The sequence below is a fragment of the Sparus aurata genome, chromosome 22, assembly GCF_900880675.1.
Source record: "Sparus aurata chromosome 22, fSpaAur1.1, whole genome shotgun sequence".
Classification (NCBI taxonomy): domain Eukaryota; kingdom Metazoa; phylum Chordata; class Actinopteri; order Spariformes; family Sparidae; genus Sparus; species Sparus aurata.
In genome coordinates, this window is record NC_044208.1 from 27,566,064 (window position 1) to 27,627,011 (window position 60,948).

General features: G+C 44.5%; 3 protein-coding genes across 3 annotated transcripts; all 3 read left to right on the top strand.

Moving 5' to 3' along the window:
* Positions 1 to 20,722: 20,722 nt before the first annotated feature.
* kcnk13b (potassium channel, subfamily K, member 13b) lies at positions 20,723 to 33,523 on the top strand. Its single transcript, XM_030405784.1, has 3 exons — positions 20,723 to 21,898; positions 26,535 to 27,322; positions 30,665 to 33,523. The coding sequence occupies exons 1-3, from the start codon at positions 21,562 to 21,564 to the stop codon at positions 30,818 to 30,820; spliced, it is 1,281 nt and encodes a 426-aa protein (XP_030261644.1). The 5' UTR covers positions 20,723 to 21,561; the 3' UTR covers positions 30,821 to 33,523.
* Positions 33,524 to 36,245: 2,722 nt separating this feature from the next.
* psmc1b (proteasome 26S subunit, ATPase 1b) lies at positions 36,246 to 42,963 on the top strand. Its single transcript, XM_030405783.1, has 11 exons — positions 36,246 to 36,336; positions 36,874 to 36,927; positions 37,228 to 37,324; positions 37,663 to 37,787; positions 37,879 to 38,064; positions 38,347 to 38,475; positions 38,673 to 38,769; positions 40,021 to 40,210; positions 40,857 to 41,008; positions 41,511 to 41,665; positions 42,599 to 42,963. The coding sequence occupies exons 1-11, from the start codon at positions 36,334 to 36,336 to the stop codon at positions 42,731 to 42,733; spliced, it is 1,323 nt and encodes a 440-aa protein (XP_030261643.1). The 5' UTR covers positions 36,246 to 36,333; the 3' UTR covers positions 42,734 to 42,963.
* Positions 42,964 to 47,493: 4,530 nt separating this feature from the next.
* calm1b (calmodulin 1b) lies at positions 47,494 to 59,870 on the top strand. Its single transcript, XM_030404921.1, has 6 exons — positions 47,494 to 47,638; positions 52,668 to 52,698; positions 53,606 to 53,749; positions 57,499 to 57,605; positions 57,818 to 57,953; positions 58,709 to 59,870. The coding sequence occupies exons 1-6, from the start codon at positions 47,636 to 47,638 to the stop codon at positions 58,735 to 58,737; spliced, it is 450 nt and encodes a 149-aa protein (XP_030260781.1). The 5' UTR covers positions 47,494 to 47,635; the 3' UTR covers positions 58,738 to 59,870.
* The last annotated feature ends 1,078 nt before the right edge of the window (positions 59,871 to 60,948 follow it).

Sequence of the window (60,948 nt, forward strand, 5' to 3'; positions counted from 1 at the left end):
CTCACTACATCAAGTGCTCATTGGCAGACGGTTTGTCAAGCCGTGGACGCTGAGAATTGATTTTCCAACAAGGCCTGGTGATTAATATGTGCACTCCTCTGGGCTCAAAAATCCAATGCACTTAAAGAATTAATAAAACAAAAAGAGCCTGAAAACACTGTATATTTAAAAGTTAAATTGATTTCAGATATTTACATATAAAATGCTAAAATGTCAGGGAAACTCAAAGTGCTGCAACACACTCTGATTCTGTGCTCGTTTTAATCTTGCGTTAACTGTTTTGTCCACCTGAGGGCAGCAGAAACAAGTCTTTAAAACAACACTGACATGTCATCATCTTTAAGTTGATTTTGCACATGTGTTTGCAAAAACTTTTTATCTGCTTATGTAGTCTTTTTCTGGCAATCTGGCAAAAAGTCCAATATGCATTTTTTATTTTTTAGCTCTGATTTGGTCTCCACCATCATCTTGGGTGGAAATAACTGTCCGTTTAGCTTCAGATCAGCATTTTTGTTACTGTCAATAGAAATAAAATGGGAATATGGGTACAGCAATCCTTCACACTGGGCTCTGAGGGAAGAAGTAGGTTGTAGGTTCGAGATAATAAATGTCTGATAAACTTCAGACAAAAGTCAATCATGGCGTGTTCCTACCCAAACCTTTAACCCCAACAAGCGTACCGTGTTTAACTCACACCACATACATACTGCCAAAAGAGTCGCTCGCATCAAGAAATATTGCGTTGCACACACTTTGAAAGTATAAAGTCGCGTCACTCGTACAGAGACGGATGAGACGCGGCTGAGTCAGCATTTGTTCTGAGTTAAAGTATTGTCAGAAGTAGATAAGGGACCATTAGCGGCGACGCACGCGGCTCCACTCAGCGAGAACAAAGTAGACGATCACTGAGAGTGTTTGTACCACTTAGCTCCACCACAACGGCCATCAATTGTCTTTGTCACTGACACTGACTAATTATCTAATACAGCATTACTAAGCTACATGGCAGGAGCGCTCCTCTACGTTGTTCTTTTAGTTGGAGGACTTCAAATTAGCTGCTGGTGGAGGCCGATCAGCAGTCGAAGCTGACTGTGGTTGTTTGTTTTCACCAAGAATGAAACTTAAATCCTGGCATCCTGTTTGAGATGTTGCCAGTTAAATTCACAAATGACATTAACACATTCCCGCGGGTCAGTAACCAACACCATCCTCTCAGGTTTCACCCCATTTATAAGGCGTTTAAGTTCTTTTAAACTCTAAAGCTCTGCTCAGTGCGTCACCCTGCTACGTGTCATCAGAACTGGGACGTAAAGTTTCACATTTGACTTTACAATTTTGACCTTTGATTGTACGGTCGTCATTAGCGTGGAGCTGACAGCGCTTTTAATCTCTCAGTGTTTGGTAGAAAACAGCACCTTTCACCGATAGAAACATTGACCTTTAACTATGTGCTCTGACATTTTTGGATACCGGAACAGGTCCTGTAGTTAGGATTCACCATGCCGGCTGAAACCAGGGGGTGTCGGTGCTGTCGGGGTGCTGACAGTCAGCCTTCACGCTGCACTTTCCTCTAATGAAACCTGAAAACACATCAGTGTGATTCTGGCAGAATCTCCTCAATAGCCTGCAACTTCCCATCCCGTCGATCTCCGGAGAAAGCTTTATGAATACTTCACATCGTGTGTGTAATTTCCCACGAGTCTCTCAAGATCACAGGCTGTAAACAGCGAGGCTGTGAGCGTGACATCACGCGTCTCTGCTCGCGGCCGACCCTCTGATTGGTGCAAAGTAATGTGTGCATAGCTGCATATTTGCCTCTTGAACTGTGTCATACGTGACTCAGTCTTCCTCCATCACCAGTGAAACAGGGATCAGTTATACAAGTGTATTTTGAACAAGATCTATTGAACTCCATAAGTGAGATTGGCGTTTCCGGTGCTGCATCCACTGCTGCTGCCTGCTGAGGTGATGGATGTTTTCACGTATCTGTTCCCAGAGAACAAACTGAGCGCTGAAGAGGCGGAATTAAAGTGAAACTCTCGCCAAAAAGCACAAAAGAGGCACTTTTAGCAATAGCATCAAAATCTCTATTTTTAAAACAGTAAGAAGTCTCGACACAACATGAAACTTTGCTGGTAGCATCACCAGGGTCTCTACACATGAACACGAGCATTGAGAACATAGTTTGTGTACACAGAGTTTACTAAAAAGAAGGTTTTTGAACAACTCACGTTAGCAGTAGCTTGTTCCGCTCGCCGCCGTCCTGCCAGTGGAGAAGTGTCGATCTCAGAATGTGACGTAACCTGGAGGACAGTTAAGGTGGAACGCTCCTAAAGCTTAGTTCCGTATAAATGCAGGATAATTTGTTGTTTTGTCGTTAGCGAAAAACAATATTGACCTTGAAGCTGAAAAAGGAGCCTCATATAAGAAACAATACTAAAATAAAAAGCCGGAAAAGTCACGTGAGCTCTCGCGTCGCGTTGTTACTGGAAGACAGAAGTTCCACCTTAACTGTCCTCCAGGTTACGTCACATTCTGAGATCGACACTTCTCCACTGGCAGGACGGCGGCGAGCGGAACAAGCTACTGCTAACTTGAGTTGTTCAAAAACCTTCTTTTTAGTAAACTCTGTGTACACAAACAATGTTCTCAATGCTGGTGTTCATGTGTAGAGACCCTGGTGATACTACCAGCAAAGTTTCATGTTGTGTCGAGACTTCTTACTGTTTTAAAAATAGAGATTTTGATGCTATCGTAAAAGTGCCCTTAGCACTCCCATTGAAAATGAGTTTGACCTGAAAACGAAAATACAGTAAATCTTAAAAGTGGCACTTTCATCATAATTATGCTTTTACACGAAGGTTTGATTCATGTGCGTTTTGCCGAGAGTTTCACTTTAAGCTACCAGATTATAAACTTCACTGTTCTCTGCTGCCTGTGACTGAAGCTCATCTACTTTGCACTTAACAATCTTGTGTACTTTTTTATTTTAACCATAACTCAAGTTTCTAACCTTTTTACTCGTGTGTGTTGTTTTATGCTGCATTTCCTGTTTAAAGGTTTTAATGCATGTTATGTAAAGCACTTTAAACTGCCTTCGAAACGCCACGTCTTGCCAGTTTCTCTCAAGAGGACGTATAAGTGTTTGAATGTCGTCTGTTTTCACATCACTTTTATCTGTCGTTTTTCGCTCGTACCGACTTGAAGTGAACGCGAGGCAAACGTTGATTCTGCTTCACGCTTTGCGCTGATGGTCGAACACACTGAACCAGCATCCGTTCACGAACCTGTTATACACTGTACAAAGAACTGGCAATTAGGGCACTTTACCCATTATATCACATCCTTCATTTCATCTTTATTTACTCCCCGGTTTGCGATTTACAGCGTTTTTTTTTCAAAAGCACCCTCACTCGTCCGTTTCTATCAAAAGACGTGCCTGCTTTCACTCCCAAAACCTCCTTCCTACCTTTTTTTTATTTCCATTTGCGCTCACGTCATTTGCGCTAACCTTTTCATATTTCCCTTTGCTGTCAATCCGACCTCTGACATTTCTGTCCATTTCCCCCCTCTTTCTTGGCAGCTCGCTGACTCACGCACGCCGACCAAATTAGACCAGGGAAAGCCTCTTTTCAAGTGGTGGCCTCTCAGCAGCATTAAAATCTAAATGAAGCAATGATTCATTACTTACTTTTCATATGCCAGTTCACCGCTACTACGTCTAGTCTCAGTCAATCTACGCGCACACACACACACACACACACACACTTGCAAAGACGCTCTCAAAGCAAGGATGTCAAATCAGTATACAATCAGTCCCCGCTGCCCATTACTTGAAAAGTTCAAAAGCTCTGTTAAGACACTCCAGACTCCCCGAGCCAATCACGAGCTTTGTTTTCTCTCACAATGTCACAAGATAATGTTAATTAGACAGGCGGTCGAGGTGGATACCTAAAAATAGCCGTGACACGGTAACACCGTTGTCAGAATGTGGCCGGGCCTACATCCGGGAGGAGCACACACACATTTCTATCAGCCAGAAGAGGTTTTTTTTTTTGGGATCCTTCAGCGGCAGACTCATTTCTCCGGCACAAGGGGTTGTTTTCCGTCTGCCGGTGAGCTCTTTCTCATCATAATCACTTGTTATCTCGTTCAACGCGGCGGGCGTCACCTGACTTGTTTCTCTGCAGGTCTTTTGGTACGTCTCCACAGTCAGCGCCCTGCCAGCCTCCTCCTGGACGTGAACCGCCTTGAGAAGCGGGCTGAGTGATGTTGATTGCCAGAGAGGGACAATTTTACGTGTCAGTCAGCCGCAGATATTACTTAACTGTGGATTTGTGGTTATAGTAGAGTAAATTCAGTATCCTTCCATCTGGAGGACACTTTCCCTGCTGACCTAGCCTTACCTTTTTTAAAAACCTGCTGGCATTAATATCACACGACAGTTACCATAACACCCAGTCGGCGCTTGAGATGAGACACGACTCCTGACCCTCCTCCCCTCTTTAACATCATTACGTCTCCACCTTTTGGCCTCTCCACCCCAAATCACAGCAGGGTTGCCAGGGAACGGTGACTCCTTGAAGTTGCGTGGGCGGACGGCTGGACAAGTGGAGGGGTGGATGGAGATCGGAGAGCAAGGTAGGGGCTGAAGAAAAGCCTCCAGCGCTCTACTCCTCACCCGGCTTCCCTCTTTTTAATCTTCTCGTTGGCAGCGTGAGCCCAATTAGACTTGAAATTGTTCTCACATCACAGGAGCTGACGGCTTTGTACCTGTTATGTTATGATGCAGTTGTGCAGAGCGTACTTATTGTTCTTTGTACATATTCATGCTGCAAGGGAGAGTTAAGACTCCGGTTAATGATGCACCTGGTATAAATTCAATAAATTCACAGGGTGCGTGTGTGTGTGCTTTGCGATATAAAACCAAGTCGTTCTGTCTGCGTGAAGGAGTAGAGTCATGAACCACCGACTGTGACTGGGTTAAAGGCTCAGTCCCCACTGGTATGAAAAATAAATATACGCACTTACACTGTCAGCCAAATTGGATAGTAAAGTCTTCAGAATACCATTACGCTAAAACACAATTTATACGAGCCGCCTATTTGCCCTCCATGTCTGAACTGCAGCTCTTTTCAGAGTATGCAAAGCACTCGTCTCCGGCGTGAGATTAAACAAGCTTACATTTAAATATATCTTTATATTAACTATAGATCACAGGGCCAGGTTCACGTGAAAGGGATTGCTTCTCGTAACAAAGATCGCCTGTCGCTGCAGGGCGCTACGGAGCATTTAAGCATCTCTCTGCTCGTTGTTTTGGTTTTGCTTTGCCTGATATAAGGAGAGGGAGAACTGGACTGTTACGGCGGGGTTTTGTTTGGACGCAGAGTGCAGAGGCCCGAGGCAGGAAATCAGTTTGAAAGGTAATTTTATATTGCGACAGAGATGTTGAAGGAGTGGAAGACGAGGAGAGCTGGAAAGGCAGGCTGGGATGTCTGGTGGTGACGTGGAGGAATCATAGATGTGCTGGAGGTTAGATAAAGCCCAGTAGGGGTGATAAAAAACCACTTGAGCTAAAGCACAAGAAAAACTCTGGAATTACCCAAACTGCAGAGATAGAGCTCGGCTATTGTCACCATATGAAACCCAGATATCTGACACCGGAGTCGAGACGAGACCAGGATGATACAGCAGAGGCTGATGAGCTGATGATCTGCAGGTTAACTTTTTGCATTTAACCCTTAAGTTTCAACTACAGCCAGTTTAACAAGTATTCAAGTAGAAGTAGACTAATACATTTACGTTGTACAAGTTATTAAAGTTATGAGTCTTATTTACTTTTTGAAACAATCACTTTCTCTGATTTTACCGTGTAGATGCAGATCTTTTGCAGAACTTCAGCAACAGTACAAATAGGGTCTCAGCACATAGTCCGGGGCATCTAACCTCCGCTAGCTTAGCTGGATTTCTATTGTGAAGCTAAAAACAGATTTCAACTCTCCTCCATCAGCTTCCGGGTCGGGGAAGTCCCGACGCGACGATTACCGAGTGCGGTTTGAAATGCTCAATTCCGTTCTTTTCCCTGTCCGCTCTCGATAATAACTGTTATAAACTGGCAGGTAAGACACATATGAACTTTGATTGCTTTTCCATGGAGTCATAATCAGACATTTTCATCCATGAGCCGCGGAACTCTACTGCACTCGGTAATCGACTCGTCGGGACTTCCCGTCAACAGGAAGCTGCTGCAGAAGAGTGGTAAATTTAGTCAGCTTTTCAGTAGAAATCCAGCTAAGCTAGCGGAGGTTAGATGTCCCGGACTATGTGCTGAGACCCTATTTGTACTGTTGCTGAAGTTTGGTGCTGTTCTGAGCATTATTTATGGCTTTTTGGTGGCGGTTTATATTTGGATCCATTTACTGCAGTGTATTGTTGTCGTGCGGTCGTTTCTGAGGTTGATAAAACTCCGTAAATTAGCAGTCTGCTAACTTGATCTCTCGAGAGGGAGTCTAACACAGTTTCATGGTGTGTTAGACCATGGATTAAACTTACACCGGAATATCCCTTTAACCATCTGGTGCACCTCGCTGTCAATCAACCAATCAATAGTTCTAATACTCAGGGCTGTTAGAAGTATTTATTGTTTGTGATGCTGTTGTCACCAATAGTTTCATATACGTATAACATGTCACTGATTTATTGGCTTTTTAAAGAGAATTAAAAACTCTAACAAGAGACAAAAGAATGCTGCAAAATGAATATTTCCTCATTTTAGTGATTTAAACGCTGCAAAGTCGTTATACTTTTTCGTACACTCGTCAGTCTCTGTTATCCACAGAGTGCCAACATTCCCCCGTAAGCGAGCATTCATCACCACAAAGGAAAGACGTAATGCATCTGTGTCTGAAGCTGCAGACACTTTGTGGAGACGGATGAATAAAGAGAGGGTAGAAACACAATCTTTGGCCCGCTTCATTACGTTTGACATATTGAGAAATATGCTTATTTGCTTTCTCGCTGGAAGGATCAATACCACTCTCGTGTTGGGACGTAAAATATGAAGCCGCAGCACAGCAGCACAGCGGCCAATTAGCTCATCTTGGAATAAAGAAGAGCAGTTTCTCCAAAGCTCTCTAATTAACATGTTATATCTTCATTGTTTAATCAGCTCACAGGCCGAGGTCTCTGCCGGTTGCCAGGCTTCCAGGCTAATTTAGAGACGGGGAAGTGCAATTTTTTTTGTACTTTGGACAGAGCCAGGTTAGTTGTTCCCTCTGCCTCCAGTGTTAATGCTAATTGCTTGCTGGCTCTACCTTGACGGCATAAAATCACGGGCGAAGCATCAATCTCACAAATCCAAAATGACGACTCTTCCTTTAAAGTGTGGATGAATGCACGAACACCTGTTGAAGTGCTGTATTTATATTACAAGTGAGAGTAATCTGAGACGTCAGAGCCTCGAGCTGTTGCCGTTTGCATGAATCTACCAGACAGACCTTTTTCTAAAAACACTGTAAGTTTGTTCACATGCCGTGCACAAACACACCCGGCTGCAAAAGAAGGCACCGATAGATACCCAGTACACAGCTCGCAAGTCCTCTCTCATTTTGCAATATCGATGCAATTGCTTCGGCTCCCTTCGTCCCCCCAGGGAGGTTTATTACAGCGCAGCGCTGGTGGCTGACTGCTGAGAGGCTGGACGAGGAAGCGTTAATTTACAGCTGTTGCAGTGACAGCACAATCACGGAGGCTGGCAGGGGACATGAATCGCTTCTCTCTCCAGCTGGATGCGGTGGTGGGGAGGATGATGATGATGATGATGATGATGATGATGCTGGGGTTGGTTAGTTAGCATGTGTAAAGTTAATAACACAGCTTGGCACCGTAATTGATTTGTTAGCGTTTAATTGCTTGTTTATCATTCGGGGAATCGGCTGGCGGCGTAGAAAGCCAAGCTGCCGTTTAATAAATACATCATTCCTAATAAAGAGCTTCCTGGCCAAGTCATGCAGAGATGTTTTATGTTTTCGTTGGCAAACTTTTCATGCGGCTCGTAACGATGCAGTCAAATATGCATCATGCCTGGAAGTTTGTTTGCAGACTGTGTGCGTTTAAAAAAAAAAAAAAAAACATCATATTTTCCTCGTTCTAATGATTTTAACCTACTTAACTTTCACACAACATGTTCATAATTCTTTGGATAACAGCACTTGTTCCGCGGTCGTCCCTCCAGGCCTGAGTGTGTTTGTGTGCGGCATCAAAGTGGATCTTTGGGGGGACTTCTCTTCTTCCCTTCACCTCGTCCAATCTGCCGGAGCGGCGCTGCGAGGCTCGTTGTTGACCTACAACAGATTGCTGCAGAAGCCTCACTAACATGGGCTGATGCATCGCCGTACTGAAAAGCTAACACTGGCGGACTGGCAACATTTTTATTGCTGTGCAAACAAGAAAAGTCTGGTTTCTCTTCAAAGTGGTTCTCTTGGCTGTGTGAATTATATACTTTATAAACATTGGGGTTTTTTTTTTCCCGCAGCGTGTTTTAGAAAGTGTCTGAGTCGATATAGAACAGGGACAGTTCTGGGTTAACGTTTCCCTGCACCGACGGGGTTGTTTTGACCCAGCGGTGGTGTTATTTTTAACATTACTGTTTGGTAACTGGATCTGGAACAACCCTTATGTCGGATGGAGGAATTAAAGCAATGCTGTGCCAATGCTACATTGACCCTCGCACAATCTGATATCATTCCTGGAACATCATAAATAATGTTGCTCCAGGACCATAACTGCAACCAACCACTCGTACTTTTTGCAACTCTTCGAAAAAGGCCAGAAGATTTAGCACATGGGGGAAGTTATCCTTTGTAACTCATGTTAAACATTGTGAAAGACCATGTTTTCCTTCACCTAAACAGAAAAATGTTTTGGTAGGTTGGGGCAACGTCTGATACTGTTTGTTTTCCTGTAATTTACTATGCTAAACCTTGTGGTAAGATTCCTACACTCAAACAATAAAGCCACATCAGCTAGCTTGAAATCTGGATTTGCTGACCTTCCATTGACAACACTTGTGACATCAAAACAGCCTGATTGATCAGTTGCAATGATGGTCCTGGAACAACATCAATCATGATGCTCGAGGAACGACACCAACACAGTGATATCAATTTTTAACCCAATTATTTTCTTGTGTGTTGAGAAAAAAGTCAGGGGATCACCAAAGTCACTGGGATTCATCCTCTGGGGATCGTGAATGTCTGTACAGAACGTCTTGGCAATCCATCCAATAACGATTAAGTTGCCATCAAATGAGGAAGAAGTAAAGAAACTGGTCGCAGTCAGTTTTTCACAGCATCTTGTATCTGGTGGTAGAGCAGCACGTGTTTGAAAGCGTTGTTGGGAATCACTCTTTTGTGTTTTTGCACTTTGCTCTCTTTACCGTCGTGACTGACAAAACTGCCAAAGTGCACAAAAATCCAAACGCGTGACGTGCACACCTGCAGGACAAAAACGGACACATGCTGCTCTTATAATGCATCCATATTGCGAAGACATTTCACGCTGCTCACTGAAAACAACAGAACCATCTGCTTCCAGTAAATCACGAGCAAACGAACAGCGTCAGTTGTCAGCGCTTCCTCTGCAAAACTGCTTCTTCTTCACACCTCCGACTGTGCGCGACCTTTAGGCTGAAACCATGGTGATAGACTTTATAATTGGTTCAGATGCTACATTGCCATTAGCGTTACCGATGCTAATAGTCCTGAATCCAAAGAAGACACAGTTTATTACCTTTAACCAGGCCAATTGACCCCTGCTCTTACCATCCAATCATCCTCGCAGCCAATCACTGATCTCCACTGAACATCACGTTACGGCAGCTTTCTCGGCTTCCCCCGACGATCCCCACAGTCCACCTGTCAAAGGTGGAACCACAGATGACTCGCAGAAACTAGACATTACACATTCATGTACGGTATGATGATGATCCCACTTTGTTTTTCTTGTTATTTCACAAAGCTCCCGTGTGATTTCTCCGTCGAAGGGTTAAATCACCGTGGTGACGCTCACGGGCCGCCGTCATTGAAAAACTTGCGCGGACCTCCCCGTGCTAATGACTCCACTCCCAGCAGGATGCCACGGCTGGATAAAACATTAGAGAGGCAGCGTTACATCAGACTGGTTTGCCAAAATGGGCAATGTGGTACAACATGGTTGGGAAAAAGGCTGCTCTGATTCATCAAAAGGGGGCCAGGCACTGGAAATAACTATGGCAACAAGGCAGCCTCACCACGGCATACCACAGAGGGCAGAACCACAGTGTGAGGTCTTTTAGGATGTTTGATGATATGTCTGATTCACTGGGACACCGGGAAGATTAGAGGAGAAGGAGGTGTCGGCGGGCGAACCCTTTGAACTTGAACTTTTGTTTGATCACATATGAAATTAATGTTCTCGTATAGCAGCAAGCGAGGCGAGGGAAATGTTATCTGTATGTTTTTGTCTGGAGCTTTCACAACTATTTGAGAAAAAAAAGGGGGGGAGGGGGTCTGAAATAGATTTAATCTAACGGTAGGAACTTAATGTACAGAGGCATTTAATAGAGGAAACTACTTTCTAAAGAGAAGAACAGTCCTTCATATGCTAGAATGTGTGCTGCTGTGTCTGCAAAGCAAAGATCCGAGGCTTTGTGTAAAGAAGACCTCGAGAGACAGAAGCAGCGTGACGATGCTAGTCAAGGTAAAGCTTTAGTGCTGTGCCGTCTTTTCCACCAGAACTTCTGGCTGATTTTCTTTTTCCATCACCAGTTTTACAGCGCCGAGTTGAGCTGAACCAGAACACGCCCCGTCTCGCGTCTGCAGCCGAGCCGTGACGAGCACCTGTCTCGCCCCTCGAATCGATATTCAACTCATGATGAAACCTGAGACAAAAGAGCTTTTTAAAAGTCCGTGTTCAGCTCTCAGTACTTTTGTAGCTTCCAACTGAATCTCTTTAGTCTCGACTTTAAAACATCTGCTGTGTTTTACTGTTTCATGCGTTCACTCTCAGCTGGTCGAGGTTGTTCATGGACGCTCAGTCGTCTCATACCTGACGGTCAGATGTTGTCTGAATACAATAAATCTGGTTTTAGCTTGCAGTAAGAATCCTGCATTACAATAACATACATTTTGGAATAAAGTAACTTTAATTTACTAAACTGTTACAATGAAATTTGACTTCAAATGTGACAATCACATTTCCACATGTGACTGACATACATTCATATTTAAAGCTGCTCTAAGTGTTTGTTTTTTTAAGAATAATTCTGAAATCACTCTGTATTCCAACAATGATCGCTGTTATAGAGTGTTTGGTCAGTGATCCATGTCTATCCCCCCCCACTGAGGCAGTAAAAGAGATAATATTTTTCCTGGTAACCCTGCAAACTTTATCCAATCAGGACGGAGAGTTAAAAAAAGAGGCGGTCCTTTCCGCTCGTGAATGGTAAACAGCAGGATCCTGTTTGCTACTACGTAGTAACGTTCGTGACGTTACGTAGAGAGGAAGGAGGGAGACCGATTATCTCACCTGGGCTTCATCATAAATGCTCAGCTTTTTACCCAAATGTTTTGTGTTGATCAGATATTTTCACGTCCTGCTTCATGTCACATGTGGGAAGAAATACAGAATTTCATCACTCCATCGCCAACAATTAAAAGAATGCAGATACAATTTTTCTTTTTGCGATAACAGTTTGGCAAAACCTCCAATCGGATCCCTGAATCATGAACACTGAGATTATAAATAGGATTGTTCGCCAAAATTCATTCATGTTAATGTAAAACGTCTCCCCCCCCCACTGCAGTAATCACTGACTGAATAATTAGCACAGCGTAACCGCTGCACCGCATGCTTATCAGCACATAATGAGTCGTGCAAATTCTCGTGTCTCTGTTCATGCTAATAGGTGAGTTTGTTAACAACACGTGTTTATCACATATCTTACATGTGTTGGGATCGTTGACTGTAATAACAATGCTGCTGTAAAAGTCCTCGAGGGCAACAATTATTGAACCTGACAGCCGGAGCAATTATGGAAACCGTTTTGTAGAAAGGGACAGAGAGGGACATTGAAGACGGATTTCTTATAGATATTCTTCACATTTATGATGACTTCGCTGAGAGATGAGTGTGTTTATCTTTCTCCAAAAGTTTAAAAAAGGAAAATCGTGAAACCCAGAAACATCAGAACCTTCTGCATCCAACACAACAGGACTGAACCTAGATCAGTAAGGGGGTAAAGCTGCTCAGTGATGTTTCGAAGCCAGTAAAAGCTTGACTTCTCCGGCTGTAACAAATACCTGGATCTCCAGCCGAGTAATCATGCGGCTCTTCTAGACTTTCCAAATCTTATTGGACCGCATGGCTTAAATTCTGCTAGTGAAACGAGTCATTTCACGCTCCTCTCACATTGGGTCTATTGTTGTTTTCTCTTCTGCTACAGCTGTTTACCCACGCATTCATGACATGACGTTAGTGACGTACAATCGAATGCTCCGGATAAAAATCAGAGCCTTGCCTGTTGCAAGTGGGAATGGGGACAAAAGGCGGGTTGACCCACGTCTAAAAAACCCATGTGGACCCTCTAATTTTGGTGTTAGAGCTGTATTAGGGAACAAGACTGGCTCAAGATATCTCTATTGTTTCAGAATGTCAAATACAAAAAACATGTAACTCTTCAGTGAAGGTTGGGGACGTTACAGCAGTGGTGACATCCTCAAATCAACTGTCATCACCTCCCAGAGGATTGTGAACCATTTTTATTTTAGCATCAGGTCCAGAGTGAAGGACAGGGCCTTCCAATTAATTGTGTTATTTGGACTCTTCTGTTTCTGCGTCCAGTCACGCCTCCTCAGCGGGAACAAGCTCATTATCACTCCCTGACCAATTACAGCGGACTTATGAGGCTGTGCTCTCTAATGGCTTTGGATAGTACAGTACTACAATATTCCCCCGTCGCCCCTGTTTCACAAAAGACAGGAAAAGGCTGTGAGCATCAAAGGCTGTGGAGATGAAGGCCTTTCACACACTCACCAACACACACACACACACATAAATATGTATAGACATATATGTGCTTTACCCCGCGGAGACATGCACATACGGAGAGCAGCCATTGAGGGCCGGCAGCACTTAATTGGCTCGCTGATAATCCCCCAACTCTGTGCATCTGCTGATACAACTCCTGCTTTTGTCCACACAATAAAAAAACTGGAGGAACCACAGCCGAGTCGCTTCTCAGAGCAACGCAGCCATTAACACGAGAAAAGGTGAAAGTGCTTCAGCGGAAACTCAAGTCATCACCTCACAATGGAGGATGTCAGGAAAAATGGGAAGTTTTCCCTCGTACACAACCTTCAGTCTGTAAACTGAGACCAGCATATTTCAAAATCTGAAATTAATTATTTTCATGCATTTTAATATGAACTCGTTCCCGGTAATGCAAACATGGGTGAACGAGGCAGATAAATGCTGGATGTTCCAGCCTGCAAATAATTATTTCTTCTTAATTATAAGACCTGAGGCTTAAAGGATAAATCCGTCATAATTCACCAGAACATCAAAATTCAACAATGCATCGCACCGTCTTTCAGTATTTTATCGCCTTTTACCTCCATGTCTGTGGTTCACGGAGACAAATATACGGGTCAGTCTCTTTTTTAAAGAGGGCGCAGCTTCCTAAAGCAAACAAAGTGGATTTGTTGAGAACTTTTTTGTCCTTTGTTGGAGAGAAAAATGTGGAATTGAAGGAACTCGTGAGGTGGGACTGTGCGGCTCATTGGTGCAGTGAAGACAACGACGGAGCTCCATTAGGGAAATTTAACGTCTTCTAAATCAAAATACATTGAAAAAAAAATACCAACCCAGATAAAAACAACAGCTCTGATTGACTTTGAAATGAGAAAATGCATTTTGGAAATAAAGTTTTGGTTGTGGAGACTGAAACTGGCAAAATAAGAAAGAAACGAAGAAATTAATAAATGGCTAAAATAATTAAATTAATGCTGCTAAATTAAAAAAATAAAAACTATTATTAAAATTATATAAAAAATATTTTTGAATGTTACATAAAACGACATTTCTGCTTTAATTTGCTTCTGCATTTTTATATCTTTGTTTTTTTTCACATTTAATCTTTTAATGTCATGTACTAATGAAATCGCTTTTAAATGCATTTGTTTATTTATTTTCCCTTTGTATATTTCCACAAATGTATTTTATTTCTGTATTTTCTTTTACCATTGGCTGAATTAATACAAAGGAAGATAAATATAGAAGCAAACTAAAGCAGAAGTATCGACTTAAGTCACATCTTTTCTCTGTATTATTTCTGCTTTTAACTGACTATTAATTTATTGAGACTTTATTTATTTATTTATTTATTTATGATTTGGACAGTTTGAGTCCTCCACACTACGGTCACCCACAGAGAATAATAAAAATATCATTCTTCACTGCATTTTATAATTTTTTAAGGACATTTCAGTCACACAGAGTTTATTCAACCAGCTGACCCACATATTTCCCATCAAATAATACAGTCTACATGTGGTGGACTACATGTCTTTGTTTCAGTCGGCAGTCACGTCATTCTCTAATGTTTATACCTGATAAGACCATCAGACTCTGATATATCAAATTGTATATTTTCCTGTTTTATTTGGTATTTTTCCTTGCAGCGTGTATAAGGATCACTGGACACAGAATATTAACCACCTGTAGAATGCTGTTCACGTATATATTGTGCTTCACAGACTGTATTTCTGACACTCGCACAATGTGGCTGAATCCCACTGAATAACACAAAGAGTCTGTGTGTCGAAGGTGAGAAAGGATTTCGCTCTGAGAGAGACAAAGCAAACCCCTCAACACTCAGACACAAGTCCCGGCATCGTGTACTTGATATTCATCGTGTTTCTCTGGGAGCATCTTGTTGATGGAATATGGACGGCGCCCTGCATGCTCTCCGCAGGTTAGTGCACCTGTTGTTTATATACTGTACCTCATATCTGTGATGAACAGGGCGACGTGTCCTGAATGTACCCCGACTCTCGGCCAGTGTCGGCCGGGATCGACACCGTGACCCTGCAGAGGATAAGCAGTTATAGACAGTGGATGAACTTTATAACCTAGTTTCTAGTTACTATGGTTACCCCATGCTCTGTGGATGGATGTCTCCCTCCCAGAGAGAGAGAGAGAGATAGAGAGATGTGCACTGTAAATGCATTCACCCAATACTCAATTGAATGTCATGATTTAGTTTTAATGGAATTCGATTTTCATTCGCTGTGTGGAAGTCACAGCGTTGTCGAGAGACAGGTGCACCGGTGTTGCTGAGTACCGGCCCGATGGGAAAGTGGTGTTGTTTTATAAATCAGACTTCATTAGCTGTAATGATGAGAAACGCTGTGTTTAAAGTGTCAAAAACTCAGATTTATGAACAGCCGGATCGCCAGAGTAGAGGACGTGTTTCTGCAAACCACTGATTTGTTTGATCAGTCGAAACTTTCTTCATGTTTTCTTTATATTTTCAGTTTCATGAGGTGAAGTGCTCCTGCTGCACACCAGGATTTTCCATTGAGATCTTTTGTGTTGTTTTGTCTCCGTTCATAATAGAGCCTACTGCCCCGACTCCGACAAGCATCTCCCTTTTATCTCGCCACGCTCCACGGGGAGGTCAAAGTTCACCATCAGCAACAGAACAGCCACCCTGGAGCTGCAGGAGTCGTCCAGCTCCAGCATCTCGCTGCTTGCGGAAAAGTTCAGCAGTGTGTGGACCCCAGAGCTTCACTTATGATCCGGTGTATGTTCATGTGCATGTGTGTGCAAATCATTAGAGCGCTCGCCTAATGATGCTGCTTATAAAGCAGGACGAAATGAGGTGAAGAGCCCACTCACAGATTTAGCGGCTGACGACAAATGGATGTGACCTTGGCAGACGTTATGGAAAAGCGGTGAAGTCGTAGTGAGCGGTGTTGGAGCTGCAAGCAGTGCTGCTCACTCATCACATCCAGGTATTGTTCACAGGCACTTAAAGGCAAAGAAGACTGTTAGTTTACAGCAGCGTCTGCTACTGTGCTTTACAAACGTTCAGCTCATGAATAACACCTCATTTGAATATTCCCAGTGTATTTCCATGGAAACAGATTTCATACCACCAAAAAAAAAACAACAACAGTAAGGTGATTACATGCTTCAGCATCCTATATAAATTAATAAGTACCCCGTCACAGATGTAGTTCTATGTACATTTTGGCGCATTAATCACTTTGGGAACTGTAGAAGTCATGAAAACCTCCCTTTTCCTCCAAATAAGACCCTGTGAGACACAAGTCTTATAAATCTTTATAGATAGAGTCGTATTGTGTGTCTCATATTCTGGCAGGATGTAACTAAAAACCAGAATTAAGAACAGTGTGTTCCCTTTTGCTTCCAGTTGATTTTTTAAAAAACACTGTTTTGGCCATTTTTTCATTTAACTGCAGCACTTTTTATTTGCTGAATTACCAGCGGATCAGCCAAAGAAAATATGAATCCAAGTTTGTTTCCAGTGTTATTTTCAGGAGCGTTATATTCTCCTCGTCGGTCCGCGTGATGTTGTCCTCAGTGGAAGCTTTACTGAAGCAGTCACATGGCTGTCTACCTACCGAGTCTGTTTTCATTACATTTCGGCTCATTATTCGTCACTTACCGAGCAAAAAAACCCTCTTTTTATTTTTTGTTTGTGTTTAATTTTGATATTTTTTAATGGGCACTTAAAAAAATTACCCAAACACAAAGATGAAGACACAGTTTCTGTTTGCTGTGCACAGGATGCTGCAGATCTGAGGCAGCCTTGTTGTAGCAGGTTTTCTAATTTTGCCTGCGTTTGATTAAGACCGAGTCAGACTTAGAGGAATAGTTTGACATTTTGCATTAATTTGCGGTAGAAAATGAGCGCTGGTGAGGAAAATAAAAGCACCCCCGCGGCTTGATGAAATGCAAACCGTGATGATGTGCCTCTAAATGTGGCAGTTTATTGGAGAAAGGTTGGCAAAATGAGGCCATGTACAGACTGAAGGACGTGCCGAGGAAAGAGAAAGAGACACGTGGGCGACTATCAAAGCCACATATACAGCGAGCTTAATGTATGTGTGTGTGCTCGCGTCTGTTTGTATGCATGAATAAGCAAATGGCATGTGTTCACTTCCACCAGCTTGCTTGTGAATGCCAAGACTCTTTTTTTTTTAATGACCAATAATAAACGCCACGTATGCACAAACACGAGTGTACAATTTATAAAATCAAATTGCTGGTTTATCAAACTACAATCACTTCCAGCGGTCTGAAGGACCGTGGGGACTGGGTTTCTTTTATTCAGGAAATGTGTACCGAGACAAGTCGCGGACTACTAATGAAACAGTTACTGCAGAAAAGTGAACCGACCTCCATCTGCAGGGAAACACAGATTTAGAGGGCAGATGTACAGATGTGATGGTTTCAGGCTCTGAATGCATCTGTCTACAATAATTCATATTATTAATAAAGCCGCCGCAGTCTGATAATCTCCAGCGCCGAGTGAAACAAGAACAGAACAGTTAATCAATCTGTTTTTTTTTTTCCATATGCAGCATACAGCGAGCTATTAGTCATACTTGGAAAGTCAAGTTCCAGGAAGTGAAAGCAGAACCGCTTGAAGTTTGCGAAGAGAAATTAAGGGACTTCTCTCCGAGCAGGATCAGAAGCACACACACACAGATAAGTTTGGTGAAGTAGATCAAAAACATCTCACTGATCTTCATCTGAGCGCTTTCACTTTGAACTGTTTTGTTTTGTTTTTGCTCTATGTGGGAAGTTGCACCGCAGCAAAGCAGCGGCTGGAAGGAAACGATCACGTTGTCCGTCCGTCCGTCTCTACGGGAGCTGCAGCCACCTCCACAAAATCAGGCTCTGCTTCGTACAGCACAGCAGAACAATCACTGGTTTAATAATCAGGTGCAATGATCAGCAGTTTCCATGTTGTGGACACATTAAAGTTCATTTCATGACTTGTTGACACTGCAGCTTTTCACAGTCGCTGCAGGCCAGAGGCCGGGAGAGGAGAGAGAAAACTCTCCACCAAACACAAATCTCCAGATGATTGCCAGGAAAACATCAATACTCTTCTGTGTATCATGGATTTGTGAGTCACTGTACACAGTAAACATTCAGGTAGATTGTTCACCTGCACTGTTGTATTGTTTGATTGGGTATTCCTTTTATTTTCTTAATAATGCTAATAATGCTTAATGCTTCCTCGTGTTTTGTGACTGTAATGACTCACTTTAATCTGCACCGATTTCATCCCCCCGACAAAATCTTCTGTCTTTATGACTGAACACGTTTTCTATCTTCTCTTCTCTTATTTTTCTAAATGTGGCACTTGAGGCAATTTAGCACATTTAATAAAGATTCTTGCGTGATTTGGGGTTGTATCCACACAAACAGATGACCTTCTCATAAATACGCTTCTCTTATAATAAAACGTTCCTCGTGTTATTGCCTTTCCTTCATTAAGACTTCATTTATGTCTGAGCCACTTTTCCAAATCTAAGCTGTGTCTGAATTCAGGGTCTGCATCCTTCGAAGGACTCGGCCTTTGCGGTCATTGAAGGCGAGTCCTTCAGAGAGACCTTGTTAACCTCGTCAGCTGTTAAATGTGACGGTCTAGCCTTTGGAGCATTTCCTGGTTGCATCACAAGATGTTTTACCCTTACGTCACGATTTCTGCCATCCAGACCCGCGAAAGTGACGATCTACGCCACGTGATGTCGCCATTTTCTTTCTTTCTTTCTTTCTTTCTTTCTTTCTTTCTTTCACTCTTCTTTTTCGGGCGCGCAAAGACTCTTGGGATATGTGAAGGATAGTAGTGGTGCATCCTCCAAAAACAGGGAAAAGAAGGAGCATTTGGAGGAGCCTTCAAATTGGGACGGCCTTCGTGCAGCGTTGTGACATAATTGGCCTTCAAATGCTCCTCCGAAGGAAGCAGACCCTGAATTGGGACACAGCCATAGAGATGACCTCTAAATTTACATATTAACTACTTCTTTGGAATAAATCTTATTTCAAAAGCAACTTTTTAGTACTCGAATGGCCGTGAAAGATCGGATTGCTTCAGTTTAAACCTTCAGAAACACTTTCTATGTGTCCATAATGCAATATAACACATCATGAAGATACTTACGTAACCATACGCCTGATTGCCTGTAAGGTTGTATAATCGTAGTTATAGGCACTTGTGAATATTCAAAATGCTTTAAAGCAATTGTCATAACTCATTATGGCACTGAAACGTACTTAAAATTAATTATAGTGATAATAATCAGAAGGCTTCATAAGAATCGGACAACAGAGGAACCATTTTTTTATTTTTTTTGACGTATAAAGTCAAGTCGAAGCTTAATAACTGAGGTTTAATCAACAATCATAGTGTTTTAAAATGCAGAACATTATAATCACTATTATACTGTGGATTTTATGTTAGACATTAAAAACTGGTTTTAAGTCATTATAAGAGCTCAAAGTGGGAAAAACAGCACACAAAAAGTAAGTAACTAACATGCAATGAATTATAAACATCGATCTGGAGACTCATGACTTCTTATAACTATGATTAAACTGTGTTATGTGCACATTATAATGCATTATAGACACAAACCAAACCTCCGTCTCTGCTCAGTATAAAAAGGGATTTCCATGCACTCTTTTTTTTCTTGTTGTGGCTTCAACCAGGAACAATCACAGACGACACTCAAAGCTGATGAGCTGCTGCTCAAAAGGCTGCCAGTCGTTACATGTTGCGCAACAGTAATTACAAATATAGGACACGGAAAATTACTTCCATTTTCAAAAGCGGGTGTAGAATCATGAGCTGATGTTTCACTAATTATATATTATTATCCTGTAGGATGCTAATTAGAAAAGTCAGCATTAAGCATACTGAGTTAATTCCTCTTATTATAAGGGAACATTCAATATTTTGAATTTGGTCGTCTCGTCTATTATTTATCATTATTATTACAAATGAATACAGGTGACACATGTTCTCTATTATAACTCCCTTTAAATGCTTCTATACATGTAATATTAACAACTTTTTACATATTACACTTTTATCATAAGTTGGTGCAGAGTAAGCATGTTGCTGTTACCAAATAAAGAGTTAATTACGTAAATTAAAAAGCTGCAATATGTAAGAAACTTAGTAAGTAAAATAATCAACGCAGTGTGAATAAATAACAGTTTTGGTGTCGTGTAAACTGACGTTAGCATGCTAACCTGCTAGCACGGTGCCTGAAAACCTCGTACTCTCAGCAGTCCGAAGCTTCCGTGAGTCTGGCTAGCTGCGCGGCTAACTGAGCTAACAGGCTAACAGCAGCTACAGTCATCAAATCAAATCAAATCAACCTTTATTTATATGGCGCTTTTCATACATGATGTATAGACTACAGCTCACAGCAGCAGTTAGCAGGTGATGTGCTGCCCTCTGTATGCTCAGAGTATGAAAACAGGTGGCACATTCTTATGAGTATTCTCATTAATGTTTTTATGTTTTCAGCTAAAATCCTACATACTGCTCCTTTAACGCTCATGTCTTACTGTGGTGCTGAACATACATGATTGGTGGTAAAGTGTGACCTACAGTAGATAAGCGGCTGCTCTGAGAAGGCTGTGGACGCATCATCATCATCATCATCATCATCATGTCTGACAGAAATAGCTCTTTGTTGTCTCTGTGATCCTGAATAATTTATCTCGGACCATCATCCTCCATCGTGACATTTGCTCACATCGTCCCCGCGGTAAGCGCGAGCCGGATGCCTGAATCCCTCATCCGAATCTGCAAAAAGGTCAAGTGATATTGATCTCGCTATGCAAACGCGCTCTATATTGTCCGAATCAAACCTCCACGGTCTGGGATCAGGTCGAACATTTCCAGGTCTGTCCTGAGACTCATTATGAGATTCAGCTCTGAGGTGGAGATAAGCAGCTGAATTCATCAGATCTGACAAAAGCAGACCGATGAATGGACAGAGGCTGCGAGTGGATCCGTGCGCCGGCGGTGCGTAAAAACGCGCGCTCGGGGGTGGAGACTTGTTTGGAGAGGCAGGAGCGGAGAGAGCGCAGCAGCAGCAGCAGCAGCGGCGGCAGCACGACTCTCTGCATCCACAGGTTGCTGTTCGCCTCTCTGAGCATCTTGTCAGCGCAGACTGAAGAGTGCAGCCCGGTGGAGATGAACAGAGGAGCCGTAAGAGGACGCGCCTGGATGTAGGGTTTTGGACTTGGACTGCACGTAGAAGCTCATGAGGAAAAATGCCACCGCTTTGGACAAGTCGATTATTATCAACCTGCTTGAACAACAACAAACAAACTCTGCTGCGCAGGACTTTTCTGTCGTAGAAAAAAAAAAGCCAATGATTTCTTCCGAGGACTGTGCGTTTTATTCGAGAGCACCATGCCACAGGTCCGTCAGTGCAGCCTCCCCGCGGTGACAACAGCAACATAATGGCATGTCGGAGCGGCTGCTGCTGCGGCTCCGGTCCGATAAACGAGGACAACGCGAGGTTCCTGCTGCTGGCGCTGTTCATCGTCATCTACCTCCTCTGCGGGGCCGCCGTCTTCTCCGCGCTGGAGCAGCCGAAGGAACGCGAGGCGAAGGAGCGCTGGACGCAGAGGTTCGAGCATTTCAGCCAAAAGTACAACCTGAGCAAGAAGGACCTGAACAACTTCCTCAGGAACTACGAGGAGGCGAACGTGGCGGGCATCCGTGTGGACACGATCAGACCGCGGTGGGACTTCACCGGCGCGTTTTACTTCGTGGGAACTGTGGTGTCGACCATCGGTGAGGTGGAGAAACAGGCGCATTCTCTCAGTTAGCTCCATCAGCTTCATCTGAAAACACATACTTCAGTTCTCACAACATATCTGTGCTTTAATTTCTCTATAATGTAACTTCCATCTTTTGTGAAGTCTCTTTTTGTTATTCTGCTGATCAGTTCGTCCGTTCAGTCCATAAAATGTCAAAGAATTGTGGGAAAAAATGTGCCTTGGAACTGCCAAAGTCCAAAGTTCAAACACTCTTCATTTACTGTTGTTAATGTCAGAAACAAGGTGACAAGTTCTCACATTTCAGGAGCTCCACCCAGCAGATGTTTTGCCACTTTTGCTTGAAAAATGCTTGACACAATTCATAATTCATCAAAGTAGTTGGCGATAAATTCCTCTCATAGATTAATCATTAAATCGAGCTGTTGTACGCTGATATCAAGCTGCAGTTTTCATCAACCCAGATGACAATCTGCTCCCCAACATGAACATTCCTGACAGCATTAATGTTGATCCGTTGCTAAACCGTGCAGGGAGCTAGCATACACACACTCCTTGAATTAAATCAAGCAATAATTAATGCTTGTGGGATTCCACGGAATATATCCGGCCTATGAATGATCGATAAATAATGTGGAGGGGAAGAGTTTTAACACAAGAAATCTTATTAGAGCTATGGAATATATATCATCACCCTCAGATGTGCATCAGCTGCAGGCGAGGAACTGTTTAAAATACAAAAATGTGAAATTATTGGTGATCTTAAAGCTGCTGTAAGTGACATTTTATTATTAAAGTAGGTGTTAAATAGCTCTATATTTCAGTATATGGTCAGTAACCCGTTGCTCTCCTGCTCCTGCTCATGCAGTAAAAGAGGAAAAACATATTCTGGTATCCCTGCCCTCTTTTAACCAATCAGGAGCGAGAACTCATACCTGCTCGGTCATGCGGTGATGTAGATTGGAGGGAGGGGACTGCTAACCGCACAACGGACAGGAAGTTAGCTAAAACGATGACATAAGAAGCGGGTAATTATCGGAAATCCATATCGCGCATCACTTAACGCTCGTTCTCACGCCTCTGTCTGTCTGACGCGTCGAGATTATGTCGCAGGAACCGTCTGTAAGTCCGGCTGTGCGACGTGTCTCTGCCTCGACTCGGTGCCTCGAGAATGGATTCCTCGAATTCGCCAGAACTCGACTGAGAAAAGACATCAGAGCAACATTTATCCTTGGCATCAGGTTCCCCATTTCAGCTGTGGCTGTCTGAGAGCACCGCAGGCTTCTGTGTTTGTTTTGAAGCCAGAGTGGAGAAACAGAACGATCCCTCTAAACCAGCAGCACTGTTGTACGTAGTGGCCATAGATCTATTGATCTGCTGTTGTGAATAACACTGATTCACACCTGCACGCTCTGGTTTTTCTCACTGTTGTTTTCTTCTCAGCGCCCGATGCGTTGTGCCGTTTCAACATCTCTGATTGAAGTGAGTGGCTTCATGATGACTGACAGTTTGACAGACCCTCTGATTAAAACGACTGGCCCTTAGGCCATTAGTGTTTTAATGGGAGTTACAGTGATGAAGGGCCAGAGTGTCTGAAGTCATTAAACGAACACGTTTTAATGAGGTACAGTCAGTCCTCGTGTTTGGAGGCATGTTTTTTCAAGTTCCCCGAAAAGAGGGACGAGTCGAGGAATCATCCTGTGAATCCTGAAAGCCGCTGACAGTTTTCAAGATGCTTATTTTCAAAAGATGTTGTATTCCTCGGCTCTCCCAGCAGCCGTTCTGCTGCATTTTCCCTCGAGGCGGAGTGTTGAAGACTTCATCACACGTCTCATCAAATAGCGCTCATGTAACCTTCGATGTGAGAAAGCATCATTGATCAGTGTTACATCAGCTCCAGATCTGTGTAACATACAGCAGCTCCACAATCACTGACTGTGTTTCTCAGTCGTAGGTGCAGCCGTGTAAGTAACATAACCCGCTGATTAATATTTTCAGAGACTGCATTCTGTCTCTGATCTCACCGATGACAGAATCATCCGTTTGATGTGATCATCGCTGTGACCTCCTGCAGAGATCATGTACGCTGCACGATCCTACTGTTTTACTCTGAATCCAGTTGTGCCAAGTGAACAATCAAAGAGACGATTGATATTTAATTTAATGTCAAACATCTCGGCACTTTTCATTATATCGGACAGTAATTTGCTCAGAGGGAAAGCCCTCCAGCTATCCAGCTACATGCACTTCATCATTTTGCATCTTCAAAGGGAGTACAGTGTGTTGGTCGGAGTTTGGATCAATACGTGGACGAGGAGAGGAGGGATAATCTCGTTAGAACAGACGCTCATAAAGCAGATACTTGAGTGAATGGCAAAAAAATCTATTTACTTTTGGATTCTGGATACGTTTTGCACTCATGGCGATGCGTTTTGTGCCTCTGAGCGACATCTTCTCCACAGCAACAGTGTCCAATCAACCGCAGAATTTACATAATGAATGTTCTCTCAGAAACAAAGTTGAGATACGTTCAAGAAATGGCTGTAAATATTGCTTTTCCACTGTAAGGCCACTGACAGCAGCCTGTTAGCCTAGCTTAGCTTACCACAAATACTTGAAAACAGGGTGCAATAGCGAGCCTGGCAGCCTCACAGTACCTCCAGTTTGTTTGTTTAACCTTTACAGAGAACAAAGTGTGAAACATGACACGCCTGGTGTGATGGACTATGAGCTGTCAGTTGGTGAGCTGCAGCGTACCAAAACGATCTTTTTTCCTCCGTCTTCCTCGGCATCATTTCAAGAATATTTGCGTCCATTGTAAACGACTCAACGCACTGTAGTTCATATTCCAGGCCTATAGGTGGCGCTTGAAATTCACCAAAGACTGAGAAGAACAGAAGAAAAACCGAACACAACAAGAAGAAGATGAAAATGGCTAGTCGGTTGTCCACAATCCTTCTTAGCTCAGCGTAGTGACCGAGGAGCATCATATTTTGCCCTAGTAACCCTGATAGGCTCCATATCTTCTGCAGCACGAACACAAGCATGTAGTCCGCCATTGTTGTTGTTGTTGTTGAGACCTTGCAGGGTTAAGAGGTCGAAGGCTAGAGGTCGAGGGGTGGGGCGATGGCGTCATCGATACGCAAAGTATGCAGATTCATTGTCCACACGAGAACGCAAGGGTGCCGTTTTTCTGATTTTTCCACCCTGAGACCAGGTTTTAAAAAAAGTGCGTTTACAGGATCCACGTGGACGACCGGCCAAATGATGCAAAACATGCGTTAACCTATTTTAAGTTAGTGGAAGAGGATGTAATCACCTTCGGAAGGAGCCCACCTAGCTGTTCGTCCGTTTGTAGTCTTATTCTCATAAACCTCTAAAGCAAGAAAGCAAATAAGTGTGTTTGACGAGACAAAGGTCACAACTCAGCACCCCTCAGCTTTCAGTGTCAGTCTGACATATTAAAACTGGGAAAATGAGTCACCAGCGTCACACTCATTCAAGACAGCTTATGAAACAATCGGGAAAGGCAAACGCAGCTATAAAAACGCACCCATTTGGCTTAATCGTCGTGCTTGGAAGACAACTCCAACCCAATTAGCAGATCGAGAACCAATTTGAATATGGAGGCAATCAAATCCTCCATGAGAAGTCTACCTCAGGCACTGTGAGCAATTAGTCGTGCTGCGGAGTATGTTTTTCCTGACATGACATACAGGAACATTGATTTTTTCTTCCTCTGGTGAGAAGAGCTCTCATGATCTAAGAATGTAAAGCTGCCGTGTCTGTATGCAATCAGTTTATCGCGCCACAAAACGCAGTGCGTGTAGATGTGTAATCGCCACTAAACTGCAATAGATGTTCAGCGGTCCAGCAGTGTTTTGAATGTAATAAACTGGAAAGGGACAACAGACGGAGAGACGGCGCCTCATTGGGCTTTCAGTGTTAAATGAGGGATGAAAAAGGGGGATGAATCACTGAGATCGGTGCGGTCGATAGAAGACCTCTCGCTTTGACTCCCATTTTGTTCATCTGCCACTTCATGAGAGACAAAGGAGAAGTCGCACACAAACGTCGCCTCTGTTCCCCCCTAAGGGTAGAAAAACAGTTAAATGGATCTGAACGGTTTTTTGAAAGTGAGAGAAAAATCTTCAAAATGAGCCGTGAAGTGCCTCCAGTGAGTCTTTCAGTTGCTAAATAACTGATGGAAATGCTGTGAAACGTTAGACGAGCCGACACTTTGGGACTGATTGCGGTGATGTGCTCGGACTGAAAACACCTCAGCTCTTAAAGTGAGTGAGTGGCGAAGACACACAGAGGAGGGAGAGCGCGTCACCAATGGCAACCCAGTGAATTGGGACCAGATCAGTAATTAGCCATCTTTGTTTATGACCGAGAGGATGTTAGTTTGGTTTAAAAGGTACGTCAGCTCGAGGCAATGACTGCACTCGCTCTGCAAATAGCCACTCACTTACTTAAAGCTCTAATTTATCTGTAAGTGTGCGCCTGTGGAGTAAGACTAAGCACTTTACAATTGAAGGCGATGCTTTTATTCCATCTCAACTCATCACCATGGCATCACCTTCATTTGATCTTGTCGGTATTACTTTGTAGATTTCTGCTCATTGCAGAATCTCTCTGTGTGTATGCAGGGTTTGGGATGACCACTCCTGCCACCATTGGAGGAAAAGTCTTCCTGATGTTCTACGGTCTGCTCGGCTGCGCCGCCACCATCCTCTTCTTCAACCTCTTTCTGGAACGTGTCATCACCGTGATCGCCGTCGTCCTCAAGTCTTGTCACGAGCGACGCTACAACAAAGCCGTGCTCCCACAAAATGGCCGGCGAGTCTCCGAGGGAAACAAATCAGGGGGAGCTGGAGGAAGTGGGGGAGGGAAAGGTGAGGACCTGGCTGGCTGGAAGCCCTCAGTCTACTGCGTCATGCTCATTCTAGGAGCAGCAGCCATCTTGGTGTCCTGCTGTGCCTCGCTCATGTACTCTGCAGCCGAGGGCTGGGGCTACCTGGACTCGCTCTACTTCTGCTTTGTGGCCTTCAGCACCATCGGTTTTGGAGACATGGTGAGCAGCCAGCGAGTCGTCTACGAGGGCCACGCCACGGCCGCATACCGGCTGGGCAACTTCTTCTTCATCCTAACCGGCGTCTGCTGCATCTACTCCCTCTTCAACGTCATCTCCATCGTCATCAAGCAGGTCCTGAACTGGCTGCTGAGGAGGCTGGAGGCCCCTTGCCGCTGTTGTTTCCCCAGGAGAGGTCACCACCCGCATCGGCACCCCAGACGGAACGTGGTGGCCCCGGGTCACCTACGCGCCCGCAGAGACCCTTCAATCGAGACGGACGCCATCAACGAGAGCGAGACCGACACCGGGCGCAGGATGTCCGGAGAGATGATCTCTATGAGGGATTTTCTAGCAGCCAACAAGGTGAGCGATTTGGGGCTGGAGCAGCGTGTGTTCTATTCCATCTGGCTAATGTAATCGCATGTGTTATTAAATGCAAGATATTCACTTATCTGCATGAGCAATCTGATCATGTTGCTCACATGTGCTGCAGAAAGAACATCGAGTCAATAATCTTGCTTCCCTGTTGTTGTGTTCACTGCGGTCGTTAACTCCTCGTTCACCCTCCTCTCAGTCATCATACGCTGAACTGAATTTTGAATGCTCAGTTGCAGCTTCCTTGCACAATTGTCGAAGCAGAAACTCAGCATGAACCCGAACAAATTTTAATACAATCAATGTTTGCGATAACAACAGAAATGAGACATATTTACACACAAAGGTGGACGTTACTCGAGACGCACCACCTTTGCTGTTGCCATCCGATGTGCACCAGCACAGGTGGTGCGTCTCGAGTAACATCCACCTGAACGCCGGGACCCGTGGTTTCCCAGCAGAACATAGCATTGTCGAGAGATGATCGAGGTTATTCACTTTGCCTTTGTGTTTCTTGATGACCGCGGCCTTCGCAGCAGGACACTGTGCACCACCACACCGCAAAGAAACGCTCAGGAATTCCTCTTGGCCATTCTTGAGCAGTGATATTGGTGTGGAAGGACGCTGGTGGAGCAAACAGTGTTCCTCGTCTGTGTGGCGTGTGTCAAGGTTGCATCCATATGAATGGAACGCAACCCAAGGTTTGCCAACAATAGCTACATTGCGCAACACAAATGTATATTTGACAGAATGTGGCGATGGTCTGACAGCATGTGGTTTAAAGGAAGGTGATTCACAGCAGCTAGAGACAATAAATTAACCTGTTAAATCTTTTAAGTAGACTTCCTGCAAAACTAAAGTAATTCCCATCCCATTGCTAATTAGCAAACAAGCTAAGATGACTGTGGTAAACATTATACCTGCTAAGCATAAGCATGTTAGCATGATGACATCACCCAAGTGGCTGCTCAGAGCCGTTAGCATGTTGACTACAGCAAAGTTATGGGCAAGATCCAAAAAAGGATTGAATCGGCTTTCACAGCCACCAAACCTGACAAAAAGAACCTGTGTGAATCTGAAAGCAACCACAGAGAGTGAAATTCATCCCGAACTGCACGACCAAGTGAAAATCATCTCAGTGCTCGGTATAATCTGAACGTATTCATTCGGCGCAAAATTGTCCTCTTCCTATGCAAATGAGCAGTCGTTGCAAAGACAGTCCAATTCACCACCACCACCAGTGCCAACAGCCACACGGAGACAGAGGGAGAATTACAAGCATCGTCAGAGAGTTGGCGGCCACTGAAGTGCATTTAAAAAGGGGCATCACAAAGGGTCTAATCACCAGACCTTCACATTCACATTTATCCTTATGGTGCATGCATCACCACGTAATCGTTCGCTCTTCCAGACTGAGATGAAGCTGAGCTGAAGTTCATTTCGTCTGACTCTCCTTGTGCAACTTCATTCTCAGATCCCTCCCTCCCTTTCTGTCTCTCTCCCTCGTCCATTCCTTCCGAATACAGTGTTTACTTTATAAATCCCTGTTTAGAATATTTTTGTGTTACATTACTAACCAAAACCAGCACAATGGGACTGTTTTATCAGCCTCAGAACGGACTCGTAACACGAGTGCTCTACGTGACTGCCTGGAACAGGAATTCATATTACAGTCAATTGACAGCAATTTGACTGTTATTTCCCTGTTTTCCCTTGACGTCCGAACCCACTGATTTGTTTAGAGATTTATTATTTTATGAATGAATGAAGTGGCAATTCGGTCTGGGTATCGGAGACGCCTGAACGAGTCTGAGAACTGGCTTTGTACATGTTGTACCGGGAAGAGAGATGAGAGGGAGGGGAGGAGGCAGCAGCAGGTAACACAGCGACCTGCTCAGAGTGTGAAGAAACAACATTTATGTTATGCCAAACACATTTATGTATATATATATATAGTGTTGCAGAGATTTCTAGTGAAGTTTTCATGCTAAGCAGTTAGCCTCAGTCCCTCCTGTCTCGTGGTACAATACTGTAGAGCTGCTGGGAGATGTTAAAGTGACCAGTTTGCCGTTTTGTCTAGAAAGTAAATGGAATAAACTCACATGCTGTCAAGAAAGGAAATATGTTTCTACAACCGTACAATCATTCGAACAGGGGTCGCATGTCGGGAAACTAACAAAGCTCTGCACAAATCACAAAGAGGGTCAAAGCAACCTCTATCAAAATGATAGACAAGCAAAAAACACTGCTCCCAAAAACCAAAGGTGAGGTGGGAGTCACGGATCAGGGGGGAAACAAAATTAGAGAAACTGGGCCAAAAGAAAGAGAAGTCTCAAACATACTCAGCTCAGATTTTCAGCCAAACAGAAAATGCAGCGCGCCAACTGAAGGTGTCTCCTCCCTGGAGACACGCGACCATCTGAGCAGGGGAACTGAACCCCTTTAATAAAGCCTCCCAGCTGACTGATTGCAGCCGGCTGGGGGAGAAGATCACAGGTGCACCCAATAGCTCCTGATTACCTGTGACCTAGATCTCCAGAAATCCCTGTTCACAGCAGGACCTTTGGGGAATCTTTGATCTGTCCATAACAACATAAACCAGATAAAACTCACTAAAAAAGTTCTTGGTTTGTCTTTCCACAAACTTCTGGTTTGATCGATATAAATATTATATAAAAATATTCTGGTTCTGCGCGCCGATGCCTGACTCTGAGATATTAAAATCCATGCTAAAAGTAACTCCAGGGTCTGTAATTTCATGCTAATCCATCCAATAAGTGTCTGACATTTCATTAAAAATTAAAGAATGTCAATCTCAGAGTGGTGTCACAGCAAAAGTCAGAGGATTTGTAAAGTAAGTAGGCTCAGCCCTCTGGATACATTATAGTCAGGATCAATGTGACTAAAATACACTTCAGTGTGTGTGAAGCAGCTCCACTCTGTTTGATGTAATATTGACTGAACTCCAGTAATGAAGCATTACACACCGGTTGTGTAATGTCTCCACAAATTGTCTTTTCCTTTTCTTAAGAGAAATTTTAAAAGGGAAGGCTTGGTGTGTGTGTGTGTGTGTGTGGGGGGGGGTGTGGGAGACTAAATGTCTGGTTTCTTTCAGTCACATTTGTTCAGTCGTCTTTGTTCGCTTGAATCGACGCTCCTGACGAGAGGAAAAAACACCATCTGCTCGCCTCGTATCACACCTGTGCAGTCAGATGTGCTCACGCCAACACGCGCTTGTTTCGCAAGACTGGTTAAAAGGTACGACTTCAAACGTAGAGAACAAATATTTCCTCACCTGTTGTTCCTTTTTATGTATATTCTGTCCTGCAGGTGAACCTGGCGATTATGCAGAAGCAGCTTTCGGAGATGGCCATCGGGCACCCGCGCCAGTCCGGCTCCAGCTCGCGGCAGAACGGATTCTCGGGAGGGGTCGGCGCCCTCGGCATCATGAACAACCGGCTGGCAGAGACTAGCGTGGACAGATAAGGGGAAACAGCATGAATCCTTTATGTAGGATACAAAAAGGCTAAGAGGACGAGTTCAAGGACAACGTGACACTGTGGACTGCCTGCCTGACGAAAAGAGATCTGGGCTCAGTTACTGCCATGCTTACACCTGACATTAAGACACGTCCTCGGGGAGCACAGGTGTGAATGCACACAGGACACGTTGAGGACAGATTGATCTCGAATGCTCGGACTCCATTTGGAAGGAATTCACACCTGGTGTTAACATCCGTCCTGAGTGAGTCGATCACAGGTGGACAGCGATCAATCAGCCAGTTCATACTCTGCATTAAAATGTGACATGCGTCCCGAGTGACCACTTGCGATCAGAACTCACTTTCTTGCTCTATCTGCAAATTAACACGTGCATCACTGGTACAAAGATGATTTTATATGAAACATTTGCCGAATTAACAAGAAGGCCCAAATAGTTCAGAATCTGTTGTAGACAGTGTTTGACAAGTTTAAACAGTTTCTCCCAACGCAGCAATTTAGTAAATTTAGTGATTTTTTTAAGGAAGTCTGGGGAATTTCTCCACAGGCAACAAAGAAGTAGCCTATATTAGATACTGATGAATGTCTTTTGTAAAATTTAACATGTTGACCATCAATAAAATGTTGTTTTCTGTCATAAACTTTGTGTTAGCTGCTACAGTTTGCTCCAGCAGCTGCTGAATGTTGGCAGGCAAGATGCACTTTAGACTTTAGATACACGGCTGGTACGATGTGAAAAGTCACACTTTTTAACAAGGAGTGAAACAACTTGATGTGTTGCATTTAAAGCAGAATTTACCAGAAGGCACAGGTACAGTATTTAAAAGTGGCGTAGCTGTTTCGCAAACTTTGTTAAGTTTCTCCTCATGCAACAACTCTTAAAATCACGCATTTCATAAGGTAGTCTGGGGAAATTACGGTTACATGATACATGAACATAAAACAGGGTTCTCACACCTGTACTGAGGATGCATGTTGGTACCAGGTCTGAACAGGGAAACCATGTGCATGTTTATTTGCATATAGAGCGGGTAAGCGAGAGCCGACCACAAGTGTTCACTCGAGACGCATGTGGAGACACGTTGGAGTGCCAGGTGTGGACAGACAAACTCAGAGCTGTCCACTTGTGATCTGATAACCCGTGAAGCAGATTTGCTCCAGGTGTAAATCGGGCCGTGACTACGTAACGCGACCTTTCCCTGACCCCTCAGCAGCTACAGCTTAAGAATCAAACCCTCTCAGCCAGCTTTCCCTGCCAAGATCCATGTCTACATGAATGATGCATGATAGCTTGTTGTGAGTGTCACATCTGGATCGGCGGTGTGCAGGAATCTTTTTCGAGGGGGTTTTTCAGTTTCCATGGTGATAAAAACACCTGCCTAGCACCCTTGTACACAAGCCTTAAAGTCTTGATGCACTACATGCTACTTCACGCCTAAATGCAACTTCCACTCATCCACAGCACTTGACAGTTTTTACTATGGCTCTACCCACGTCCACTCTGCTGTATCTGTGACTGTAAAAGGACATTAATGGGGGGGAAAAAAATGATGCTTTCATAAAATGTTCCTTGTTTTTATTGTGTCCAACAGTAATTATTACATAAAAACTAAAACCTGCTCCATGGATAATTGAATGTTTATCTTTAATTACAGATTGCGTAACTTCACAATTAGCCCTCTTTCACATCGTTCACGACTCAGCGACAGGCGCATTGTACCCCGTTCAATAGCTTCCGTCGGCGGCACTGTGCTCGTTTGTAATCACGGCAAATAGAAGACAAAAAGAAAACAACCCAAAAGAATCTCATTACAAACCAAACAGACCTATATCTCCAGCTGAATGGTTGCTGTCTCGAGTCTGAGATGAAACCTATTATGTGATTCTGCTGTTTACTTTGTGGTTGCAGGGTCTCCAAACACAGACGCAGACATTTTTTCGCATACGTAGGTTCAGCAGAAAAAAAGCTCCAGGACTCATTATAATCATTTCAGTATTTTTTTTTTCACAGTTCTCTGGATTCACAGTAAGTGCAGTGAATAAAACAGACTGAGACTCTTCATAACATACCTTGATACCACCAGGACGCAGAACCACTTGCGGACACTATATTATGCTTGATTTAGGAAGATGACACAGGCATCTTCATTGTCCTTATAAATGCATCTGAGAGGTAAATTGCAGGGTGAAAAAAAATCCTCCAGGCTCCACTTCCGACGTCACCAGCATGGCTTCGGATTATCTAACTTAATTGTGTATGTTTTTTTTTTTCCCCTGATGAGGAGAGCAGCGAGAGACTGCCTTCTTCAGCGTTTTTCTTGATTAAAGCAAGCAAAACTGCAGAAAGAAAAACATGTTAAGAATGATGTCATATTTTTGTACAGAGTCTACTTGAATTTTTAAGAGGATTCCCAGTGGTAGTAAAAAAAAAAAAAAATGTTTTATGTGTGAGTCTTCTGCATCTGCTGCAAAATCATTTTCAGTCCACAGCACAAACTGAGAAGAAGGAGGTGAGATTCGGGCGGCACACGGCTCTGATGAAACATATGCAGAGTGAATAATGTATGTTATTGTATAAAAAAGAGAGATGCTGAATGTAAACGACCCCCAAGCATTGATTTTCCCATCAGTATTGGAAAGAGAACTGTAAGAGCAGTGGTGGACTCTGGATGTTTGAGGGGCAGGGGTGAAAAAATTAAAAATGGGCACCACATGTATGAAGGCGGGCACCAGTTTGCTGAGAGTTGTGATGTACTTATAGTGAAAAGAGTTCACTTGACAACATTTTGAACCACTGGAAGGGCATCTAAAGGGAACTACATCATGTTTTATCTACCATAAAACTACGCAAGAGGGCACTTTTGTAGCCTTTTTGCGATTTGACAAAAATAAAAATGACAGTGCATCATTACCTGGTCATTAGCGGTGCCTTACATGCTAACATTAGCAACCTGTGCTCCTTCCCTGCCAGTCTATCATATATGATCAAAGGGGGGGTTACTGCAACATTGATATTTGTCTAAATGCGGGACTGGCATGCACAAATCTGCAATAGCACTTCACTCTACCACTCCACAAGATTAGGCCTAAGTGCTAGAGCCAAGGGGTGCATTGGGATACACATCACTAGCACTACCACATGCACTATGAAGGCCGTCCAGGATGCTATCAGAATTTAGGGTAAGTTAACACTAAGTTTACTCTACAGCAGCCCCAGCCATGCGTGCAGCTTTCAGCCTCAGTCTTTCAGCACAGCGTGGTTATTGTTTTTAAAAAATCATCTGATGGGAAAAGTCAGCCGGAGACAGCGTTTCGAATCACCTCGCGAGGTAACATTAGCAAAGTCACTGGCTGGAAACAAAAAACCTGCTTTTGTCTTCCATCATCACTGTAAACTGGACATGTGTCGTGTGTGTGGACAGGGCTCATTCAACAATCTGCAGCTTTCTGCTCTTCCAAATTCAAGAGATACTAAAGATGTGAATCAAAGTCTTTGTTGTCTGTATGTCTTTGACCCGCATGTGAACACTTCGCTCTCGTCAGTGCTAAAACCGAGATGTCAGCTACAGACTCAGCAAGCCAGTTCTTAAAAAGTAGAGCAGGATGAAATAACAATGAATCCCTTTAATAATGAAATCCGATATCTCATGCATAATAACAGGACTGGCGAAAATAACTCAAATCTCACAGTGCCCACTCTTCGCTATGGAGACGATCTCACCTCAGACGGAATACTCTGATACGCTTTGCCAGGGTTCATGCACACACACACACACACACAAACACACACACACACACGCTGCAAACACAAACTCACACACTCAGGCACACACACACACAAAAAATCGCCTAATAGAGAATCAGAGAATATGTCAGAGAGGCTGTGCCTACACAGATAATAATAGCTTTGAACAAATGCCTGTGTGTTCCTGTCTGTTTGTGTGTGTGTGTGTGTGTGTGTGTGTGTGTGTTGTGTGCGCACAAATGCATGTGTGTGTGCTATAAGACAGACTCACACAGATGCAGACATACAAAGACTCTTTGTTAACGCTCTTGTTTGAGTCACGACAACTCCCTGAGAGTCACTGACACTGCTGTCTCTCCGCTGAGTTGGGGACAATTCAAACACACCCTAATGGAACAATCCTGCAGGACGTGACAGTGTGGTTGATTCTGCTGTGCTGCAGAGGCGCTGATACCATTCATGGTTCAGTTAGTAAAAACTTCATGGGTGGCTATTTCATTATTATGTTCACAAAAGGTGTGAGGACCTGATTCACAACATGCCGAATGGGATGTTTGACTACGTTGTGAGTAATACAGAGGAAGAATGAAAGTGGATGTATTATCCTCATTACGACTGTGACATTTTAAGGGAACAAGCAGTTATTTAAATATGATATGATATGTAATATAAAGCTAATTTTGGAGAGCACGAACACTGATATTGAATCTGACCCAGTCAGGTTCAGTGGCTGTTCAGCAGCTTTGCACTTAGACCATATGGATTAGCTTCACCACTACTGACAGCCCTGAACAATTAGCTTGTTGTCTTAATGACTTGATTAGGGTGGTTGGCATGCGTGGACGTTGTTGTGTGCATGATGACCAGTTTATCATGTGCGTGAGTGTGACAGGGGAGGGTAAAAACGGACAAGCTAATTATATAATCTCTGTGAAAATCAAGGCTCCAGTTGGCATGTGGTGCCCGTCAAACATGTGCACAGTAAAAATTATGTTGTCCTGCAAAAAATTCAAAACAAATATTTCTGGAAGTTTATTCTGTCCTCTTTGCAATACTGTGAAATACTGAGAATGCTGGACGTTGGTTCTTTTGTTCATCTTCAAAACATTTAATAAACTCACCTTTTGTGTTGTTGAAAATACAGGATTCAGTCGACAGTTTGCTTCTTCACATGCTCTTCCGAGGGCTCACAGGAATGATAGTCTTCAATGTGCAATAATGTGCAAGTATCCATGACAACGCATGTGATGTTCCAATAAATTTGTTTAATGAAGTTCCAGGAACATTTTGATTAAAACAACAGATGAGACCCTGAAATCCAAACACGTTCAGACAACTGTGGAATCAACTTAAAGGTACAGAATGATGTCATCATATCATAATCTTGTCCAATGCTATACAGCCTATTCCAAATAGATTTTACTTTCATCTACAGGAAATGTGTCAACAAAATCTGAATGGCTGACATAATGTTGAGGAACATGTTATTTCAAAAATGAACTATAATAAATATTAAGAAAACAAGCCTGTTTTCTTAATATTTCTTATAAACTATATTGAAAAAACAATATAGTTTTACGTTTAAAAAATACTTTGGTTAATTTAACTAATTTAACCTTAACAGTACAGAATTGTACTAAAAGCGGTGGACTGGTCATTCATGCCACAGGTGACAAGCGACCCGCTTTTCTCCGGCTGTTTGGCCCTGTAGACGTGCCGTAGCCTCTGACGTCACTTCAGAGCGACAAGTAACAATGGTAAGTGAGCAAGCAATTTTCTGTCCGGCTCGTATATCTATTTTACTAAAACGTATTATTCGCTAATACAGCATAAGACATAGTACCTTTGACGTTAACATTCGCGCTGACGTGTAGTTATATGTGGATTTATGTCTTGTTTGTGTAGTAATAACAGAATTAATAGTAGTTAAGAACCTACTCGCCGAATGCTAGCTATGTTAGCTTTTTTCTCCGTTGGCTGCAGTCGTTACTCTAGCTCTAATTAGCGGAGTCATTCATATTGGAGCGGCATCTTTCCCCTTTTTTATTATCATTTATGTATGTTATATTTCTTCGTGGATGACATTAATGTGGCAGAGTTTGTCTTCGCATCAATGCAAGCTCATGTCAACGTGTTGAGTTTAGCTAATTGTGCAGGTAGCGGAGCTAAGCTAGCAACACTGTAAACAGCTAATTCGCTTTTAAAGATTGGATATCGCTGTCTATCACGACCTTAATACTCTGAAAACTAATTTAGCTCTCAGATTTATTAACATATGCCTGATATTCTCCCAGGGTCAAAGCCAGAGTGGAGGACACGGTCCAGGGGGAGGCAAGAAGGATGACAAGGTGAGAATGACACAGCTTCTGCCAGCTAATGTCTGAACTTGTTTTGGTAGCTAAATATCATCATGTCAGGATGGTTACAAGTGACAACTGGGGCTGTAATAAGTAGCAAACCGTCCAGTTATGAAATCATAATTACTCTGCATAGGATTTTCAGATATTTAGTTCTGCTTATTTTCCTTTCTTCTCCATAATTGACTGCTCATGCACTGGTCTGCTACATGCTTCATTCCAAACTTTTTGTATGCGTTTATGCCCGTAACCTATTCTGATATATGTCACCCCATGTTGTGCCGATTGAAGGATAAGAAAAAGAAGTATGAGCCTCCCATTCCCACCAGAGTTGGCAAGAAAAAGAAGAAGACCAAGGGACCAGATGCCGCTAGCAAACTACCATTGGGTAAGGAAGTGATATGGCAGAGTTGTGGATACGTATTTTGTCGGTCTCGTGACCCTTTTTGAAGTTTTGTTGGTTATGACAAGATTTGTTAGGTCTCTGTTGAGCTCACTGGAGGATACTGTTTCGCAGTTATCCCTGGTAGGAAGACGATTACTATTGAAACTCTTTGCATGGCACTATCAAGTAATAAGAGAAAGTATCTGATATAAATGGTGAGAGTTGAAAATGTATGATACTGACAGGAGTGGCAAATTCTACTTGTGGTTGAATCAAATTGGTGTTTATGTATTTGTTTTGATTGTAGCCTTAACAAATGCTGGCCTGTGTTTGCCTTTCAGTCACTCCTCACACTCAGTGCCGCCTAAAGCTGCTGAAGCAGGAGCGGATCAAAGATTACCTACTGATGGAGGAGGAGTTCATCAGGAACCAGGAGCAGATGAAGCCTCTGGAGGAAAAACAGGAGGTTAGTCTTTGTTGTACATCTGTCTCACTTACCTCTGCCCTGTATATTTGGGTTTAATGTGGAGACAATAATCATGTTGTCTTTTATACAGGAGGAGAGGTCAAAGGTGGATGACCTGCGCGGGACCCCCATGTCTGTGGGTACTCTAGAAGAAATCATCGATGACAACCACGCCATCGTTTCCACCTCAGTGGGATCCGAGCACTACGTTAGCATCCTGTCTTTTGTGGATAAGGATCTGCTGGAGCCGGGCTGCTCTGTCCTGCTCAACCACAAGGTAATAATCAGTGAGAATCCTTATTTAAGGTCTACCTCCTTTAAAAAATATGTTTATTTGAATCCAGATATCTTTGTTGCAGAGTCAGATTCAAGACAATAAAAAGGAATTAATTACAGTTTGTAGTAATTCTCAACTATGTCACTGCATCACTAGTCATTGATCTGTAGTCAGCAAGCATCACACAATTCACCAAAAAATGTAAATCTTCAGCCTTTTCTCCTCTTGACTGTAGTTAAATGAAAATCTTACTCATTGTCCTGTTTTGTGCACCATGTTTAGGTCCATGCTGTGATTGGGGTGCTGATGGATGACACTGATCCCTTGGTGACAGTGATGAAAGTGGAGAAGGCCCCACAAGAAACCTACGCTGACATTGGAGGACTGGACAATCAGATCCAGGAGATCAAGGTATGTCGCAAAAGGGCTTCAGTTTGTAATGTCAAAAGAATAGGGACTAAACTGTTGTCTTAAAAATGTATTTGTCAATGATTTTGAAAGAAGAAAGTCATTCAAACTACATTGAGGGGAGAGTAACAGTCAAAGTCATACAAGATTCAAAATCTCTGTGTGTATGTTTGATCTCTGTTCATGTCGGTTGCTTGCAGGAGTCAGTAGAGTTGCCTCTTACACATCCAGAGTATTATGAAGAGATGGGCATCAAGCCCCCGAAAGGCGTGATCTTATATGGACCACCTGGCACAGGTAAGTGCATCTGTTAAACATGTAATCATAAAACCCAAGCAGAATTTATGTTCATTTTTAAATGATTTATTTACTTTGGTATACTATAAAGATAAGGACAAGGACATTTCTGTGTTACGCTGTATGAACTCTTCTGTGTAGGTTTTAAGGCAATAAAGCATCTTTTATGCTATGAAATTGAAAATACTAAATAAATATAACATTGAGAAACTAGTGCAGTTGGTTGAGTGTTTGAATAAATTCCACCGTGGCTATATTTAAACATTCAAGGCACTCAAACACCTGGGTATCACACAACAATGGAGCAACGCCAACACAGTGTCCTTGTCCTTTCCACAACACTCGCTCGATTGTAGCTGACTGGAAACTTGAACTGTTTTCAAACAAGTGATTTGCAGGACTCAAGCAGGTGTTCTGCCTTTTGATTAAATTTCCCTCACAGTAGCGTGACTGCTCACCTCAGCACATGTTGCTAATGGCTGAAGGTTTCTGGGCAGAACGCAAAAAGATTACGTACTATGTAAGAGATATAACAAAAAAGATAACTGTAGATGCGACAAATCAAATCAGACGATTCATGCGCTCCACGTTAAACTAGTAATCATCAGAAAGTTCTCTCCTGCGTCCAGACAATAATCTGTGATGTCATTGTTATTCTCCTAACATTAAGTTCTTAGTGTGTGCTACCAGAATGACATCTAAACTTGTTCCCTTCCCTTTGATTTTCCAGTTCAGTCACATTTAATATGAAGCATTTTTTAGTGGAATCCAGACAGGAAGGTCTCGTTACCAGTTTGACATCACTGGCAAATTCCATTCAGCCATTAGAGACCTTTTTGTAAAGGGCACCACAACAGGGAAGGTAAAAGTGTCAGTAACCTCCTACAGTCTGTCAGTCTGAGAGCAGTATGCACAGATGACGTGTTCGGGAAGAATCAGACGTGTGTGTGCCTGTAATCCTTCTATAAGAGCTGGAATAATCTTGAATTGCTGCAGTGCTGTGGCTGCCAAGCTGCATTTTTAACAAGACAGAAATATAGAATCCGTCTTTATATTCTTATCATCTATTACTGCCATGATGACTTTGACCTTTGTCTGTCTCTATAAATTGAAAAGAGAATTGTTTTTCTAATATCAGGTTTAGTTATGTAGACAACAATTGCACGTCAAAACAGTCTATTTCAGAAAGCAGCTTGAGTGAAAAGCAGTGGTAACTCTTAACCAACTGTTCAACTGTTCTGCACTTAACAGGTAAGACACTGCTCGCCAAGGCTGTAGCCAATCAGACATCAGCCACCTTCCTGCGTGTGGTGGGCTCAGAGCTGATCCAGAAGTACCTCGGCGACGGGCCCAAGCTGGTCCGAGAGCTCTTCAGGGTGGCGGAGGAGCACGCGCCCTCTATCGTCTTCATCGATGAGATCGATGCCATCGGCACCAAAAGGTACATAAATGTCTGCTCGGAGCTATTTTAGACCGAACGTGAGAGACTGGGAGCAGTGATAAAATCACATATGGTGTGAGGAATCAGAGGTGGATGACAAGGTGTTGGATGAGTAAGTGTGATACCTGGCTGTGGCTTTAATATATTGCAGTTTTATTTTTACTCGGTGCTTGATGGCATATTAACGGGTCAGGCTGAGTATGAACATCACACTTTGAAAGTTTGTGTTTTAGGTGAGTTGATGTAATGCTGTAGTTTTTCTCTCTCTTTCATTGAATAAAAGATGACAGAGGATTGGTGAGAACAACACACAGTGTAGAAAATATAAAATCAAAGTCTTTATTTTTACATTATGCTAACAGGAAAGGACAAACAGACAGAGACAGTAAAACTGTGGGTGGGATATTGGCTGACTTGAATCAATGACTTCATTGGCTGGATGTTGACTCGTGTAAATAATAAATGAGCTTGTGCTGTAGATGTGGCCAGGCTTTTTTACCTTGCACAGAAAAGACTGCAAACAACTCAGCTAAATGGGTTAGTGAAGACAAGACTGCAGGATGGACGTCCTTGAAGTGTGGATGTAGGTCGACGTAGTGGATTCTATAAATTCTGAAGATAAATGTTTCCCGTGTGTGTCGTGTAGGTATGACTCGAACTCTGGCGGTGAAAGGGAGATCCAGAGGACCATGTTGGAGCTGCTCAACCAGCTGGATGGCTTCGACTCGCGGGGAGACGTTAAAGTCATCATGGCCACCAATCGGATAGAAACTCTGGACCCAGCCCTCATCAGACCTGGTCAGTGGTGGTCTGAATGAGCCTTAGTCTATCTTTAGTTGTGACTTGCTGTAAGTCATAGCAGGAGGGAGAAATTACACTTAACAGTACAAAATTCTTCCTCGTAATACTGGAGTAATCACTTTGACCTCAGCACATATTAAATAATTTAATAATTCATTCAGACTTGCACCAATTGTGCACTGAGACTGTTTGCAGTCCATGTGATCAGCTGATCACTGATAAAATCAGTTATTCAAATGCTCTGCTGTAAACTGTAAAAGTAAAATGCAGGCAGCCGCCCAGAGGCAAAGGAGCTTCCTTAATTGCTTTCATAATATTTGAGAAATTAACCAAACATGATCAAGGTTTGATTAATAACTGGAACACTGCTGTGTTTATGCATGAAATATTAGCATTTTTCCACAGAATAAAATGTCATACATATTTAAAATTGCCAAATGACTGTAAGAAGCAGCAGGTTATGACATTTCTGTTTTCTTCCTCCCTCCCTCCTCCTCAGGGAGAATCGACCGCAAGATCGAGTTTCCCCTGCCGGATGAGAAGACCAAAAGGAGAATCTTCCAGATCCACACCAGCCGCATGACAGTAGCAGATGATGTCACCCTCGATGACCTCATTCTGGCTAAAGACGACCTATCAGGAGCAGACATTAAGGTAAGAGTAGCACTGTCCACTCACAGGTGGCTTTCTCTCTGATCACGGCAGCTGGATGTCAACTCGACCCGACGCACTGATCTTAAGATCTGACAGGTGCAGCTATTAACCCGTTCAGGTTAATGGCTCCAGATGGTCGGTACCGTACTTTCGTCACTCCTCCAGGTGTAATGGCTTCTATGGAAGGACAGTCTTACCAGAAGGGTGGTGTAAGCAGTCTGGTAGGGGTTTTGTCCAATCGAACAAAACCCCGGCCCTGTAGATGTACTCTGTCTCTGACTCCAGCCACTTATTGATCGTGTGAGTTGTTGGCAGCGAGCCCGTTCACGCTGTGGCTCAGCAGAAAGGAGAAAACAGAATGAAGCTGTTTGAAGGGGAGCAACAATTCCACATTATTGTAGCATCAACGCTTATTTAATTGTGTTACATCCTCCTTTCACTAACATCAGTCCAGAGTGTTTACTGTACTTTTCAAGCTTTACATCTGCTGCCCTCTTGTGGAGTCTGACAGAATTACACTGAGTTACTTATCTTCCCTAACATCATCAACAGTATCTTAGAAATGATGCAGTCATTAAAAATAGCTGGAATTAAGCAGAAACATATTTATCTGATGCTGTCAGTGTTCAAGAACTTTATATTGACCAAAGTGTTACACCCCAAACTCTTATGTTTGATTGTCCAACACTCTTGTGGGTCTGAGAGGTCAAATAAATTAGTAGTGCTTCCGGTTATTCTACAAACCAGCTGCTCTGACATTTTACTAGTTTAAACTCCCTTTTGTTATGTTTTCTGTGCATGAGTTACTAGTTTACCCTGTTGTCTTATGACAAGACAGAGCAGAGCAGTGTTTGTTTTTCTACTTAGTGTAATTCTAACTGGAGTCTGATCTTTGTTCCCCTACATTTTTGTTCCTCCCCCTCTGTCCTCCAGGCCATCTGCACAGAAGCAGGCCTCATGGCTCTACGCGAGCGCCGCATGAAAGTCACCAACGAGGACTTCAAGAAGTCCAAGGAAAACGTCCTGTACAAGAAGCAGGAGGGCACGCCGGAGGGGCTTTACCTCTAACCTTCAAAACTTTAACTTCATCACTCTGAACTCCCCCCTGCCTCCCTCCCTCCCATCCCTCCCCCCTTCTCTATCTATCGCTGTGTGAAAGAGAGGAGGCAGCAGTTGAGTTGTCTGTCTCCCCCAGAGAGAGTTTTGATATATTTTGTGCACGTCATGTCTGGCTTTATCCCACTCTCCTGTTACCGTTATGTGTAAAGACAAAAAAATAAAAAAAGGACAGAAAATAAGTGGTGTTATTCATCTGTTTTTAGTCTTTTTAGTCGCACAGAGGCTGGATCTGTTTGCCGTCTGCTTCATATTAGATTCCTGTATATCGAGTTCGTCGCTGCGCTGTAATATCTTTAGATAATTAATCACATGAATTATTCAATTAGTTCAGTCTCTGTTGTCGCCATTGGTGTTAGTAACAGAATCAATCGTCTCAATCTGCAAAACCATGTTTACTTTTCTCCTTACTTGAATACCTGTGGACGGTTTACCTGTTCTGTTCTTTCACAACCCTGAAGGAATCGCCCATCCGCTCCTTTTTAAAAAGACACCTCATCACTAATTACTAGAATATTCCACATGACTCCCACACACTTGACAACTGAGCAAGTACGCATAATTAAATCTCAGGGTTACAGAATGAGATAAAACACGCCGACTGTAGCGTCTTCCTCTCCTCCGAAGTGTTAAAATAACTGTTCCTTAGCAATAGAGGAGTGAATTCTGCTGCATGTTTTGTTTTGTTTTTCCTGCACCAGGCAGGAGGATGAGAGCAGCCTGTGCTTTGATTTTGCTGTCCTCTATTCAAACCAGCCTTTACGTTATTACAGCACGGTTAAGTAAATCCAGCTAAGCTGCCCCTTGCTGCAGTCCTGACATGCGGAGAACGGCAGCGCTGATTTAATTCCTCCTGATGTGGAGCCATGTGTAACTCAGTGCTCAGCAGAAAGTGGCCCCCTTTGCAGCAGGCATCGAACCACTTTACGGGGGCCATCTCTGGGCTCAAGCGAGGGGGGAAAACGGAGCTACTGCTGCAGCCCCCCTCCACGGAAAACACTCTCTCCTTATTAAATCAGTCACGCATTTCAACCGCAGCTCATACATCGCAGCACATTCAGCAACTGGAAGAAAAAAGAGAAAAAAAAGCATTTAAATCAAGCGTGGCGTGTTGGGCCGGAGAGGCTGGGAGGGTTACAAGAAGAGGGGCGTGCGTTCTAATGAGGCGTTTGCCCTGTCAGCTCAAGGCAAACTCTGGGCCGGGTATTTCTGAACCGCCCCCGTGAGCACACAGATACTGATGCTGAGAGAGAGGGGGGGGGGGGGGTGCTGATGATGGTGTTGGCATTCTCTGAAATGTCACATCCACATTGCTGTTCATTCCCGATGTGTACAGATTGTGCTCTGCATGGGGGAAAAAAAGGCTCTTAAGATGAGTCCCTGAACGCATCAAGGGACGAGGCGAGGGCCCTTTCAAGAGAAAAACCGTCAACACGCCACATATTGAGCAAAAAAGCTGCTTTTCCAGATCGACTCGGGATGAATGTTTTTGTTGTGCAAATCCTACAATCATTGGTGTAACTCAAACATTTGTGTGGGTGCTGACTAATTCACACTCAATACCTCAGGCCCTTTTTTTTTTTATTCAGCGTCTTTAAAGGGTAAGAAGCGGTTTAAGGTGAGTGAACCCAGCGACTGCCAATTCCAGTAAATGTAGTTTTTAAAAAAAAAAAAAGAAAACTTAACACGTGCCGGCGTCTCTGCTCTGTCGGTGGCTGGTTAAACTGGCCGGATCCCCGTTGTGAATGTCGAGTGAAGAGCGGAGAAATAAGTGTTTGTGCAGAGCGGCGAGAAAAAGGAACGTGTGCTTATGTAATCGCTGTTTCTCCTGTTAAACGGGGCAAAACGCTGAACAAATTCGGTAAGAAAGTCCCGATTAGTTCCAGCAGATTAACGCATGAAGTAGCTCAACTTCAGTTAGAGTTTAGTTGACCTGACGAGAGGGACGGCGCGCACGGCCCGGACCTCGGACTGAACTGCAGAAGAGATTTGCTCCGTTGTGCTTAAATGTTTGTGGGGAAGTTAAAATGGAAAAAAAATTTTGTTTATTTTGATCCACGTTAGCTGTAAACGCTGCAACAGCTACTCTTCCTGGAGTCAAGAGTGAAACCACATCAGGTTTATATGATTAATGACATACACACACGTATACTGAGGTGCAGCACAAATAAACATCCCTATTGTAATCTTGTTAATATGCATCCATAAATCTTTTAGGCTGTTTATAAAAGCAGTGTTGTGCCGGAATTCTCCAATAAACGATGGTAAGCTGCATATTACCACCAACCGCTAGCTGCGTGGCTAACTGAGCTAACTAGCTACTGGCAACTACAGCTAGCAGGAGTCAACTGTCCAGACTGGCAGCTCAAGAGCGGTATTGTGAGAGAGGACTGGGCCTGGGCTAGCTGGTTAGCGTGCTAACTGAAGTCAACATTTCAATATTGAGATATCGTCGAAACTCTTATTTCCTAACATTCTGGAAACTCCTACATATTGCAACTTTAAAAGAATAGTTGCAAAATAGAAAAGCAGGCACTGTAAGGAATTAGAATGACGTACGGAAAAAAGGAAGTATGAACATTTGAATATGTAGTCGATACATAGATTATTTATCATTTGTACGGGATGTCAAGTAGCCCAAAAAGACAGAACGTATGATTTTTTTTGATACAGGTGTGTACGGAGCGGTCGGGTGGGTCTACTTCAAAGCTTTTGTTTTCAGGCTGCGGGGCAGAAAACACCGTCTGGTTTCAGTGTCAGAGGACAGTCATTAAGCTTTGAAGGTTTGTAAAACAGGTTGTGAGCAGCATTTCAGCAGCCCACCAAACTACATACACTTTTCAGTGGATTTAACACTACAAAGGGCCAATGAGTTCAGACAGGACACCTTCTTTAAACCAACTATTCCTGATTGTCCAATCTGTCCACAGGGTGGTGCTTCTTGTCCAGGTGCACTTCACACTAACACACACACACACACACAGCTCCAACAGGCTGCTGGAGGAGTTTTGTATGTGTGTGTGCAGGTAAAAACGACAATCTTGATTTTGCCAAATCAATTCTACGTTTAAAAAGTTTATTGTGTTACATTCAGGATGGTTTTAAAACTAAAGAAAACAAAAACACACACCCTCGGTTGTGCCATGCTTCATTGTTCACCTCACGCGGGCCTACCACACTTCGTCGCAGCCAATAGTAAGTCTGCGCACATCCCATATCGAGCCTATCAAACATTCACCCCGCACCAATGAAAACCTGTCGCAGTTTCCTTCCGTCTCCCACCACAAAAAAAAAATCAAAAAACCCAAAACAAATATAAATAATTACCGTCGGTAATAAAAAACGCAGACGTGACGTGCCGCTGAAAGCTGCGCTGCTTTCTGTTTTTACGTTTCCTGTATTTATATTTATTATATTTCCCCATCAAGTGCCACTGCCTGGTGCAATGCAGGTCCCGTGTAGCCAATCGATGCGCCCGACACATGGAGTATAATATTGCAGGTCTGCAGCGGCCAATCAGAAACGCGATCACACAACCGGCACAGCAAAAATTCTCCAGTGTCAACCGGGCCGCTTCCTACACTGAGCGGTATCCTTCCGCCGGGGGGCTGCGAACTAGTGCCCGCCGTGTTGGGAGGAATATAACGCTAAAAACAGGAAAGTCCGATGAGTGATGTTGTGTTCATGATGCGTTAATTGGGATTTGATTTTTTTTGTTTGTTTGTTTTTAGTGAAGGTCGTTTATTAGATAAATACGCGCGAGGAGGCCTCGCAGCGATCTGCTCCGATTTAAAGGCGCAGTCTGCCCTTTTTTAAAAAAAGAAAAGCCTGTGAGTTTCGTTATGTGTTTAAAATTGCATCATAAGGCAACACAACTACAAATAAAAGGACGAATAAGTCTTCAGTGCATTAATATATTATTTTACATTCACATTTATGATTTTAGTAATTTTGCTCTTTATGTTATAATGACTTGTTGTGATCAGGAAGTGGAAATGTGGGTTAAATCATAGATAAGATTTATTGTTAAAGGCTTTTTCTTAAAAAGAGGGCAGCGTATCTTTCAGTGACATGGACGGGGATCACTTTATCCACTAATTATTACACCCTAATCCATTTACAACTAGTTGGGCTCATCCTTAATTTGCATTTTTGTTGCTAACTTGGCCTTAAAAATCTCCAGGCCTCCCGTCAAACATTACTCGTGGGACACATTTGGCCTTCTGGAGGTGATTATAAAACAGCCAACATCCCGGTGAGAGGAGGTCTTACCTCACAGGACCTTATCCTCACATGACATGAGTGAGTCAAAAAAAAAAACCCAAAACAAAACACTGAGCGAGATGAATCATGTCAACAAAACACAACTGTGAAAGGGTTGAGTGGTGTCGGTGCACCCTGTGTTTGAAAGCATCATGTAGAATAGCTGTTATAAAGGCAACACTTTTAAAATGCACATATTGAAAACATCAGTTCAGAGATGGAACTGAACAACAACATTCACGCACTTTAATATGAGTTTGTTGAATATATAAGGATGCAGCTGAATGCACTGCAGGCGTTTTCAAACCCCAGAGCTTTGATTGGCAGGTCTCCTGCTGGAGGCCCCGCGCTGCTGCAGCAGCTCAGCCCTGAATTGAAATAAGGAAGTGAGTGATCAGTGCTAGTGTGGCGGAGGGATACAGCAAAGGCAATCCCTCCCCCCGCTCCTCCCCTACCACCACCCTCTCCCCCTCCTCCCATTCTGGCCACGGCCAATATACACACTCCTATCCCGCCAGTGGAACTCCATCTAAGGAACGACCACACTCCTAGTCTGCCTCCACAGACCAACAAGCACACAACTCATCCGCCATGGTATGTATTTGTCATTCATTCTGTTTGTAGACTTAAAGGGAAGAAGAAAATGAGAAAATGCGTGTTTAAGTGTAGTGAAACCAGCTTGTTAGGAGAGTGAAGCAGGTGTTAGCTGTGCGTGTTTTTTTTTATCTCTGTTCCTGTTTCACTCATTGATTCCTCTCCGGAGCGGCTCCGTGTGCGTAAAGGAGACGCCCGCAAAAAAAAAACCCAGAAAAAGGCGCATTAGACGCGTTTATAATGCGAAGCCACATTGTCTGTTCTTTAAATGTGTGAAACGATGTTCAGCTTCGTGTAAAAGACAAACAGGGGACCGTGTTTCCCGACTTTACAACTGCGCAATTTCACACACACGGCGTTTTGTTCGCTCGCCTGCCCGGGCTTCACGGCGGCGGGGTCGGGTGGCAGCTCCGCGGCGCGCACGGACGCAGATCGAGTTAATTTCTGGACAAAGATGTTGCGGCGGGTGGGTGGGTGTCGGAATATAACTAGCGAAGCTATTCTGAGGCATTACAGCATAATTCTGCAGCCATAAAATGCATCAAGGGGGGGAGATTCTTTTTTTTTTTTTTTTTTTTACAATCCGCCCGAGGAAGCGCAGGCGTGTTGGGGAGACGGTTTCTCCTCCTGAGCCAACGTGTTTCAGGCGTCATGTTGAATTTGAAACCCGCATTTGACGCTCCTCTCTCTCTCTCTCTCTCTCTCTCTCTCTCTCTCTCTCTCTCTCTCTCTCGCTGGGTGCGTTTGGCTTCCCCTTCTTCTTCTTCTCCTTCTTCTGCTTCTTCTATATGTTGCACCATCTTTTGCCGAGCCGCGCCATGATGGCAGCTATTGTATATCTCATCAAGTGTTCCGCATCGGAAACTGGCCATATCCTGTAATTACAAAGGTTTATAGCTGTGTTGTATCTGCTTGGTTTTTTTGGAAGGGCTACACACACACACACACACACACACACGCACAAACAAGCACGCACACACGCACCAACAGAGAGAGAAAGGGAGACGCAGTTCCGCCTTCACTGCAGGCCCTGAGGGTTTATCTTGATTCTATGTTATCTATTTGTGTTATGTCGGCTGATTTGGTTGCCTCTGTGCAAATTTTATTTTTTTTCGATGTTACGCAAATGTGGCACCCATGGGAGAGTCGTCCAAGAAGAGTCGCTGCAGTCTCTGCCACCCAAAAAAAAAAAACCCACCCCAAACAGCTGCTGAAGTTTCTCCTCCACTTTCTCTGAAACCAACAAAAAAAAAAAAGTGCCAAAAAAACGTGAATGTCACAGGACGGAGAACGCCGAGATGTTTCCAGAGGCCCCGGTGACTTGCAGAATGGCGTGGCCGTGCACACCGACCACGCCATTCTGACCCACCTTCCCCCAGATGTTGGGAGGCACACGCGCTCCACGCGCACACGCCGACATCTGCAACCGGCTTAATGAAACGGAGCCCTTCCGCGGGCTACGTCACACGAGGAGAAGTCACCGAGTGGAAGTGATCTGCATGCGGAAAAGAGGCCCTCAAACTAATCCATTGATTATCGAGCTTGATAGATCATTAATGGCCCGAGGGAGTCAAGAAGCTGTAGACATCTCCCCCCCCCTCCTCACCCCACCTCCACCCCCACCCCCACCTTTATGCTGTGATCAAATATCCCATATATGGTATCGAGCTGCAATGCAGTTTCACGTTGCAACGCGCCGCAGTAATTGGAGTGTAAAGCGGAATTGTTATGGAGTTGGCCTGCGTATCAGCGTCTCTGAAAAGTTAAATCCACAGGCGTAAGCCCCTTGTCTGCATCAATACGCCCGCTGAGGTGGAAACAGCCTCCCCCATTGAGGTGGAAGTATCGAATAAGTAGTCGGGCCATGCTAAGGCCCTATCCTGTTCCTGTTACGCTGTTGTTTGCTGATGCATGTTTAGTAAGTTGACGGACATCGGATCCGCCGCCGTGAATAATTTATGTGCTTGGCGGCAACACCTAGCCATGTCCTGTGTTCCCGGTGTCTCGGAGCGATGAAGTGCTCTCTGTGGTGCGGAGGAGTACCCAACCACCTACCAGCACCAGGCCATATGGTGGACCGGCCTCGTCCGCGGGGTGTAGGGAAGCTGGTGTTGTTTACACCCACCCTCTCTCCCTCCTCCTCCTCCTCCTCCCCCCTCCAGACACAGGCCGGCCCCGAGGCCTCACTGTCTTTTGTCCGGCCTCAAAGAGACGAAGCGTTCAGCACTCTGGAGCTCAGTGCTCCTATAGAAAGGGAGCGCGTGTGCCACACTGACTCTTTGTGTTTGTGCTTGTGTTACGGTGAATGGAAATGAGTGTGTGTGTGTGTGTGTCACACCCATCTGTCAGCGTGACAGCTGGCTGTGCACCTTTCACATGGCGAATACAAAGAAGCTACTTTAGGAATTGTGTGGGCACCTCACACTGACAGATCAGCAATATTCAGACACGCGTGCAGCATTAATGAAGAAGAAGAAGAAGAAGATAATCGTTGGCGGTCTCTGGCACCATTTTGCATCCCCCTATCCAATGAAACGTGGTGCGAACAGGGAGCGATGCTGTGTATTTGTACGAGGGTGATATGACATCAAGTGAGAGCGAGAAGATATTCCTCGCTGGCCCGGTGAACCGCCTCCTGTCTCCCACAGTCCCGTTTGGAGCGCGGTGCTGGGGCCGGCTGCCCGGGCAACAGTGGGAGTGGTTGACCCACTCGTGCCAGCGGACCACTGCCAGCAGACCCCCCCATCCCCAAACACTCACACACTCCTAATTCCCTACAAGCTGTTATTAAGACTGGAAGCCTGGCAGAGAACAACCCTGTGCAAAAGACACTGTGGAGGGTGAATCACAGGGAGTTTCCTCTGAACAGTATGTGACATATAGAGGGAGCATAAGAGACACACGGAGGGGAAAGGTCTGGAGGAGGAGTTGGTGTTGGCCAAAGTTCAAGTGCCAGGAAAAGAAGAAGGAAAGGGGAGAAAAAAAAAAGAAGGAAGGGATGGGCCGGTAGTGGGCCTGGTGATGCAGCAGCACCATGAGGCCCCAACAGCTTGGGCCTAAGCCAAGGGAGGATCCATAGCACTGAGTCACCAAACCCCACACCCAGTCCACTTAGAGAGACAGCGGGGGACAGAAAGAGACAGCAGGAGTGACACAGCATGACAGAGAGGGTGACTAAGGGAAGATGGGAGGGGAGGCTCATCAACAGAGAAATTAACATGAGGGAAAAACAGGAGAGATGAGACGGACAGAGGAGGAGCGGCAGAACAACCAGAGGAGGCCGAGCGTCGGTCCAGCTGGGTGGCATGTCAGCGCCGGGCAGAGCTGTTTTGTCTCTTGACATTTCCCATCCTCACAGATGGTAATGGAGACAGGAAGAGGGCGCGGGGAGGGAGGGAGGAGGAAAAACAAGCGCTGGTGTGTGTGTGTGTGTGCGCGGGGCGGTTTATTGAATCATGTCAGCTAATCGCATGAGCGCCGCCAAAGTTATCAATAAAACCTCTCGCCGGCCGGATCAATCCATCCCGAGGCCGCCCTTCACTCGAGCCAGGCCTTCTGTGTTTTTTTAAGAAAAGTTAAAGGTCAGCGCGGAGTGTGTCATGAGATGACCGGCCGATCTTATCTTATCCACCCCGAACACAATCAGGTCATTATGCAGCAGATCCGATTAACCGGCTCGATATACTAAAGTAAAGCAACTCCAAACATGGAGTCCAAGGCTCAGATTTACTCGGCTTGTGCAAACACATAAACACACCGACGGGCTGCAGGAATTTGCTCTGAGGCAGAACTGACTGCACGGACTAATTCACAGGAAACATGGGGATGGAAAGTATTGGTGTTGAGGAAGAATGCCATTAAGAGGGACTGTGTGTGTGTGTGTGTGTGTGTGTGTGTGTGTGTGTGTGTTTACAGCGTGCACAGGCATGTATGTGCACATCTGCGACTGTTTTGCGTGTGTTCCTCCTTCGCTGCCAAGCACGGTGATGTCAGCGTGGCCTGTTAACAACAACAATAACGATAATAATAACGATAAGTCCTGTTTTTCATTAGAAAGCCGGGACGGGAGGGCGCTCGTGGGAGTTGTTTGCACCACACACACTCCGCGTTCACACTTTACTACTGAGCGTGTTTGTTTGAAATCAGTGGCTCCTTCACAAAGGCGCCCGGTCCATCGACGCGAGCGGGCTGGCAGTGGATGCTCGCATCGCCATTTAAAGCGCGCGTGAGTCACTAACAGCCATTAGAGAGCCGGTGCTAGCGGAGGAGAACGGGGCTGGGAGAGGAACCGAACCGTGCCAAGCCAGCGGGCCTTTCTGTTTTTTTTTTTCCTCCTGTTGATACGACCGTGGAAAAAAACACTCCCATGCTGATATGTCCTGAAACAACCCTGACTAAATGTCTGGAGACGCGTTGCCCAGCGGTCCCTCTCATGTGGACCGCCGCGGTGTAGCCTTCTAATTTGAACATCAATCCCATGGAGCCGCTCATCAGCTGGAAATGTAATCTCGTCCAGTGTATTCACAGAGCTCTCTGTGTGTTAGCCTCTTGGCTGTCTATCAAACAAACACAACCTTTGTTTTTTTTTTTTAAAAGCATCTTGATAAGCCTCTGCTATCAGTCTGAGCCAGGTCTGATTTTCAGCATCAATTTAATGGCAGTGAAAAGGCCGACTGGAGTCGAGATGAACTCCCCAATTGGCATTAAACCATTACACAGACAAGATCAATTTAGCACGGTGTGGTTCTGCTTAGAGGAGGAAATACCCTTCAGATAGAAAATGTTCAGGAAAACTAAAGCTAGCAGCCCTCAGTGTAATTTGTGGTATTTTCATGGGTAAATCTTGGCTGATTCCAGCTCAGACCCCTGAACACTGCGGCCAGTGTTGAGCCGTGTGGCGCTCGGTGTGTGGGGAGCGCCAGGAATGCAGTGACGACACGGTTTATGACTTGGAATGAGTGTTTTGTTGAGTAACTTCATTGTTTGTAACTCTCTCCCTCCTTCTCACTTTTTGTTTCTCCAACCACAGGCTGACCAACTAACAGAGGAGCAGATCGCAGGTAGGAACACAAAGAGTCTTTCTACTTTGCTTCCCCTCATACACATTTACTGGCTGCTGTTTGATCACTTCCACAATATGTTTTAAAAAAAAAAAAAAAAGAAAGAAGCTTCCCCTCATCTGACACATGAGTGAGGTAATATCTGTCATTAGCTGTTCTGGGTACTTCCATGTCACTTCAAGAGAAAGTTAAATGAAAACCTGACGTTGACGGCTTTGGCAGCCGCCCTCCCTCGGTGCATCATTAGTGTCTCTCAATGAACAGGAACAGGAAATATAAAGGAAGAAGCAGAACGAGCAGCGTGTCGTGACTCAGGACTAAAACTGGCGCCGTCACAGTTTCCATGCAAGTTTATGAGTCGTTTCAATCACAGAGGCACCTTGACGTTTCTCGATAAATAAATGATGTGGCCTCTAAAAACTGGAAGCTGCTGCACAGTTTCCTCTCAGTCTAAACCCCCTCTGTGGCTAATTAGCCTGTGCTAAGGCTCCAAGGCTAATGCTCACCATTGCCCGCTCTCCCTGGATAGGGAGTTTTATGGCCCGTAGTTTAGAAGCCTGCTCGTACAAAGAGCAAACTGCTGCAGACAATAAAGTTGTTGCAGTAAAAAAAACCTCTCTTGCTTTTTTTCCCCCCCTCCAACTTAAAAAATGTGCTGTGGTCGCTCTTGTTTTTTTCTTTCACGGTGCGAGATAAGATCTCTGTGCGGTTTTGGAGCTCAGCACATTTACAACATCACTCGTGGGCTTATTTGCAGGCGAGCGTGAACTCGGCGAACAGAGCAGCGGCAGCGACGAGCGATTGATTAACCTGTTCGACCTGACTGCGGCGTCCTAACACAACCCGGCTCTGTAAAGCGACACTCGTCTAACCTTCACCTCCCTCCTCCTCCTCCTCCCCTCTGCAGAGTTCAAGGAGGCTTTCTCCTTATTCGACAAGGATGGCGACGGCACCATCACCACCAAAGAGCTCGGTACCGTCATGAGGTCGCTGGGCCAGAACCCCACAGAGGCCGAGCTGCAGGACATGATCAACGAGGTGGACGCTGACGGTCAGTATTCACATCTGATTGGCCCGTGACATTAGCGGCGGGTCAGGTGCCAGTTAAGGACACAAATCGAGTACATTCCTCCTCATTTAAGGTTTTAGAGTCTGAAGTTTCACACGACAGCCTCCATTTATCACACGCTAAATCAGCTCATGTGCTTACAGACAATTCAGCTGTAATTTCTGCTGCATCCTAACTAAAACAGTGGACTTAATAACCGTTGGGCGCAATAAATGTGTTGCGTTATAAACATCGCAGGGCTTTACATCTATTTTGTGCATAATTTTCAATACAGGGAGGAAAAATATGCCCCTCCATGTACTCGATTCTGGCTGGCTTGCTGGGAAATTAATTTAAAAAAGGTGAATAATCAGCAGTTAAATGGTGCCATTAGTCACATTTTACAGAGTTTATTGTAGGTGGAAGGAGACGGGTTTTTAATATTTAGGCAATAAATTGACGCCGTTTCTCTCCTGTTCAGTTTTAATCAATGAAATAACTTGTTGCTGCTGTCAGTCAGCAGTAAAATCGACACTCTTTCATCCACTTTTTAGTTCGAGTTCCTCCGTTTCGCTTGAATCATTTCGGGGGGAACGAGAGCCGTGATTTCACGCGACCATTTAATTACACGACATCTATAATAAAACCTCTGTAACAAAACGCACAAGGGATTAGATAAGAGCATCCATTACTTCCCCCTCTCGAAACACATCAGCGGTGTACAGTCGCGCTCCACCCTCCCTTTTTTTCTACCAACTGTCAACCAACTGTCCAAGCCAACTGTCGAGCCAGCTTAATTTTCATATAACATGTCCCTGTGTGTCAGCAGTTTAGTCACTGCGTGTTCAGCTCCATCATAGTCGACAATGTCAGAGATACGGATGTGCGGGAGGCGCTTTCGGTGCTTTCAGTGCCTGTGAGTGGAGTAAGTGTCAAAAGACTTTGTCGGCGTTAGCGTGGCCGCGCTCAGAGACGCGATTCTGACAGATTCCTTTATTCACCTCGTGACGAGCGGTTCGTCGAGCGTTTATCCTCCACCGCGGTGAATCCTAAAGGCTCTGAGACCGGAGTCAGAGAAGCTGGCTAGTGAGCTCCCGAGCTGGCTGTCCTTGGGGCGGGAGAGTCGAGGATGTTAGCTGTCAAGTGGGGCCGTCACCCTCAGTGCTGCTCTGTCAGCTTATAGGGTTTTTTTTGGGGGAAATGGGATGGCATTGATCAGGAGAAATCAATGGCACCGCGGCTTGGCTGCCCCTTTTATTGAAACGTCCTCCCACCATCCTCAGTGCCCCTCCTCCCCTCCCCCCCTCCCCCCCTCCCCCTCAGTTACACCCAAGAGCATGCACACTCACACACACACACACACACACACACCATCACTAACATCCCCTTGTTCTGCCTCTGCCTCCCTTGGCTGATGCAATCTAGGTCAGACAGCAATGAAGCTAGTAATGGAAAATAAAAGTGGTTACATAAGGCCTCTCTGCGCTCTGCACATCCAGTACCCACATCGGCAGCAGCCATGGGATGTCAGCTGGCCCATTGAAAATCAGCTTTATTTACCAAACAAGGAGGCCGTGGTAAAGAATTACGATGAATGGAAGACAGAGAGCTGTAAGATAGAAAAGTCGCCTGGCTATTGGAGTGTAAAAAAAAAAAAAGAAAAAGAAAAAACAAGCCGCAATTACAGTATCAACTCCTGCTGTGTATCTTTCCGACACACAGATGAGCAAACACGCCGACCGCTCCAGCTTGGAAACGATTCAGGGAGGCTTCAGTGTTCCTGGCATGTAACAGACGAGATCACATCCGGCGTGACACAAGAGAAAACTATTTAATTATAGATTGAATACGTCAAATATTATTAGCCTGAGTCCCAGCACATCCCCTCACCACCATCACCACCACCATCATCATCATCATCCACATCATCGTTACACAACCCGGCCCCTCTTTTCTTATCTCGGGGATGGAAGTTGGCTTTATGATGCAGGAAAAAAACGATGACCACACACAGAGCGGCGGCAGCAGCGCGGAGATGCCTCAGCCTTCTATAGTTTGCGTCAGCACCTCTTATGTGTAATCGCACCATCTCCCACTCGGTTCACTCCTTATATTCTCTCCTCTTCACATCTCCCTCATCTCCATCTTTCTCTCTGCCGCCCACTCCCTCCCTCCCTCTCTATTTTCTCTCCCTTTCCCTCCCACCATTTTCTCTCTTCCCTTCCTCCCATATCTTCATCCCTCCTTGCTTCCTTCCCTCCCTCCCTCCACTGCTGGTGCAGTTGAGCAGATATAACTCGAGGGGCTGCCTTGCTTCTGTAGTTACTGTCCCCCCCTTCAGAAGATGGTTTTACAGTTGTAGTTCTGCCCTTCTCCTAGAGTGGGACAATCCTCCCCCTCCCCACCACCTCCACCACCATCAGCCTCCCTCCCAACCCCCAGTGGCAGCATGTGTTCCCTCGGTGCTGCTGGCTGTCTCTGTGTGTTAGATAACAGGTCCTTAGATTGTTACCCCGGGCCATGAGATCACCATCTGCCCCATCACATTACTGCATCCCTTTTCCTTCCCCACACACACACACACACACACACATCCATTCTCGCTCGTTCTCTCTCACCGTCTCGCTCCACGAGGCACGCTCAGTTATTGGTTAATCTGCATACAATCCCCCCGCCCCGTCCGTCCCACCCCAGGGCTAATCCCTCCGGGTACTTTGCCCTCGGTGTCCCTGACCTTCACTACAATCCGGAGCTTTTTTGTTTTTTTTCCCCTCAGCTTATAATTATAAAAGACCACCACGCGCACTCCCAGCGTCTCCGAGTATATTAGCAAGTCCTTCCACCACTGTCGGACCGGCCTTTCCCCATCCTCCCTCCCTGTGGTTGCGCTCAGTTGAGCTGCTGAGCTCCTCATAGATCCTCACCCCCCCCCCCCTTTTGTAAGGAGGGTCTGATCCGCTGATAATCCTGTCTTGACAAAAGCAACATGGATATTGATCTAACTGCACGCATACCCACCAGCACCACAGCTGCCGTCAACACCACCAGAAGTGAGAACCACCGATTGATTCTCTCAGAATGTCGGATGAGCTAAGAACACGTGAAAAATCAGCGGTGAAGAGAAACAAAAACTGGATTTATAGATGGATAAAAGTAGAAAGGAGCGACCTTCATCTGGATTGAAGCTCCCCACAGCCTCCGCCCTCAGCCGGGGTTTCTGACAGGGACACAGCCTATGATTTATTCAGGCTGCTGGAAGGCCAAGCTGCACAGTATACTATATGTCTACATTATGGATGACTGGCCATGGGTCCCCCCCCTGCAGTTCTGCTGCTCTGTGTATAACATACGCAAAATCTTCCCGGGGCTTCCCCGAGGAAGAACGGAAAACACCGCGTCAGACACGCATACATCCTCTCTGCTCCTCTCAGCCGGCAGTTTGCTGTGCTTATCGCAGGAAGGAAGGTGTTTACTAAATAATTTGAGGGCTGCTTTCCTCTCTGCGATTAATTACGTCCCAAGTTGCTCCGTCACTTGGCAGGAACGCCTCCGGAGAGAAGTCGTGGTCCGTAAGATAAATGTCATACACGAGAGCAAAAATAAAGGACCGCAGGGCTAAATGAATATTTTCAGTCATGTGCTTTTCATCAGCTAAATGCTTGGATTATATTATCTCTGCTTATCTGAGTTTGCTTTTAAGTGATTGCAATTTCGTGCTGATTAAAATGTGCCTCATTGATCACCCGCGCCAGGTAATGGAACCATCGACTTCCCCGAGTTCCTGACCATGATGGCCAGAAAAATGAAGGACACAGACAGCGAGGAGGAGATCCGCGAGGCTTTCCGGGTATTTGACAAGGTAAATGCGGTCACACGTTTATGTGGAGCAAGAAGCAGAGTAACCTGAGAATCCATGATGATTCACAGTCTTGGTCAAGTGTACCTGCTGACTTCCTGCTTGTTAAACGCCTGTCGCCACCCTTTAGCTCAGTGCTAGCCCCACCAACGGGAAGTCTGCAGGATTTTCTTTATGTTGCACCCCTCTGACCCCGCGTTTCGCCCCGTTTCCAGGACGGCAACGGCTACATCAGCGCCGCAGAGCTCCGTCACGTCATGACGAACCTGGGCGAGAAGCTAACGGACGAGGAGGTGGACGAGATGATCAGAGAAGCAGACATCGACGGAGACGGACAGGTCAACTACGAAGGTAAAAAAAAAAAAATAAAGTTGTTGTAAAGGCAGCGCGCACTAAAGTGTCACGGTGCACAAATAGCTTTAGTTTTCTAGGCCATGCTGCAAGCTTTTATTAAACAGAGGGGACCAGAGCACTTGATTTTCCAAGCTGTGTATTTCTCTGAGGGCGACTGGAAGACAAGCCAGCCACACATAATATTAGTTATTAGATAGGGACTATAGATGGAGCCTGCTGAAACAGAGACGGGAGAGAAAAGCCATCCTTCTGAATCATCATCAGTGTGCCAGGAGCCGTTTCACTCTTTTCTTTCTGGCTGCCTTCTCTCCCTCTTCCTCCCTCCCCACTACGATCGGTCCCGTGGCACATTACACGAGAGGCTGCGCTCACTTCCCAGAAAGGCTGTTGATATATTATGAACAGTCCATAAGTCATGGCTGGAAAAAAAAGTGCCCTACTTCTATGCTCCCATTGTCCCGTAGAGAGAATATGTACTGTGCAGACAATGACAGCCTCCTCTTATTTATTTACTCGCGCAAGTGTAAGCACAAAGCCAGAGCTTTTTAATCAAATGGCTTTAATGAGATGAACGTGGAAGCCGTTTGGAAAGGGGACACTAATTAGGATGTGTGTTCTGAACCTGCTCAACTTGATTAAAAAATTAATAAAGCATTTAACAATTTAGCAGGTGACTGCTCTTACTGGCAACAGGCTGTGCCAGAGCTTTAATCTGTGTCCTTACTGTCTTTTGTCCTCTCTCCTCTCTGCAGAGTTTGTACAGATGATGACTGCAAAGTGAAGCTTGCCCGCCCCGTCCTGTCCCCTCTTAGAAGAAACAAAAAAAAAAAAAAAATCCAAAAAAAAAAAAAAATCAAATGTTTTACTTACCTCTTGGAAAAAAAAAAATGTTCATTTATTCATACTGTTTCTGTATAGAAAATAATTGAATGTTGAAATAAAATATCCTTCTGTCCACACAGGAAAAATATACAAAAAAAAAAAAAATACATACAAAAAATATTCTGCATGAAAAATGATGGTTAGTGATCCTGTCCCCTCCCCCCGGAGATCAGTTTAGCATCAGTACTTAACAAGTAAAAATAATAAACAACAAAACCCTGTAACTACTACCTTCAGACTCAAGCAAAAGCATCTGGCGAACTCCTTCCAGTTCCATTTGCTAGTGGTAAATGTCTGAGCTGGCCATCTCTTCTTTCTCTCTGTTTTCTGTTCTTCATGCATGCAAGCTTGAGACCGGAGCACTAACCCCCCTCCCCCGCCCTCCCCCCGTCCCTCCTCCGGGCTACCAGAGCGTGCTGATTCCACTATAAGCTGTCCTCTTGTTGGTTTGGTACAGTTTTTTTGTATTTGGAGAGGAACCCTGTACTGTTAAAGATGAGAGAATATAATACCAGGTTCTAACTCAAGCGTTGAAGTGGAATGGGACTTAATTGTATGCTAGATAAAAAGAGAAAAAAAAAAAACAATGTACAAAAAATACATTTTCAAAATGTTTGGCATGTTCTTTTTTTGTTTTTGTTATGTTATTTGGACAGCCATCTTAGAAGTTGTGCGTCCCGCCCTTTTTTTAAAACGAAAGGGGGGGGACATAAAGAGTCTTACGGTGAGCTTTCTATTTTTTTTTTCTTTTATTTTTTCCTCCTTTCTTTTTCGCTGAGATGGAGCGTCTGTCCTCTTTTAATGCAAGAGAGAATCACTGGCCTTCACTTTTTTCTTTTTTCTTCTTCTGTTTCTCGACTCAGTAAAAAGAGCATTAGTGAGAGGTGTACTGTTGTTCGCAGCGCATGCTGTTTAGGAGTGTCGGCGCACCAGTCTTCGCAACTGTTCATCTGAGTTCAGTTTACATTCATTCCAAGTTGTACATGCTAGTCTTTATTTTTTTTTTTCAAATAAAAAAGACCATGAACTTTATCCCGTCTTATGTCGTCTTTCTTGTGCCCGGCCGCGAGGGGACGGCGTAACAAAAGCCTGCGTGCTGTTTAGCGACGAGACAAATAATACTAAATGATTCTGAGCGGCGTCCTCGCCATGTGCGGTGTCACCGGGTTGATGCGGCGCCGAGGCAGGACTCACAGTGTGTAATACTGTGCTCCATTACATGGCAGTGAGGTTGTGGAGAGAGTGAGCTGCTCACAGGGGAGGGAGAGGCAGCCGAGAGTGTTTGCTCTCCCGCTCAGCCGTGGATATACATACACATCTATGATGCCTCTCCTCTCCTCTCCTCTCCTCTCCTCTCTCTCTCTCTCTCAAGACCCGGCCGGTTGCTAGGCAACAGGAACATGCTGTAACTGGGATGTTGGGGGTTTTTGAGAAGGCAAGTGGGAGTTTGAATAAACCCTCCTGCTTCTGCCGATGACTCCATGTTGGCTTGTCCTAGTAAGGCAAACCAGGACACAACACTGCCGCTGTGTAGCACTTTTTTTTTAAAAAAATACAGCACACCCCGAGTGTCGGACCTGCAGGACACCGTGCCACCTAAATAGATGTCAAAATGTCTAAAAATCCACAGAAGAGCTGCATTGTTTTACTATATTTGGACTGTAATTTGACCGTGTTTAGAGAGCGGCAAAGACAAGCTGAAACAGCCCTCCACCCACCTACAGAAAGCAGCGAGCACTTCACTTAATCATACCACTATACATAGGCATGCACACACCTAACGCTCTGCCCAGAGGTGGGCGGGGCTCTGCTTTCAGGGGGAAAACACACAACATTCTGCACATTCCTCGTACACTCATTATCTCTGCAGATCTGTTTTAAATTAGATGCCGGCCAGCGACTGAGGAACAAACTCACTGGCATCAATCAGATAAACTGAAGTTTCAGTAAAGGGAAGGGCGGGTACCAAGAAACCGGATGAGAGAAAACCCTGCCCAAAGGCTGCCAGCAACCGGGAAGTATGTCTATCATCCCCACTAATTACAGCCACTGTAGATTTTGAGCAGAACCAGGCAACCAGATGCACCCGGCCTCCCTCGCCCCTCCCTGC

Excerpts from the sequence above, each read along its gene's own strand:
- kcnk13b (XM_030405784.1), top strand. The coding sequence starts at position 21,562 with ATGGCATGTCGGAGCGGCTGCTGCTGCGGCTCCGGTCCGATAAACGAG. Across the intron at positions 21,899-26,534 it reads AACTGTGGTGTCGACCATCG|GGTTTGGGATGACCACTCCT; the intron begins GTGAGGTGGAGA and ends GTGTGTATGCAG. Across the intron at positions 27,323-30,664 it reads ATTTTCTAGCAGCCAACAAG|GTGAACCTGGCGATTATGCA; the intron begins GTGAGCGATTTG and ends TCTGTCCTGCAG.
- psmc1b (XM_030405783.1), top strand. Across the intron at positions 37,788-37,878 it reads CTCTGGAGGAAAAACAGGAG|GAGGAGAGGTCAAAGGTGGA; the intron begins GTTAGTCTTTGT and ends TCTTTTATACAG. Across the intron at positions 38,770-40,020 it reads ATATGGACCACCTGGCACAG|GTAAGACACTGCTCGCCAAG; the intron begins GTAAGTGCATCT and ends TGCACTTAACAG.
- calm1b (XM_030404921.1), top strand. Across the intron at positions 52,699-53,605 it reads AACAGAGGAGCAGATCGCAG|AGTTCAAGGAGGCTTTCTCC; the intron begins GTAGGAACACAA and ends TCCCCTCTGCAG. Across the intron at positions 57,954-58,708 it reads CGGACAGGTCAACTACGAAG|AGTTTGTACAGATGATGACT; the intron begins GTAAAAAAAAAA and ends TCCTCTCTGCAG.